Source organism: Papaver somniferum, chromosome 4 (assembly GCF_003573695.1).
Source record: "Papaver somniferum cultivar HN1 chromosome 4, ASM357369v1, whole genome shotgun sequence".
NCBI classification, from domain to species: Eukaryota; Viridiplantae; Streptophyta; class Magnoliopsida; order Ranunculales; family Papaveraceae; genus Papaver; species Papaver somniferum.
Window position 1 is genome coordinate 20,855,682 of NC_039361.1, and position 72,089 is coordinate 20,927,770.

Consider the following 72,089-nt stretch of genomic DNA (forward strand, 5'->3'; position numbering starts at 1 on the left):
AATATATTGTCAATTGTTGATATATGAAGGTAAATTACTTAAGGTGAGACTGCAAAAAACTATTAATATTAAATTGCATATATTATTACCATTTATAACTGGCCCAGGTTGGGACCATAGTTTTTTATTAATCTGTAGAGGCTATTAATGTATGGAGTATCAATATATGGAGGTTTTACTGTAATCATATAAAAATGGTTTGGACTTCGAAGCGAGGAAACAAGAATAAAAATCTCAAGCAGAAAAGTAAGTTTAGCTATATATTTTGAGGTCATAATGAATAGTTACTCAGCGGTTCTTTTCCTTTTCTTCTTGGGCATCGCTATGCTTCTAGTTTTGAAGTCCATGTAAATACCCGAGTTTACTGAAACCAGGCCTTGTAAATAATTCTTTGATTCATTTATCGACGACCTCCCCTTTATATTCAACTTTTTTGTCATTATTTTTTCTGGGTCATGTAAAACAAATCCTCCGCGATTATACATCAAAATCTGATAATTTTTAAGTATCCATATGGGCTGCCAACGATGGTATGGATCATTGTCGATGAAGTACTCACCGACGATGGTTAATTGTTTAATCCAGGATTTCCTCATTTTGTAATTCTGCATCACCCATATGTCACACTCGAAGCAACGCTTATCAACAACTAAACATAGACTTTCTCCTAATACTCCCACAGTTTTACGCGGTTGTGACAATAACATAGTTTCTGCAGGGAATGGTAAATCTACAATTTTCTCGCTAGCAATATCGAAAGACACAATAATTCTAGTAGATGTTTCTCTAGAGATACCTAAACAATGAAGAGCTCCATTCAAATGCACACCATCAAATCCATTTTTACAAGGAAACGAGTAAGAAATCAACTGAGTATTATTCCAAGAATTTGATCCTAATGTAATAAACTTGAATCCTCCAACTACGAGATTCTTCACAATCCTCAATTGTCACTAACTTGTAACCGTCATGCGCACAATCATACCCAAACCCATATCGCCACATGGAAGAAGAATTGACACAAAAATCACAATGTTGTAATCAGTGGTGAATTCAGAGTTGTACTTTAAAGGGGCATGTTTTGTTCTTGAACATCATAATTAAGAATACACATAATAGATAATGGGAGAGTATATATGGGAGTAAAAAAATGTCCCTGATATTCAAACTCATTAAAATATGAATTACAAAGTTATTTTTCTGTCTACCAAAATGTTCTCATTAAAAAGAATCATGTTTGAAAAGTATTTAACATGAAAAAAAATATATTATATCACATAAGAATAATTATATGGAAAAAAAATTCATCAGCGACTATTTATATGCAGAAATAAAAATATCATATTATAAGAAATTGCATTTTTAACACAAAAGATGCATTTTTGTGATTAAGTTAGTATTAATGCACATGTGTATTAAGTAAATATGTTAATGATATTTTTATGGTTGTTTCAACTTTTTTTGTAATGCTTATAATTTACGGATATACTACTAGCAAATATCTATATGTAAAAAGGAAATTTTATATCATAAGAGAAATATTATATGCAAAAAAAGAAAAGAAAAAAATTTGTTGGATCTAATTAAGTTATTGTATATCTCAAACTTATGTATGACAAAGCAAATTATGAATCATCCATTGTGATAAATTGACAGCAAAACTAGTTGCTGAGATATATGTATGTTATAACTGCTTCTTTTATATTGGAAAAAAATCATGAAGAAATTATCTTTTATCTTATCCTCTTACGTATATTTGATACATAAACATTCAAATATATAAAATAACAGAATACGAATCCTATGTGTCTGAGTTAAGAAAATGGTGGCCGAAATCAACTCACAAACTTGACATTAAAACTAATTGCTAAGATATATGTATGTTATAATTGCTTCTTTTATTTTGTCAAAAAATTATGAAGATTTGTTTTTCTTCATCTTATCCTCTTACGTAGTATTCATACACAAAAGTTCAAATATTTAAATAGTATAATAGTCCTATGTGTCTGAGTTAAGCAAAATGGTGGATGAAATACGCTCACAAATTTATTGATTGCCTAAAACAAGATTTCAACTAGTTATTTATACAAGTACCTTATGATACTAAAAGAATGCGAAATTGGGGGATAAAAAAAGGAATTGGGGGATATTGATTACTTCCCCCAACCCATGGTGTGTGCTAAGGGGTGATTTTTGGGTATGAAAATACTAAAATACCCTTTGATTAATTAAAAAACATTATGAAAAGACCATTATATCCTTTCTACTAAAACTTAAAATCAAAAACCAAACCATTTATCTCCCATTCTCAAATTAGTTCCGGCACTGAGGGTTAGGTTTTTGAAAAAAAAAATTCTTCATCGTTCTTCATCCGTTCTTCGTCGATTCAAAAATTTCTTCGTCGATTAACCTACCCGAATCATAAACAATGCCTCCACGAAAGAAAACAAATGCCCAATCGAACTCAAAATCGATTGCTCAACAAAAACAGGAACAAAGAATTGCTAAGATTGCTCAAGAGCAAGAAGAAGAAGATTCGGACAATCAACCTCTCGCAACCATGACTTCTGTGAGAAGGTAAGTGATTTTAAACTACTTTATGAGTGTTTAAATCGATTTATAGCAATGGGTTTAGGTTAGAACTGCGAACCCTAACTGTTTTAGTTGAGTTTCAGTTAGTACCGACACTGCAATATGTATGAATACAGTGACGGCTTTTGTTATCCGACATTCAATCCTGGATGAATACAATGCCGTTTCCAACCCAAGATTCACCTGAAACTGAATTTTCTTTACCGGCATAGAATTTGAGTCGAAGTTTATGTCGGTTTTTCGGTACCGGCAGTCTTTAATAATAATTTGTGTATGCCGGTAGTGGACTTAAAACATACAGGAGAGTTTATGAAATTGTCACCAGTACCGACATAGATTTCGGGCTGCATTACATGCCGGTTTTGGGTATCGGCATTCGTTTGTAATAATTCGAGCATGCCGGTAGTGGACTTAAAACATACAGGAAAACTTAAGAATTTGTCACCTATACCGGCATAGATTTTATATTGATTTGTTTGCCGGTACAAAGTTACGGCATGGAATATATTTATTTCGAGAGTGCCGGTAGTAGTATTTTGATATCCAGGAGAATTACATACGACTACCGGCATTTTCGATAGTCAATTTTCACTGCCGGAACACTTAACCGACGTCGTTTGTTTAAGTATGTCAATGCCGGTAAAAAAACTGAAAGTGAGTTGTCTCACATTCATTTCGTGTGCTTATGATATAGGTCAAAATCAAAGGAAGCTAACAAAAGAAAAACTAAAGATGCGGTCACTAAGATAAGAAGGAAGGACGGTCTTGATACTCCTCAATCTCTCCCTCCTCGAGGGAAAGATGAAGGTCGCAAAAAGCGTTTTGGGGCTGAGACAAGAGGTATAAGTTGGGAGAGTGGTGATGACCGTAGTCGAGTTGTAATCCGTGAGCACGATGAGCAAGATGAAGAGGAAAGTGAGGATGAAGATAATGTGGTTCCTCCAAGTCAATTAGCAAGCCAAAGCGAAGTTGGTGGGCCAAGTCAACAACCAACACAAGGCAATGGCAAGAAGGGCAAAGGCAAAGTGAAAGTTAAAGGTTCCCACCTTCCTCATATTAATGACATGATACCTGACCTTGAGCGTGGTAGAATTTGGGGTGAAGCTCCGGAACCGAAAACACTATTTGGATACAAGCACTTGTGGGCTCGTACTATCTATCAAACCTATGTAAGCATTTTTTATCTTGTGCATATGTATTGTTGTGTATTTATGTAAAATATCTTAATTGTACTGTCTCCTAATTGTAGGATCATAAGAAGGTTGTGCGTGTTTGTCAAAACCAAGCCGCGGATTGTTGGAAATTGTCCGAGGAATGTGAAGAGGTCCAACAAATAGTAACGGATTCTGGTCTATATGCTTTGGTTGAAAATTATGTGAAGCCTGATACGTTGACTGTCAATTGTTTCGTCGAAAGGTATCATGGTGAAACCGATACCATGCACTTCCTTTTTGGGGAGATGACCTTCATCCCCGATGAAGCTCAGAACAATGCCGGCAGGTGTTCCGGCAGTGTCTATATGTGAACTTACTATGCCGGTTTTCATTACCAAAAATTGTTAATTTTCTGTCTAAAATTCAAGACAACCGGCATGGATTTTTAATTATTTACAATACCGGATCAGTTCCCGGCATTGATGTTATGTCCAATATATATGTCGGCTGTGATTATTTAACTCAATTTACATATTGGAACATAGGTCTACAGCAGAACAAAAGAACAAAGGAAAAGGCAAAGTTGTTGTAGAAGAAAAACGTAAGTCTTCTCGACGTAGCCGTCCTGATCCGGCTACTGTTAAGGTCACAATTCGGGATCAATCTATAAGCGACTCAACCAGCAGTGATGATGATGATGAGTGGGAACAATTACCTGTACCGGAACGAGGAGGTGGCTCATCCTCACAAGCAGGTGGCTTAGGACAAACTGGTGTCGGAGTTGAAGCCCCTAAGGATAATGAAAAGGCACCCCCAGCCCACCTTCCTGATAAATATGACATGATTCCAGACCACGATGATGGAAAACATTTGGGTGAACCGATAAACCCGCAACTCTTATTTGCTTACAAACACTCTTGGGCTCGTTGGATCTATCAAACTTATGTAAGACGTTTGCATCTTCTTATTATATTATTTATCTGTGATCGAGTGAATTTAATTAAGTTTGGTGTGTTTTTATAGGACCACAAGAAAGCCTTCCGTGTTAGCCGTCATCAACAATCGGATTTATGGCCTTTGAAGCTTGAGTGTGGCGCTGTTAAAGCAGTAGTTAAAGCATCTGGGTTGTATCCCGCGATAAAAAATTATGTGGGCACTGATACCGTCACGGCGAACTGTTTTTTGGAAAGGTTTTTTGGTGAAACTGATACCATGCATTTTCCTTTTGGAGAGATGACCATTATCCCTGAAGATGTCCAAAGGATAATAGGTCTTGAGCTTCTTGGGAAAGCCGTTAAGGTAGGAGATGACTCTAAGGACCTAGGATGGGACAAGATATATGAGCTGACTAAAAAGTTATTTGGATGGGACAAGGAAACCACTTTGGCAAATATGTACAAGACAAACCGTTCCCAGACAAAGACTATCACATTCGTCAAACTCATTGAATTGTTTGGGAATACGAAGAACAAGGAACTGAATCCCGAACAAGTTCAGCAAACTGTCACTGCTTATATGTTGTTCATCTTGGGAACTGCTATATTCCCTGATGCTAATGGTAACAGGGTGCATATGAACAACCTACAATACTTGGATCCGTTGGAAAAGGTTCATGAGTATTCATGGGGCACTGCTTTCTTGGCACATTTTTTGGCAGAAATGCGTCGAGCTTCTAAGGCTTACGCCCGTCAATTTAATGGGAATTTCATTGTAATTCAGGTATAGTGAACTACTTATTTTGTGATCGTTTTCATTAAATTTGTTAGTTTCCAATTATTTATTTTCTTATACATTTCATTGTCATAGGTGTGGGATTATGAACACTTCCCAAATTTGTTCATACGGTATAAAGGATTGAGTGCTTTCACTGAATATCAACAGAATAGGCCTCTAGGTCAGAAATACTTCTTCAACAATACCTCGAGGCCCAATAACAAGAAACAGTTATGTGCAATGAGATTGGCTTTGGACTTGGTGGATGTCCAAGATGTTGTGTTTGATCCATATAGGAATGCCAGAGGAGTTTACTTGCAAAGGCGTGACAATGTTTCATTTTACAACGGACCGTTATTTCATCCAAAAGGATTTGTTATGCACAACCCTCGCCGTGTAATGCGCCAACTTGGGTACAAGCAGAAAGCTCTCACGGATACATCTTATCAGAAATTCTCTCATGACTATCCTCAATGCCAATCAAATGAGAACCATACTCTCATAGTTTACGACCCTAAACCTATTCTTGCACATTGGAGTGAAAGAGAAGAACAAGGACTTGTGTTGGATAGGGATGATTGGGAATTGGATGAGAACGGTTATGAGAGTGAACCAACCTTCTTAAGAGGCCATCGGAAGTTCTCACATCCTGATGTTGTACACCCGGATGTCGTAGATGTTCCTCCACCACCAGCACGTCCCTCCACAACTCCGGAAACCGTACCCGCACTTCTACATCTCGTTAGGTTGTTGGTACGTACGTCTTGTTCATTACTATTCTTTTAATATATATCTATGAACTTATACAAGTGTACATACTAAGTACATGTTTAAAATTTCCTTAACAGCGTCGGCGGATTGGAAATTTATCAAAGTTCTTTAAGAAAAAGAACAAGAAAGGAGAGGTGCTGACCCAGAAAGAAATGGAGAACGTCGAGCAAAAGATAGACAAAATTGAAGATCCAGAGGCAAAAGACTTGTGGGAGGGTACACAAGAAGCCAAGAACCGAGTGATCGTGTGTTTCTTCTATAATATTAGTTTGGTTTGAACAATCTAGTGTTGGTTTATGTTTGTTTGTGAGTCCTGAACAATGTGTTTGTTTGTGTGTTTTTGTAAACTCTTTGCTTGACTTGGTTTATGTTTGATTTTTTTTGGTTTGGAACCACATAACTTTGGAGTTTTTTCTTGTATACAATCTAGTATTGTTATTACATTTATTATGTTGATAAACTTGTGTCAAATTACCTCTTTTACAGAGTTTGAATGTGGCAAGATCACATAAATTTCTAAGTTTTCTCCAGTACCGGCATGATTTCAAAACAATAATCTACGCCGGCACCATGGTTCCGGCGTCATAATTATAAAACACAACTATGCCGGTATTTACAATTCAAACTTCCAAAAAAACAAAAGGTTGTGTATTAGTGAACCACATATATCGAAATTACTCATCATCGCTTCCACACGTATTAACTTGAATCTCCTCCTCTTGAAGAGGTTTCTTTGGTAAGGCCAACGCATCCCAAAATTGGTGATTCTCCTCATACAATGCCATCCATCCCTTCCAGATATTGGGATCTAGATCCTTGTTTTTTACCATCCCACAAACAGGTGGCAATGGACAATTTTCCTTGAGTTTTGGAATAACGAAATGATTATCGTTCACGAACGCCAAAACAACTCTTCTCTTCTTAAGGTATCCTTCGCATTTTTGCCACTTTGGGGTAAATGTTACTTCTACGGTGAGGGTAAAATAATGAAAAACACATCTAAATGTATCCGCCACTAGATGCCCACAAAGCGGCATTCTCATCCAATATTGAGAAGGAAGAAAGTTCATCTCTTGCTCGGGCCCTAATACTTGGGCATGCATATCGTCAAACCCCTCGCCTACACCGAGCAATTCCTCATAAAAGATCCTCTTGTTCATAAGTTGTTCGGCCATCCTCGTTCTAGCATATCGGCATGGTGTCATACATCTACTAACCGACGTGTCAAAGATTCCTAATTGTTCTTTCACAGCATGATAGCCACAATTTCCATCTCCATCGACATCATCCGAATATACAATATACTCGCGAATAACCTCAGGAAGTTGGTCTATGTAAGACTGTATCTTGGTATGATAACTTCTAACTGTCCTACCTATTCTGGGATCCTTATACATCTTCATATTACCCTTTTCTAACTTGATTATATCCAAACCATCCTCTCCAATCTCTACACTTGCAATGTCTTCAATATGTGATGGGAGTCCGTACTTCCTAGGCCTACCCCTTCGTCTTGGAACTAAAACTACATCAACTTTGCTATCACTTGGGGTTGTCACCACCTTTGCCTCGTCACCTTGTTGTTCTATGTCACTTGATGTTGATACCTTTGGAGGCCTACCCCTTTTCCTTGGAACCTCCGCTAGATCGACTATGGGTATGGCTTCGGAATGCTCACCTTGTTGTTCTATGTCACTTGATGTTGATACCTTTAGAGGCCTACCCCTTTTCCTTGGAACCTCCGCTAGATCGACTATGGGTATGGCTTCAGAATGCTCACCTTGTTGTTATATGTCACTTGATGTTGATACCTTTGGAGGCCTACCCCTTTTCCTTGGAACCTCCGCTACATCGACTATGAGTATGGCTTCGGAATGCTCACCTTGTTGTTCTATGTCACTTGATGTTGATACCTTTGGAGACCTACCCCTTTTCCTTGGAACCTCCGCTACATCGACTATGGGTATGGCTTCGGAACGCTCACCTTGTTTTTCTTTGTAACTTGATGTTGATACCTTTGGCGGTCTACCCCTCTTCATTGGAACCTCCGATGAGTTGGCTTTTGGTGTGGATACGGAATCCTTCGTTTGTTGTTGACTTGATAGCGGTTCCTTCCTCGACCTACCTCTTTTGTTTGGAACCTGCGCTTCCACGAACCTTTGTTCCGAAATCTCACATGCGGTTAGATCTCGTTTCTTAGTTGCCGCGCGTTCTTCTTCACGTTGAGTCATTTCTTTCAATTCTACCCTTTGTTTTCTTCTTGACTTTTTAGTTTGTGGTCTACCTATTGGATCTCCCTTTATTGGCTCTTCGCTTTGTGCGATCCATGGACGAGTAATTAGACTTAGTTGGCTCAACAAGACTTGCCGGCTTACCGATGTGCCACGTGAGTAAGCTTAGAAGAATTCCTTTGCTTCGTTCGTATCCCATGGAGATTGCCCAGGATCTCCCAAAGGGGGAGGGTCGAAAGATAGTTGCTTCCAAAACGGATCAATAACCTCAATAGGTATCACTTCTTCATACTTCACAAGCATATGACGACACGGAAGCCCCAATGAAGACATGTCGGGACAAATACACACATCACCCAGTTTTCCGTAATTTTTCTCATATTCCATTCGTCTCATCATATGTTTTATTTCCCAATGAGAGACGTTGAATTCTATTCCTTGGAGAAACTTACCATAACGAAGAAATTGAGTCATCCTTTCCATTTAATTTTTCTCAAAAGCCTCCTTGATCCTATTGATATCAACCTTAAAGTATTTCTCCATTGCCTCGGTGACCATAACCACATTGTCTTGACCGGACTGGATGAGATCTTTAAATCTCCCATGAGTGGACTCCGCTGCACTAGTTGCTTCATTCTTGAAGTGTCTATACCGGTTTGTCCATGCACGCACAAATTTTTCCTTGAACTTATCCAACCATTGAGTCCGACAATACCAGACGGCAGTCGGATAAACTTCATTCCAATCGGCAATAAACTTCTCCAATCTCTTTTCGTACATAACCTCGGTAAGAGACCAATAAACTTTGTCCCAATCTCTTAGAAATTCCAACCACTTTTTATGATTTTCCGTATGTTCTTTGTCCACTCGCTCCTTTATCTTGCCTCTCTCATCTTCTTCTTCTTCGGGGGATAGTTTGTTCTTTCGAACATCTTCCTCTAGTTGAACAATCATTCTCTTCTTAATATCCGCCTTAGTGGGTTCAAACAAGGCATGGCAAGTTTTTATGATATTTTGACGTATATGATATGTACATAGGAAATTTTGTGCGTCCGGGAAGACGTCGGATATTGCTTTCATTAATGCATCATCTTGATCGGTTACGATAACCCTTGGAAGTTTATTTTCCCAGAAGAATAATTTCAATTGTCGTAATGCCCAATGATAATTATAGTCCCTCTCGTTTTCCATTAAACACCAAGCCAATGTGAATGTTACCTTGTCCGAGGTTTGCCCCACGATGTTGAACAACGTGATATTGTACTTGTTTGTCTTGTAGGTACAATCCATCAAAAGAACACCACAACATGTATTTTCCAATTGTGAAAGCAAAGGATGCGAAATGAATATTTGAAGGGGCTTCTCGTCCGGCCCTCTTTTAATGATACGCGTGTAGTTGTAATCCCAAGCCATATTCTCAAATTCTTGCATAACGGACCTCCCTTTCCATTCCACCCTTCTAATAGTTGTTTGTGCGCTATAAATTGTACGTAGAGAAGACACGTTAGACGCATCCTTTTCCTTGAAGCCTCTGAGAATTTGTTTCGGTTTGATAAGTGTTTTGGTCAATCTCTTGACATCCACGAACTCATGAGGTTTTAGCTTCGCAACTAGGGAGTGACCAACAAAATCTTTCGGATCCCGGTAGTTATGACAGCCACACAAAACCTCACAATCCCAATTGTTCATGTCATTTAAACGGAATACAAGCTTAAACGGGCACTTATTCTTCCTCATACGAGTCTTGTATACCCTATTAGTCTTCTTTTGATATACATAATCCTTTCTCTTGTGGCTATTCTTCTCCTTGTATTTCCCACTTCTCTCGCAATCCATCTCAAAACGCCTCTTTGAACCTTCGGTATTCCTCACCAACACACACATGTTCTTAAGATCCGTATCTTTAGTCCGAGCGGTTGCTTCATTTCGATCTATTATTCCCTACATAAGATCAATTTCACGCTCATTACTAGCAATCCATTAGTGAAGTTCAAGATACTAGGTGAAAAGTATTCTTTGGTCACATACCGGAGGTATTTTATAGTATTCCGACGTATCCCGATGAAGCGGCTTTGCATTTGTTGGATCAATATATGTCACCACCTAAAGATCTAATGAAAATTATTTCCAAATGAAATTAAAACACTATGCCGGAAACCCGTACCGGCATGCTCGACCAATGTTCCGGCATTGTCGAACTTAACCAAAACTGAAGATCAAATTTGAAACATATTCCAGCATAAAAGATTCATTAGACAGCAACGCCGGAAGCCAAGGTGACGGTATTCTCGTAATTTATTGTCCCAAGCCAGTACACGCTTCCGGCATTAAAAATAATTGATATGTAGTGTCGGTATTTAGCTTTGGAAAACATTTATTCCTGTGTGTTTTTTGGTAGGTACCGGAATTGTAAAATTGAAACTTAACAACGCCGGTTGCGTTGCCGGCATTCTCGATATTGATGGTACCACGCTGGTACGGAGTTCCGGCGTTGATGTTTATTAATTTCCCATGCCGGTGTTTGGTTTTAGATGGAAATGTTTCCTGTATGTTTTTCATGCAGTTCCGGCATAAAAACCTATCAATGAAACCATGCCGATTGAATATTCAGTAGTATATTCCTTGGTAGGTAAAAAAGTTAACTGCGTACCGGCATAGTTTTTTGGTAGAATACTATGCGAATCAATATTCAAAATGGGGGATATCGCTCTACCGGCATGGTCGCAATATGAATACCATGCCGGTATTGAGTCTGCCGGCATGGTATTCATACCATTTCCATGCCGGCACCGAGGTTTTACAGTTGAAAAAATGACGGGTCTAAAGAAAAAAATCGATTTTTCAGCCTCCTAGAAGCTTTACCTGTGTAATGGGGATGCTTGCATGTTGTGCAAGTTTACTTTCTTGTGTAGCTTCTTCGAAAAACTCTCCATACTCGTCAAAATCATCATTCAAGGGTGTTGGCTCAACAAAGAGTTGCAATTGCGAGTTGTTGTCGTTAGCTCCTTGTTGTAGTTGAGCTAAATATTCAGCAGCTGCAATTCTCTCCTCAAAATCATCTTCCATTTTCACAAAAAAAATTCCACTCAAAATATTTTTCCCTCCTTCTACTCCCACCTCACTCACCCAAATTCAAATAAAACACACCCTAATCATTTATCAAAAATTTTATGATTTTACTAATTATTATTAATCACTAATCCTGATTAGTGAGGGGTAGATTAGGTAATACGTAAAATACTTAGATAAGGGGTGACCCCGAATTGATATATGGATCCAGTTTTTGTCCTTTTCTTATATCCCCCAATTGTTTTTTTTATCCCCCAATTTCACATTGTTATTGAATACAAGTATATATATATATATATAACTATATAATAAATCTTAGTGGATATTTTACACATACCATATTGTCCAAATCAATTTCTTCAAGTTAACTTAGATTAGTAGAAATTCGAATACAAGGCCCGCGTATTCATTAAGAAAAATATGACACAACATAATAAAAGATCATCAATTGAAGATACATACATATGCTCAAATATATGAAACCATTTGATGCAATTGAATAATCAGTTGTGCGCGTAAATATGTTCTCTTTCATGTGCTCTATAGAATGAAAATTAATGAATCAAACAATATATTATATGAATAAAAAATAATGATGATGTGATGATCAATATATCCTTGAAACGTAATTTTCCGACCCTATATACTTTTGTTGATCAGTTAATGGTGAAGGTTTCGTATGATACAACAATTCCTCTAAAGTAACGCTGCAGCTGAATATTTTAAAAGCGGCGAACGCAAGATGAAAAATAAATCACTCTTGTTCTAGAAAACGTATTCAAAGCTGAAAATTTTCGGTTATTCAAAAAACAAAATGACTTGGGTTTTTTATGCAAGTTGTTTTCGACTCTTGATTTCAAACTAGACTTCTTGTTGTTTGCGCTTATTTAAAATGGCGTCCCTTCAAAAACAACCACATGGAAAAGAAGATTGTAACCTTGGTCATTAGATTGAGATTTCATGAAGAGTCACGACCTAGACCATAAGACTGGAATTTTCAAGTAACTTTCAGTTGTATTGATTCTCGACCGAGTTCCAACCGACCTATTATTACAAATACTAAATCTAGAATTCTTCATTCATGTACCAACAAAAACCATAAATATAAACCGAGAGTATGGAAGATGAGGAAGTTGGAAAAGAAGTTGGCATTGACAACGACAAAAAGGATGAAAAAGTAAGGAAAAATCAAACAAATAATGAAAGTATGGAAGTATGATACATGATTTTGATGGAGTCATAGTGCAGTCAATCCAATTCAGTGGTTAATGGATTTCCAACTCCAAATTTTGACTTTTATTTATAATGGGAAGGTGGATTCGGATATGGATCTTCCATCTCAAATCATGAGTTGGACAACATTTAGGGAAAAGAAGAAAACCAATTCATGGGAAAAGATTTGGGTTTGTCTTCAAATTTTATTTCCTTTATTTTTAGATAATTGAAGTAAGACCAAGAGGCTGAGGCTACTATATTTATTAGTAAGGTCAAAATCTATGCTTGAATAAGTTCTCAAATTGATTTTATTAAGATAATGGGTATATCTGACCATCCCATGAAATCTATGTGCAAAGATCTTATTAGGAGGAATGCAAAACCTCGCTCAAATTCAAAAAAACACCTACAATGAGTATGATGATAGTTTTGGATATTTCGACCCTAATTTTGATAATGATAAATGAATCGATGTTGTAAAATATGCTCGGATGAGTTTTTTTTTATTTTTCTAGTACCTTTGGGGTTTCTTGAAAATTTAAGAATTTAGGTAGATCTTGATTGGAGTTTTTTCTATTTTTTTTTGTTTTCGAAGGTTCTGAATTGCTCCTTAGTGGACTGTGTTGTTTCTTTTCTTTTATTATTTTTATTTCTTTCTTTCTTTCTTTTTTTCCTTCTTTCTTTCTTGGTGACATATTTGTTTTAATAAATTTTGCCTTTTCGCATCAAAAACGAATATATAACAAGGAAGAATTTCATACACCAATTTTTAAGTAAATTAATGGTAGGTTCTTTTGCAAAATTTAGCATTTCCAGAAATTCATAATCTCATGGGATTGCAAATTCTGGGATTCATGTAAATCCTTTGTGTGTTTGGTAATTAAGTTAATATTCCTAGGATTCATAGAATTCTTTTGTTTTAAAGTTTATGTACTGTTTGGCGTTACCTTCAAATTTTAAAATTGCATATCTATAGGATTTAGAGTTAATAAAAAAAAAGTGGGTCCACAAATCCATTGATTAGTTTCCCAGCAAATCTTAGGGGGAGAGGTCAGACTCTATATGGAGGATGTGCTGAAAAAATATTCTCGTAGGAAACGTGATTCCAGGGATTTGGGTAACCAAACTACCGAGAGAAACGTAATTCCACCAAATCCCTTGGACCCATAAATCCTACCGTTAAAATTCTACATCCAAACCCGCCATAAACATTCTATATATTTCATACAATTGGAAATAGAAACCACCGTGAAAAAAACTTAGTTAAAATAAATTATGAAAATTTTATTTTTTTCAGGAAAATAGGAATTAAAATATACTAGAAATCCATAAATTTATTTCGGTAGTAGTAATCGGATAAAATAAGATTATTTTTAAGACTATAAAACATATATGAGTATCTTTTCATTTTCAAGATTTTTATAAGGCCAACAAGATTTGTTCAAATGTACAAATTGTAAGAATATATAAGTATTATTGATCTCAAAATCCTATAGGGGCATGCGACCCCATAGACTCCCCTTTGTATTCGCCCCTGCTTGTAGTGATATTTTGTTATATGTTTGTTTTTTTTGATAAAAGAACATTGCATAAAACTAAGACGCAGAAATGACATTGTTTTTCGTACAAAGCTTAATGATCCACGCATCTTTTCTGGATTTATCCCAGTACCTAGAATTAATATACAAATCCTTGTGTCTATTAAGGATTCTGGCTAACTTATCCGCAATAAAATTACATTTTCTTTTCACGAAAACGAAAGAAGAACTAGCAACAAATTAGTTATAATCTAAGGCTTGCTGGAGAACTGCTTTGGACCTCCAATCAACCAGAAAATTGTTCTTCTTTCTCATACTGTTAATAACATTCTTGTTGTCATTGAGGAAGACTATTCTTTCATCTCTGAAACCTTGCATCCACTTGATAGCTTCTCTACAGGCTCTTGACTCTTCTTCTTCAGAGCTTGAACACCTCTCTGTGCCTCCTGAAAAAGTCAAGAATACAACCAGAATTATCAGTTTTAACAATACCATAAGCAAAAAAATTTGTAGCAATCTGGAAAGCAGCATCAAAGTAAACATAAGATATTTCCTGCTCCAACTCATGGCTCTCAAGGTAACAATTTGGATGAGATTTTTCACAAGAACTGGCACCAACATTGACAGCCTCAGAGTAATTCTTGTTTTTAGTGTAATTTGGCAAATCTTTCCTGGTGAACTCAACCAAATCAATAGGATTAACACTGACATTATCAAAGACAACCCTACACCGATATTTCCAAATATACCAGAGAACATATGCAACAAAGTCTCGATTACTGCCATCTTTCAACCAAGAGACACACCAATCTTTAAAATTTAAACCAGCAGCATCATAGAAAACCTTCGAAGAAGATATGCCTCTCCATATAGCTTCAGAGAACACACATATTTTGTTATATGTAGAAATTAAATAAATACCCTCCCTTCTGATGGGCCTTCAAAAATAGCCTTGAAGAAATTTATAAATACCCCTAATGGCAGAATCAAAATTTTTATCAAGAGTATTATTTGTACGATTCCTCATTTGACCTTCCATCTAACTTTCCTTCCGTTTTCTTCTTGGTACTCAGGAAACTTTAATCACTCCTACCACCATCATCTCTGTCGCTCCCACCACCACTATCCGTCTCGATTGTATCTACTAGAATCAGTACCACCATCTCCGTCATCTCCGCCATCACTATCAGATCTACGTGATTATCAATCTGTCGGTTTGAAAATCGATTCCAGAGAACATTTGTAAGGTTTTGGAAACCTAATTTCGTCGATTTCATATCGATTTTCCTAACTTTATTCATGATTAAAGCATAGATCTATAAGTATCTCGTCTCAATCTCTCTTCAGAGATAAAAATTTTGAAAAAGAAATTAACCAAAAATTTTCTAGGGTTTTTAGGTGAATTTGATTTAATTTTTAATTTGCAACTCGATTAATTATTCTAACCGCATATTTATTGAACTAAGTCCATCTTAATATGCAGTACCTGTAAATCTGCTTTGGAGATGGTGGTGGTAGTGATATCTTCCGGTAAAGAATAATTTAAAATAATGGTGGTGGAGGCGATTTTCTAGGTATGGTATATCAAAAAGCTCCATTGAAACCTCTCTTTGCTCTCTCTCATTATAATAACTCCTAGCTTTGTTGTAATGTTAACTATCTGTTCATTTTCTCAATTCTTTATAATTCCTAATTGAAACGTTGATAATCAAAATTTGACTTGATTGAAATGGAAGAATTCATTTCTTAAATTCAAATGTTCATTGTTTAGAAATTAATTTTCTCAAAACTATGTGAATGTTCCTAGTGTTATTGCATCGATGGTTGTCTTGTTATTGCATCTCAGAGAAATGATGTGGTAATGTTTTCATTATAACATGCAAATTGATTTACATAATCTTACTACAATGAACTGTAACCATTGCTAACTACTCCCCCATCAATAAACCTACTGCTATCCTATGTAAAATACATAATTGTTTATAGTTTTGTTGCTTTTCATATATGTTCGTTACCAATATCATCTGTACTAAGTTGTGTCTATGGAGTTTATTGATGGACACTAATGCTAGGCTAACTCTTAATTGGTGTATTTTGCAGACCATAGTAGCGTTGTAGCTTTAGTTGGATTTTTGGATTAGGTTCAGTTTATTTATATCTCTACTTAATGATTATGACATCTTCTTACTGAACAACAATGAACTGCATTGTGCATGTGTGGCCCACTTAACAGAATAGTTAATTCGTGTTTTAACAATTTTGTTTGTTCAGGTGATATGAACTTTGTATGCAAAATTCACTTGGTGTATTGATATATTGATCTCAATAATTTACTGTATTTGAAAAGTTGCAGTTTGAACCAAAACGAATATGTGAACTTTTTTATGTGGATAGTTTTAATTTGGAACCAAAATGTGATGATTTGATTTGGCACACTCATGAAGATTGTAATTTATTTTTAGTGTAATATAGAAATTTAGATCATAATTGTCGTAGTTCAGTTTATAATCGTTGTTTATCATCTTGCAGATTTACTAAGTTTTGTGTTTCTTAATAGGAGGTTCCTGGATCGTGGGTATTATGCATTGTTGGAGCTTGGTGCAATTTATTGACTCTGCATAGGTAATAAAAGTTGTAGAATTATTGTACTGGTTTCATTTTCTAGAAGTATCTATATTAGATGAACTTGTGGTGCAATGGTAGCACCCTGACTCAACGTTAGGATACGCGTGTTCGATTCACGCCGGGTTCACTCATTAGATTATATTTCAAATTTGGGATCAACATTGGTTGTTGACATCATATCTACGGATCAACTTTGGTTGTTGATGCCATATCTACGGATCAACTTTGGTTGTTGATACTAGATTTATGGGGTCAACTTTGGTTGTTGATACCATTTTTGAATTTATAATTTTTGGTTGTCAACAACCTAGGGATCAACTTTGAATATTCTTTAAATTTATAATTTTTGTATCAACTTGGGTTGTTGATACTAGATTTATGGGGTCAACTTTGGTTGTTGATACCATTTTGAATTTATAATTTTTGGTTGTCAACAACCTAGCGATCAACTTTGAATATTCTTTAAATTTATAATTTTTGTATCAACTTGGGTTGTTGATACTAGATTTATGGGGAACTTTGGTTGTTGATACCATTTTTTTGGGTCAACTTAGGTTGTTGACACCATACGTAATCAGAACATTTTGTGAATTTTTAATTTTGGGGATCTACTTTAATTGTTGACACCATATTATTTTTCTGACCACTGATTTTTCGATCAACTTTGGTTGTTGACACCGCCGCCGAAGGTGGTGGACTGGCGGAGGCGATTGTGGTGCTGCTCGTGGTGGCGGTGGAGTTGAATGTGTCTGTGTTAAAATGGTAGAGGTGGTTGTGGTGAACTGGTGGTGGGATGGTGGTGGTGGTGGCGGCGGTGGTTGTGGTGGATTGGTGGTGAACTGGTGGCGGTGGATTGGTGGTGGACTGGTGGTGGGCTGGTGGCGGTGTCGGCGGTGGTGGTGTCGGCGGTGGTTGTGGTGGATTGTTGGTGGCGATGATGGTGGATTGACGGTGGTGGACTGGTGGCGGTGGTGGAGTTGGAGGTGGCGGTGGTATACAGGTGGTGGAATGAGAGAATTTTGCTTTTTCTTAAAATGAAGAAACATGTTTGTGTAATAAAATAAGAAAAAAATTATATAATAGAAGATATTAATGTAATCTATCTTTAAATGGATAAGGTGAGGGGTATATTTATTATGTAGTAAGGGCATATTTGTAGGGTATGAAAACTAGGGGTATATAATTAATGTACCCTTTTTATATTCCCCAATTAATGGATTCCAAATACAAAGTTTTTTTTATCACTCTTGAGGCTATTAAATAAACAAATCAAACCATTACAAGAACCCAAAATTCGAACAAAATCAAAATTATATTCAAACGTGTAAGCCATTTCAACAACTTTATAGTCGCTTGATTTTGATAGTAATATTGAAGCATAATCTATAGAGCATATTGTCATCCTTACGTCAACAAAGAGTAGCAGGTTAATAGCGTTATTTAGAGGATACTTGATGAAGTTAGGGCTAGAAATTATGTAGCACCAGAACTTGCAGACACACTTACAACTCAAGATGGATTCCCCTGGTAACTTCAGAACGATATCAGATATAACTTCATCTGGTACGCTTGCCATATCTGCGCGATGCTGCTGCTAAGAAATTAAGGTTAGGATTTGCATCATCATTGGAACCGTACTTGCATTATATATAAGAAGTGGAGTGCACGTGTTGCATGTCTGTAATGTAACGGATGAGTTCCAAAGTACACACAAGATAAAAGGTGCGTATTTATTGATTCGAAGAAACGTTACTGCGACATTTCTTTTGTTAGCCCAATACTAGCCATTATGATTACCTCTAGTTTTCAGTAGCCTGAAGTGAATTAATAAATGAGATCTTGAAAAGCATAAAGGTTTAAGCAAAACTCGTTGGAAGAGCAAAGGGCAGAAAATAGAATTAAGCAAAACACCTTTGAAAAAGGCAAAGGGAAGGCACCGATACATAATAGTGCTTCGCCTAAAGTCCAAACTTTGCATAAATGCAATGATAATTTACCTATGCATATTGTACACGTCATAATTATCAACAGCTTATCAATCTATAATACAAAACAGAATGAGTTTTTGAGTTTGAACGCATTTTGATAGACAAACAGGTGATCCGACCATCCCTATCTCATCCTAGCGAAAGACATCTAGCAATCGTGGTGCTTGTAACCTCCTTCCACTGTGGAGATACTGATAACCCTCCTAATTAGTTAATCATCAATTAAAAAAATAAATGTGTCAGCTAAAAAAATAAAATAAATGTGTCATTAAAAATATTAAGTGAAGAATTAAATGCTACAACCATAGAAAAATAAAGAAAATTCTTTGAACGATATCTTGAAAAATTCAAATTAGTCAGCCTTGACCAATTTTAAAACACAAATAACATATTCTTTTTCAAAATATAAAGAATAATTTTCATTATACTTATTGTATAAAGGGGAAAATCGAAAAGTACCAAGAATAATTTTTGTTATACTAATTATATAAAGGGAGCAATCGAAAACAAATGCATATCCAAAAATGACTCACCAAAACTTTACTCTTCCGTCATAGGTCTGATTTTAATTTTAGCAATCGAATAAGCCAACCTTCATCAACCTGCAAAACACAAATAACATTACAGTTACAGTATGTAAAACCTAAAAAACAAAGAACTTTAAAATATTTTTCTAGCATCCATAACAAATTTATTTTCGACTGAGACATTTAACCATTCAAAAAATGAACCATGTTTTCATCCATGATAAAATTAGCATTCTTGGGAACATTTGATCGTTCTTGATCAAGATCATGACTATCTTTTCATCAGATCTTAACGCCATGAATAGTTTAATCAAAATCTGGAACCAAAAAAAAAAAACTTAAACCAAATGAAGAACACAAAATCTTGATCAGGTATTTTTTGATCGACAACACAAACAAAAAGAAGAGAAACTCAAAAAGGAAACGTTACGAAAAGAAGAAAATCTTGCTCAGGTATCTTTCTGCTAAGGTACATTTACCAAGCTCTCCAAGTCCAAGGTTGCTTTACATTTTGTTTCCTCGTGGTGGTTTGTTTCTACACCAACAAACGTTACGAAAAAGGGTCATCATAATTGGGGCAAAAATTTAGGACATGCCGGGTAATTAAGATATACAAATTGTTTTTTTCCTATTTTGATTAGACCAGAAATAAATATCCGCCTCTATTTATGACCGAAATTAGGTCTAACTCTAATTTCTTTCACTTAATTTCCCTCATATGTTTACTCCCCTAATTATCCTACCACAATCACGAGAAATAAGATAAAAACGTCAATATAATAAAGTCTGCATGCAAAGAAGTGGTTTCTTTGAGATTAACACATAATATCCCATTCCAAAAAAAAAAAAAAAACCGTCAAAAAAATTAAAAATGTCACTAATTACAATTATTCAATGAACGTGTATAAATAGAGGAGTGTATTTCTTCAATCCCACACCTTCAAACTCATTCACACATTTCCAACTTATTTTCTTGGTAGCTGTAGTCCCACAAAATATGTTGCCCAAAACGTGTTTGTTTCCTTTTCAAGAATGCATGATTGCAATGAAAACAAACCTGCAGTACTCAAGTTTCGTGTTGCAAGAAAATGGGAAGAGATCGGTTTCATGGCGACCAAAGAAGTCACTACTTTGAGTCTAAAGAATATCCGAGGAATATCGTGAGTAATATCAAAAACTATTATTTTAAGTCTAAAGAATATCGTGAGGAATTATTAAACTACTCCCTTCGTCCCAAATTGATTGAGCTAATTGGTTTTAAATTTTGTCCCACAAATAAACGAGTTATCTCACTAATCAAGGGATATTTCAAAAATTACCATTTTAATTGATTATTGTCACTATAAGAAATATGTATAATTTGATAGTCATGTTTACATTCGTTACGCATGTGTTTTAAAATGCGTTTCAATGGTATAAAATTTACGAAAACCCGTGGTATAAGTCCTTTTTAAGTTTTACTAGTTATTGCAAACTACAAATAGCTCAATTAATTTGGAACAGAGAGAGTATTTTTATTTGGGTTAAGATTATCATATGTACAAGTTCTCATGAATTAAGCCTTATAGTGTGTGGTAATTATTAAAATCATTATAACTAAAAGTTATTCCGTCTCATGCCGTGCCGTTACAGCATGTGTCATTTCTAGTTAAATAAAATGTACATCTTACACACATATGTATTTGATAAACCCGCATTTAGCGTTTCCAGACAAACTTGCATTTATTCCATGCAACAATTTACAAGCAGTTTACAAGTCTCCTTCCTTTTTTTCTTTGAATGAAGTCACCTTCTTGAATCAGATGAATACAACACAATTTTTTTCTGTTCCAGAGTAAAGAAGGTTACCTCGCCAATGTCACTAATGTACACCCAAACTCACTTCAGAAATTATCAACTTTGAAAATCAAAATCGGATGGCATTTGTCAGTTGCCCTCCATATATGCAAGTGTTACATCAGATGTTGAAATTGTTCCAGATTGATCAACATCAAGATCCTCAAATTGCTTCATCAGAAGTACAATATCTTCCTGCTTTACTTTACCCATCTCTTTAAGCTTATACAGAATGAATTCCGTAGCACTGTTCAGAAGGAAAGATAGAAAGTAACCATTAATCCACAGTTAGACAGATGCACATGTTTCAAATGAAATGCATTGATGGAAGTTTTTTAGATCAATTTCTTTGAATTAAGGATTTGTATGCAGTGAGCAGCATAAGAAAATACCTTACGACCCCATCATCATCAAAGTCTGCTGCCTCGAGATCAACATGAGTCATCTTTCGTGTAAGGACCCATTTGACCATTGACCGTTGCTTACGCTCACTAGTCAGTTCGGCAAGGTGTAGGAAAAACAAACCCAAACAGATGGTACTAGTCAATATCCAGAAGACAGCAAAAATACGCCCTGCTTTGGTTGAGAAGCTCTTGTCACCGTAACCTAAAGTTGTTATGGTGGCACAGACACAATAGAAGGCATCAACAAAGCTTAATTTCTCAACTCTTATCAAGAAAACCGTACCAACGGCAATAAGCAACAAAAGTAGTCCTAAATTTATAAAGAACTTGTATTTTACTCTGTTAGTTTCTAGTTCCTTCATAAGCTCAAGTGCACCAACTTTTTTATTCAAGTGTAAGCATTTAACCAACAATGCCTCCTGCTTCTCTACAAGGAAGTCCGCTGACTTGCTAAGAAAAAACCCAATAATTGCCATTCCTATGAATACAAAGGCACAGGCCAGTAATTTTGAGGCAATGCTATCTGGAACAAGATCTCCATATCCAACTGTGGTCATTGTTACAATGCAAAAATATATGGCGTCAAGGATCTCATTTGTTTTCTGACCTTTGATTTGATCTTTGACTAGGCAGAAGCAAATGGCTCCTACGCCAAGATACAGAGCAAGAATCAATGATACCTGTCTAAAACTAGGGTGTACATTAAAGAAAATATATTGGTTACGAGGAACTGCGCAATCATCCTTTTCTTGAGGAATGAAGTCAATAGGGGCACTTGCGCACCGCCGTATCCTTCTCTTGACCGAACCTACTTTATTTGGTTGGGAAGAAGGTTCTAACAAAGCAGTGGACACTGTATTTGTTGAATCATCATGAGCCATTAGATGTGTTACAAGCAGGGGAGACTCAGTTAAAAAGTACCTGAAAAACATACAATACGGAACTGTATGTTATTCAACTTATACTGTCATTAATGTATCTGAACTTAAATAGAATACTAGTTGCTGGTGCTTAAGTCTTACTCCTAAGTTATACGCATTAGTAACAATAATAAACTGAATAACTCATGTTCATGTCATAGAATGGGGTGGAATGTACAAGGATGAGAGTATAGGAAATATTAGTTATCCATAAATGAACATACTATTTGAAGTTAGCGTACAATTGTGAATAAGCTTGTTGAACTCAAGAATGGAAAAGAAAATTAACATTTAATCATCCATTTCTAAATTTCTAAAACTTGTTAAAAAGGGGCACTTTATGTCACTATATTTCCAGGGACTCAGCAAAAATTGGCCTAAATTACTTTCGTGTTAATGTAAAAATCGTACTAGTATCCAGCATCAAACAATCAACCGATAGATTGCAAAAGAAAATAATGTGAATCAAGCAAACAAAAGTATATGACCATGGTGCAGCATAACTAACTAAACTTGGCAATTCATAACTATCTGCGATTAAATAACATGAAAAACAGCAAGATAATTGAGTTCGGCCCACACCTACCATGATAGAAACAAAATAAGAATTCATCAGAATACAGTAGTAACAATTGCTAAAATGAGCATTAGTCAAAGACCTAACAATAAAAATAGCTCATGAAAATCCAACTTTCCACTTTTCGCAACCTAGACTACTAAAGAAGTTGCAAATTCTCAGAAACTTGGAAAGCTGCAACTATCTATGATTCTATATAACATGAAAACAGCAAGATAATTGAGTTCACCCAACCATCATGACAGAAACGCAATAAGAATTCATCAGAAATTCAGAAATAACAATTGCTGAAATGAGTATTACTCAGTTACGCAACAATAAAAATAGCTCAAGAAGATCAAAATTTCCCCTTTTCTCAATGTAGACTACTAAAGAAGTTACAAATTCTCAGAATTTCAATTCCAGTATTGTTGTTAGTGGTCAGGTTATCATCTGAATTAGTCTAATGAAAAATTCAAACTTTATTACCAGTTCAGCTAATGGTTAGCTGTGTTAGACATAAATTTCCTGAAATGGGTCTCTAGGAAAAGAAATTTGAACCCTAAGATGCATCCATTTACATGAAAGAGGACATTAACACCAGGTTCCAGATTCAGAGATCTATATGCAAATGAAAGTAGTAAAAGAAAAACATAGCGATAATGGAAGAAATAGGAATGCAAAATGTAAAAATGTTTGTTAAAATATGGGAAGTTACCTCTGAATGCAATTATTCTTCAGCTTCTTCTTCTGTTAGATAATAGTATGAATGAAGATCATATTTGTTTCTGGATTGTTTAGAATTTTATGAGAAATTTTGTTTCTGAAACATTCTACATGGTTATTATAAAAATAGTTATTTTCGGACCAAAGTAACCTTTTGGTCAATTACAGTTGGACATCCATTCATTGTTAATCACCACCACTAACAAGTATCAACGTCCAACTTGACATTTGGTCTCCACCTTAATTAGTTGTGATAGGTAATTTTTGAGAAAATTTATTGTGATGGCGGTCCTAATGTACTTCTTAAGTCGGCAAGGGCGCATTGAGTTTCTATATACATTTGCAGAAATGAATTTATGAGGCTGCAGGCAGTGCTTTGGGCAGAGTCGACGGAGCCGAAGCATTGTGGTCTTTGGGGAAAACTTACTCCGCCAAAATGAAATTATGTAACCCAAGAAGTTGAACTTAAATGTAGGAAATGAGACATCGTCAAATTGGGGCGGTGGCGCAGTTGGCTAGCGCGAAGGTCCCATAGCTATATATAGAGGTCAGATATTTATTATTTTATTTTTTTTGAAAAGAAGAAGTTTCATTATTAATAAACTGGAACTTCTTTTGGGTAACGAGTTCCCACCGAGTCATTCATAACAATTACATTAAGGAAATCAGGGGTAGTGTGCTCTCATATGTGGGTTGATGTTCTGTCGATGATTCCAATCCCGTGTTGTAATTGTTTTTCGCTGTAAAGTCTGCAAGTCCATCCGCCGCTTGATTCGCTTCCCTATACGAGTGTGTTATCACATAAGGCTGTATTAAACGGAGATGTTGTTGTATTTCTTGTAACAAAGTTCGTATTATCCAAGGTGCCTCAGAGGGGTCCTTCGAGACAAGTGTTAACAGCGCCGTTGAGTCCGTTTCGAATTGGATGGTGTTCCATTCTTTGAGGGCTGCCATCCTCACAGCTAGGAGTAATGCCCATGTCTCGGCCACGATTGTTGTCGTTTTGCCAATCGGTGTTGCCATAGCCATAATCACTCTGCCATGTTCATTTTTGCAGATCCAACCCGCTCCAGCCATCTCTGGTTCGCCTTGATTGTTCATTTTGGACGCTCCATCAGTGTTGATTTTTAGCCATTGGTTTTGGGGGGCCTTCCATTGAACCCAAATCGTAGTCGACCTATGCCGATGTTGTTGTTGTGTAGCGTGTTGGCTGCAAAAATTGTGTTGGACTGCCCATTTTGTATTCCTGGCTGAGTAGTAGAGCTATATGAAATATTTGTTTCGATGTTTGCACTAGGCTGTTGTAGACCTTAGCATTTCTTGCTAACCAAATATTCCACATTGTATAACAAGCCAACGTGAAATCCTCTGTCCTTGTGTGCATTTCCAAAAAAGACTCAAAGTTGATAGGTTGTTGTATCAGAGTTGGTGTTGTTGTTCTTCTACCTGACCTTAGGTCCCCAGATTGGCTTGTAGCGCAAATTTGTTGCTGAACAATGATTGTGGGCCACGGGTGAGGTGGTAGTGCAATGTTGTTGTAAACATTGTATTGGATGGCCAAGCTGTTTACGTGCCTACACATAATTTCCCAAGTCTCCTTCGCTCGTGGGCAGTCAAATAGGCAGTGTTGCACCGTTTTTGGATGCTGGTTGCAGATAGGACACATGTTGGAGGTAGTTATGTGTCTATAATGTAGCGCATCAAATGTTGGTAGACCATTGTGGCTGACTTTTCAGAGGAAAAGTTCGATTTTTTGGGGGCAATCTTCTTTCCAAAGAGTGTTGTACCTTTTCTCCATGTTGGTTGCACTCATCTGTGGAGGTTGGTTGGTTGTAGCGGTTGTAATTTTGAGCAGCCTCTCATAACCGCTTTTAACCATGTACTGCTGGCAGGCCCAGATTGGTGTATAAAATGAAGAGCAAAGATAAAAGATGGCAGGGCCTGCGGTTATACCGCAAGTGCACGGTGTCGATTGTAGTATGTGTGTGCAAATACGGGTCATTCCACAGGGACTAGGGTGTGTGTTGAAATCTTCCTAAGCTAAAGTTATCTAAACAAGTAACTAAGTGGCAGTGAGATAGTGAACCAAGGAATAACTGTGAAACAATGGCATTGAGCCAAAGGCAGTGAACTAGTGTAGTGAATAAAAGAAGATGAAAGTAAACAGTTGTGGGAACACTACTAGGGTTTTTGAATCCACCACCTAATCTTAGCTAAGTAATTCAGTTACGGTGATGTTCTTGTCCCTTGTAATGGATGTTGGACAAGATACAAGTCTGCCATTTATCCAGGGTGATCTGAAGATGGATAAACAATCACAATTGAAGTGTTTATCCTAAGCATTAATTGTCTGATTAAAGCACAACTAATCAAATAATAAATCTATTCATTTAAGCTTGAATTGCAGCACAGCAACATAGAAGTATTCCAACTACCTAGGTTGCATATAACAAACAAGGTGAAAGTAATATGTTGTAGTACAAAGATTAAATCTACCCTTAAGCAATTAAGCACAGCAAGAACACTTCCATGAACATGAATCAAATTAGCAGAAGATTAAGGGTTTCATCTCCACCCCAGCAAACCAAATTAGAACATGCTGAACATAATTAACATTTGAAATTGAAATTAACTGAATTAAGAACTATAATTGAAATTCACAGAACATGAATAATTGGGGAACTGGCTAGTCCAGTCCTCTTGGTGGTACTCTGGCTAATCCAGGCATACCTTCTACAACACCCAAGCCTTCTATTTATACCCAATTTCAATTCCCCCAAAATACCTAATTTCTAAAATTAGGGTTTACAAATTAAATCAAAAATTCTTACCAACTACTTCTGATATCCACTCAATTAGCTTGACCCACGCTTCCTCTTCCTCTTCTGCTCACTCTTCTGGTACAATTTCCCTAGCTCGAGCTATTCCATCATTTTCTCTCCTAGGGTTTCAGGAACTGTGAAGAGGAGAAAGTGATAGAATAGTAGGCTAGAATGATGGGGGATTAGGTGGTAGTGATGGGTTCTAGTGTTTGGGGATTTGACAGCTCGTGGAGGGGAGTGGTGGTGGTTGAGGCGACAGAGAGGGTGGAGTTGCCAGGAGCAGAGCTTGACTGCTCAAAGGAGGAAGATGAGAATTTGGGTAAGGTGCGTTTGGATGAAGGGTATATGTGTTAGATGTTTGGGTGTTGAGCGGATGCATCAAGTCTCGATGATTCGCAAAGCTGAGCCGTGGGATGCGGAAATCATAGATTGATCTAACGGCTACAAGTGAAGAGGATGGTATCGACCGTCGGATGCCTGATACAACGAAACTGACGGCTCAAGATGGAGTTAGGTGCTGTAATGTTAGACAGGAGCTTCAGACTTTGATGCACGATGATGAGGCGACCGTAGGATGATGTGATGGATCCTATATGACGGTTCTCATGGAAATGGGTATGGATATTGGAAATGGATTTGGGTAAGGGTTTTGGGCCTTGGGTATGCCAAGCACATATCTTCTTTAAGAATAATTCTTCCTCTTCAAGCCCACTTCTAGTTTATCCGGCTCTTGCAAACATCATTCTTCGTTGCCTTCCTGCGGGAGTCTTGACCGTTTCTTTGCTCTTTTCGCTCAACAATTCATCCAAGCTTTATTTAGTACCTAAAAATACAAAATTAATCAATAAAAATATTTATTCTTGAAAACAATGAAAATACAGAATATGGGATAAAATGTAGAATTAATGCACAAAAGATGAGTTAAATGCCAAGAAAAATATATAGAAATATGCACTTTTTAGCACTCATCAAATACCCCCAAACCTGAATTTTACTTGTCCTCAAGTAAAACAAAACTAAGGAAATCCTACCTATACCACTGTCGCTGGTCTCTCGAATGCATTTAGCGTATGCACTAAGCCTTTTAAACCACTAAGTGTCCCTAGTGGACGAGTGAAGTCTCGTGAAGGTTTGCTTAGAACGTACCTACAAAGTTCTAGGCCAAAATATAAGCTCAGATTCCATGAAATGTGACATGTGCAAGACAGTAGAAGCTCACAGCAAAATGGAGATGTCAATCTAGCTATCAAAGGCACAATCCTAGCACTGATAACAACTAAAGACACGTGATAAGAGTGTAAAGTGTATCTACACATGTTTCTAGAATGACCTGAAGTTATGACTACTAATCACCAAGAGATAGTTTTTAGGCTAAGAACCGAATTCTAAGCCAAGCTAGCTGTTCGGCTTTACGAGAATTGTGAATGTTCACCCAATGAGTTGGTGATATTTCAGTTTACCCGCGTTATACATCGATGGCTGCACCCTCCTTGCTTATTACAAGACTATTTACAACAAAAAGATGACTCTTTACATGACTCTTATTTACATTGATTACTCTCTTTTATTTTTGGAACAAGAGAGAACTATTGTCTTTAACATGACAAAACATGGAATAAATAAATACTTGATTGATTTGAATTTTTTTTTTTTTTTTGAAGAAATAACTTTGATCTTTACAACATAATGACACTTTTGATACATGAACAAAAAGAAAAACATAATTACATGACTCTTAGCAAGAGGTGGCCCTTATCGAATGCATCCGGTCAAATTCTATGGTTGCTTTTCTTAACGTATCCTCCAACTTCTACCCCAGCCAACCAAAGAACAAGCTAGTCAAGTCTCATTCAGTATTCTAAAGTGATTGGCAATCTAACTTCCTATCAAACACCTTGAAGGTCGAGGCTATACATGTATTGGTAGATCGTGCGCGTGCAAGTTTCTTATCACTATGTGAATTGTGCTAGAATCAGGGTGCCTAAATATCTAGACTAAGACTCCTAATAATTACATATTTGCACAAGAGTCAACATTTCAAGGTAAATGAGCTCCATTTTTATGATTTTTTATTTTTTTTTTTTTTTTTTTTTTTTTTCAATTTTTAATTTTTTTCAAAAAAAGGAGTTCTTGTTTTCAATTACATATATATTATCAAATACTTTCACCCCAAACCTAAACTAAACATTGTCCTCAATGTTTCAAAATATGAACAAAATTATAATACAACATGAAGAGGATCATGTTGAGTAGAGAAAAAGGAAAGAGAATACCCGATTTCGGCGAAAGCAAGATTAGAACTCCGTTATTCAAGGCAAGAATCCAACATATGTCAGCCGAGATCATATTGGATTAGCAAAATATACAAAATACACAAAGGAACAAAAGGATTTTTAAAATTTTTATCTACTGGATTATATACAAAATTCACCATACACTAACAATCTAAAGAGTTGAGGATCAACCCAAAAGACAAAGTGTAGAGGTTTCAACAGCTTCACACAATAATAATATGATAGGCATGCAAGTGAAGCTGTGAAACAAAATGAGCTACCCCCAAACCTGGATTTTTCAACAGATAAAATTTTGGATACAAAATCTCGCAGTTTTTGGGGTTCATCATGCACAAGGTCTAATTCGAAATGAACTTTGCTAGGGACGGGTACACATGCTAATTCCAACTGTGGTTCCTCAAAGATATTATACTTAGATGCAAAATAGTCCAAAAGGACTTGGGAAGCACACAGTTCCAAACCTAGATTAGGGACTCTCAGAAAAATTGGTTTGACAATATGGGTACAAACCAACTCTAGGTTGGGTGGAAGGCTATCAGATTGTGACTTAGGCAAGAAAGTGACATCTAAGTGTCTCACATGCATGAGATCAAGAGTATCAGTATTATCAGTCACATCAGCATTATCTAAGTCACATTCAAGATGTGTAACATGCTCATCATCACAAAAAATTTGCACAAGTCCTAATTCAGAATCGTGGTTATCCGATATATTCAAATTATCATCAACAGAAGCAATATATTGTGGCTTAAGTATGGAATCAGACACATCAACTATGTTTTCCTGCATAGGATCATTAGTGTCAACAGAAGATTTACCTAAGTCATGCTCTTCACAGGATAATTGCACAATATCAAAATCAGTATCAACATCACATGCATATGGAATATTGGAAGAAATATCATTCATGAAGGTCAGGGCAGAAAAGCCTATTGTATTTGAAACCAAAGGTTCCACAACATTTTCAGCATAGACATGTTCTTCTAACATAACATTATCATTATCATCATCATAGTAATATGCATACTTGTCCCTATTAGCAGTTGTGGTGTCATTAGTCAACTCATGTTCCTCTAGATTAGGTTCATATTCAATATCATACACATGAGAAGGACTAGACATGCTATTTTCAAAGTTCAATTCATTACCACCTATATCATGTGATAGTGTCTCAGTTTCCCTAATGGATTCCCATTGACGGGTTTTCTCCGCAATCTCAGCTAAAAATTTCCATGCATCGTCCACAGTTTTATCAAGAAATTCACCATTACACATACACTCAACCATGACTCGAGATTTAAAGTCTAGTCCCTCATAGAGGATAGCGACAAGTCTCCACTTCTCAAATCCATGGTGTGGACATTCGCTCAACAAATCATTAAAACGTTCAAAATAGTCAAAAACAGTTTCCTCATCCAACTGGACAAAACAATTGATATTTTGACGAATAGCGATGGTCCTATGATGTGGAAAAAATCTTTGGAAAAATTGATTAGTGAGTTGTTCCCAAGTGGTGATTGATTGTGGTCTCAAATCGTAAAACCATGTTTTGGCCTTTTCCTTTAAAGAAAAAGTAAACAAACGCAATTTCAGAGAGTCTTCGGACATATGTTCAGGTTGCATAATCCGACAAATGTGTTCAAACTCTCTTACATGAGTGTAGGGGTTCTCAGAATCGAACCCTCGAAATTTTGGAAGTATTTGTATCATGCTTGCATTTATTTTAAAAAAGTTATCGGTTTGAGGTAAAACAATACATGATAATGGAGTTTTTATTGTGGGAAACATGTATTCATGGAGAGCATGAGGTTGGCCCATATTTGAAAAAAAGGAAACTAGTGTGACACAAAGCCCACTATTTGGTTGATGAAAATTTGGTTTTTAAAGGCAAGGGGCAAAGCCCATATTGATGGAGGATGCACGGCCCAGCTGAGAAGTTTGGACGAAGCCCAACTAACGAGTTGAAATCAGTGAGACGAGGCCCAGCTGCGAGTTTTTTGATTGTTGGGATCTCAGTTAGCGAAAGATCGAGGCCCTAACTGCTGGGTTTGGGAGTTGTTTTAAAACTTTGAATTTTGTAGGCCCACTGTTGGTGAAGCCCAAAATTTGTTTTTAAAACTAAGCACAGCCTTGTTTTTGAAATTTAGTTTTGGCCCATTTTTGTCTTGGCAGGTTCAGTTAAACTTGTTTAGGTTGTTTGTTGGGTTTTTGAAACCCAAAATTTTGATAGGGACAATCCACAGTTAAGCTCAAATGCAAACCCAAAAGTTAACTTAAATTACAAGCCCAACAAAAAAATGGAAAAAATTATTACAAGCCCACAAATTAAAAATGGAAGCCCACAGGTTGGGTTCTCTTAATGGGTTTAGGCTTACCTTTGAAGCACAGCCCAGCTGTTCAGTTTGGTTGCAAAAGCCTAGTTGCGCTTTGGATCTTCCTAAACTTTTGTTGGAGAGGCCCAGTTGGGCTTTGGCTTTCCTTTGGCTTTACAACAGAAGCCCAGTTGGGTCAACCCAACAGCACCAGGCAGCTTGGAGAAGGCTTCAGGCAGCAGTTCTGGCACCAACAGCAGCAATCAAGGCTCAGCAGCAGGAGCAGACCAGCAGCAATCAAGGCTCAGCAGCTTCACCAGTTCAGGGCTTGGGTTCTTTCTAGCTGCAGCTTTGGTTCAGCAAGTTTCAGCCTTAGCAGCACAGTAACAAGCCCAGCAGCTCACAGGAGTCTTGGCCTGGCACCAACAGGAGCACCACAGCAGCACAAAAGCACCAGCAAGTGGCAAGCTCAGCAGCAGCAGCAACAGGAAGCAGCAGCAACACCTGTTGGCTCAAAAAGAGAAGTAAGTTTCTCTTGAAAAAGAAGCAATGAGGGATCAATACAGCAGTGATATGCAAACTAAGATGCAAACTAATATGCAATATGCAAGATGCTAATGCAAGTTACACTAAGATGCAGTTAACCTAAGATGCAATGCAAAACAGTAAGATGCACAGCAAGTTATGCAAAAACAGCAAACTAAGATACAAGAAAAACTTCAACAAAACAGCAGCCAAGTCCCCGGCAGCGGCGCCAAAAACTTGGCAGGCCCAGATTGGTGTATAAAATGAAGAGCAAAGATAAAGATGGCAAGGCCTGCGGTTATACCGCAAGTGCACGGTGTCGATTCTAGTATGTGTGTGCAAATACGGGTCATTCCACAGGGACTAGGGTGTGTGTTGAAATCTTCCTAAGCTAAAGTTATCTAAACAAGTAACTAAGTGGCAGTGAGATAGTGAACCAAGGAATAACTGTGAAACAATGGCATTGAGCCAAAGGCAGTGAACTAGTGTAGTGAATAAAAGAAGATGAAAGTAAACAGTTGTGGGAACACTACTAGGGTTTTTGAATCCACCACCTAATCTTAGCTAAGTAATTCAGTTACGGTGATGTTCTTGTCCCTTGTAATGGATGTTGGACAAGATACAAGTCTGCCATTTATACAGGGTGATCTGAAGATGGATAAACAATCACAATTGAAGTGTTTATCCTAAGCATTAATTGTCTGATTAAAGCACAACTAATCAAATAATAAATCTATTCATTTAAGCTTGAATTGCAGCACAACAACATAGAAGTATTCCAACTACCTAGGTTGCATATAACAAACAAGGTGAAAGTAATATGTTGTAGTACAAAGATTAAATCTACCCTTAAGCAATTAAGCACAACAAGAACACTTCCATGAACATGAATCAAATTAGCAGAAGATTAAGGGTTTCATCTCCACCCCAGCAAACCAAATTAGAACATGCTGAACATAATTAAAATTTGAAATTGAAATTAACTGAATTAAGAACTATAATTGAAATTCACAGAACATGGATAATTGAGGAACTGGCTAGTCCAGTCCTCTTGGTGGTGCTCTGGCTAATCCAGGCATACCTTCTACAACACCCAAGCCTTCTATTTATACCCAATTTCAATTCCCCCAAAATACCTAATTTCTAAAATTAGGGTTTACAAATTAAATCAAAAATTCTTACCAACTACTTCTGATATCCACTCAATTAGCTTGACCCACGCTTCCTCTTCCTCTTCTGCTCACTCTTCTGGTACAATTTCCCTAGCTCGAGCTATTCCATCATTTTCTCTCCTAGGGTTTCAGGAACTGTGAAGAGGAGAAAGTGATATAATAGTAGGCTAGAATGATGGGGGATTAGGTGGTAGTGATGGGTTCTAGTGTTTGGGGATTTGACGGCTCGTGGAGGGGAGTGGTGGTGGTTGAGGCGACGGAGAGGGTGGAGTTGGCAGGAGAAGAGCTCGACTGCTCGAAGGAGGAAGATGAGAATTTGGGTAAGGTGCGTTTGGCTGAAGGGTATATGTGTTAGGTGTTTGGGTGTTGAGCGGACGCATCAAGTCTCGATGATTCGCAAAGCTGAGCCGTGGGATGCGGAAATCATAGATTGATCTAACGGCTACAAGTGAAGAGGATGGTATCGACCGTCGGATGCCTGATACAACGAAACTGACGGCTCAAGATGGAGTTAGGTGCTGTAATGTTAGACAGGAGCTTCATACTTTGATGCACGATGATGAGGCGACCGTAGGATGATGTGATGGATCCTATCTGACGGTTCTCATGGAAATGGGTATGGATATTGGAAATGGATTTGGGTAAGGGTTTTGGGCCTTGGGTATGCCAAGCCCATATCTTCTTTAAGAATAATTCTTCCTCTTCAAGCCCACTTCTAGTTTATCCGGCTCTTGCAAACATCATTCTTCGCTGCCTTCCTGCGGGAGTCTTGACCGTTTCTTTGCTCTTTTCGCTCACCAATTCATCCAAGCTTTATTTAGTACCTAAAAATACAAAATTAATCAATAAAAATATTTATTCTTGAAAACAATGAAAATACAGAATATGGGATAAAATGTAGAATTAATGCACAAAAGATGAGTTAAATGCCAAGAAAAATATATAGAAATATGCACTTTTTAGCACTCATCAACTGCCCCTTTTTGGCATGAGGCCAAATTGGTTTATCGGGAGAAGGTGGATTTGGGATATGAATGGCTCGTATTGCACTACTGATGCTAGTGGGGGAAATATTATCCAACAATTCAGTATTCCAATTGAAAGAGTGTGGTACCATCAAAGAACTTACTAGGTTGTCGCTCATATGTCCCAAGTTTGGTATACTGTCATGCAGTGGTATCCACTTTTCTCTAATAGTAGTAGACTTTCCATCCCCAATCTGGACCGCAACATTTTCCTGCACAAAATGGGATATTTTTGTAATATTTTTCCATGTCGGGTTAGCATTTTCTTGTGGAGGTTGCAGTCTTCTCAAGATCGATTCCATGCCCAAGTATTTGCTTCGATAGAGCTTGTTGTAGATTATGTATGGTTTTTCATGAATTTGCCAGACTCGCTTTCCCAAAAGAGAAAAATTTTGTTTCCTGGCATTTCTGATTCTCAAACCTCCTTGTTTTATTGGAAGGTGAAGCTTCTGTTTTCCTACCATATGCAACTTCTTTGTCGCCTTATCATGACCCCCGAAAAAATTCCTTGCAATCTTGTCTATTTTTTGGTGAACATGGGCCGGCAGCAACTGCGTTTGCATAATGTGATTTGCTGTAGGAATTAGGCTTGAGTTTATGAGTAACAATCTTCCCGCCCGGTTAAGACATTTTTCCATCCACCCTTTCGCTTTCCTTTCCAATCTTTGAAGCAGTTGAGCAAAAATTGGTGACGAGTTTCGTCCAATCTTAAAATCCACTCCCAAGTATTTAGGAGGATTTGCCGTTGTTGGAATGTTGAACATCTGATTCAGCCAATGTTGAACATTTGGAGTGGTGTTTGGATGGTGTATGATGACCGATTTCTGTAAGTTTATTGCCTGTCCTGCTGAGGCTGAGTAGCTGTGTAGCACTTTGTTCAAGTTGTCGCATGTTTCCTGATTCGCTGAACAAGAAATAAGCAAGTCATATGCATACATCAAATGAAGAATTAGCGTGTTGTTGGACGAAATACATAACCCTTTTAGCTTGCCCTCATTTTCCAGAATGGCCAAATTGGTGGATAGGATCTCAGCGCACAAGATGAAGATGTACGGTGACAGTGGGTTACCCTGTCTGAGTCCCCTTGTTGGGTTAATGTGTCCCTGTGGATTACCATTGATGTTGATAGCATACGTCACTGAATTTATACACAACATGATGTATTCCACAAACTTGGCTGGAAAACCTAGTGAGTTTAGTGTTTGCTTAATAAAACCCCAATCTAGGCTGTCATGGGCTTTCCTGATGTCTTGTTTCATGGCAATTTTTGGGTTTTTTGTAGGAGGTGTAGATCGGATGTGGTGGAAAATCTCAGTGGCTATCACTATGTTATCATGAATTGCTCGATTAAGCACGAAAGCACTCTGGTACGGACTGACAAGGAATTGTAGAATTGGTCTCAACCTATCTACCAGCAGCTTGGAAATGATCTTATAGACCACGTTGCACAAGCCAATGGGCCTATAATCATTAACCGAAATTGGGTTATCTGATTTTGGTATGAGGGTAATATTTGTGTGGTTGAACGGGTTTTCAAGTTCCACATTTTCAAAAAAATTGGTTACAAGGTCACAAATTTGAGGTTGAGTTGTATCCCAAAATGTCTTGAAAAACTTACTTGTAAAACCATCTGGCCCTGGAGCTTTCTTAGAACCAATACTTTGCAATGCTTTGTGAATTTCCTCAAAGGTTGGTGGCTTTATTAACTGGTTGCAGTGAAATTGTGAGATTCTCGGTGTAACCTTGGCGAACAGTTCCAAGTCGATCGTAGCTGGTGCAGCCACGTATTGCTGTTTGTAGTGTTGTATCATTAGTATAACTATTTGTCTTTGGTTGTACACCCATCTTTGGTTTGCATCCTGTAGGTGGTGAATGTGGTTGATTCTGTTGTTGATTGTGGCTTTGGTATGGAAAAATCTGGTGTTGAGGTCGCCATTGTTCAGCCAATCAATTCTAGCTATTTGTTTCCAGTATTGGTCATGGCAGTGCAGTAGCATGAGGTGCGAATTCCTAGTTTCTCTTTCCTGTTGCAGCAAAAAAAGTAGTTCCGTGCCTGTTGCTATTGCACATTTGGACTGAGCCAGTTGTATTTGAAATTCCGCTTCTTTTAGGAGATCTGGAAGATGCCCAAAAGTTTGTTTGTGCCATTTTTGCAAAGCCAATGCAGTTTCTTACATTCTTGTAAGAAGCTTCTGTTCTGCAGAGGCTGCCTCCTCTTGAGAAAAATGTTGTTGCCAGGTTGTAAGCACCACGTCTTTCATTTGTGGATGAAGAAACCACAAGTGTTCAACTCGGAAATGTTTTGTGTAATTTTTTGCAATTGCTTTTTCATTGAGCAGAAGTGGAGCATGGTCGGATCCAATTCTTGGGAGATGTCTGAGAAGTGATTGAGGGTGATTATCTAGCCAAAGTTGTGTTGCAAGGCCTCTGTCAAGCCTTTCCATGATGAAGTTACCATCCATTTGATTGTTTGTCCAAGTGAAAGCGTCTCCCTAAAATCCCAAATCAATAAGGCCATGAGAGTTTATGAAATTATTGAAAAATCTAACCTGTCCATTGGTGACAGGTCTGCCTCATTTCTTTTCTAGTTGGTCAATAATTTCTTTGAAGTCTCCCATAAGGATCCAAGGAATGGTTGGTGGCGAGATCAGGTCATCAAATCTTTTCCAAAAAACATGTCTTGGTGCAGGTTGTGGAGGCCCATATACTCCAGTAAACATCCAAGGAGGTGTGAGCTGAGGTTGAGTTGGGGTGATGTAGGCATGAATAACATTCGATTAGCTACTAGAACTGAGACATAAAGGTGGGATTCCACATCAAGTAGAGGCCACCTTTATGTCCCTCACAAGGGATAGCAAAAGAACCAAAAAAACCTAAAGAAGTACTCAAAAAGTCATGTGCGACACAGTCGCTAAAGTTTCAGACAAAAACAATAGAGAAGGTCTAAATTTACGTGTGTAACCACGTAATTTAGAAACTGTCAAGACGTTGTGGATGCCTTGACAGTTTCAAGCTAAGTAACTCATGGCTTCTGCGTGTGTTGGTTCAAGCCAACACCACGCGCAATTTTTTCTGCCGCTTCAGCGATAGTCCTTGCCTCAAAGGACATTCTCCAAGCTGGATTGGCCGAGGATGAAGTTGCAGTAGATTAGTGTTATGCCCTCCCTTCCTCTCCACCACCTTGGTTTCCTCTACATGAATGTTTTGATTAGTGGCCTTGACATTTCTTGCTTGTTGAAAAATGTTTCTTGCACTCCTTGGCTTTCGATGTCTCACAGTCGGGATTTCAAAAGTTGGGGTTCTAGATGTAGCATTCTGGTGCTGTTCCAGCTGTGCTATAGAGGAAAATTTGCGGATTTTGGGTGGCGGTGGTTGAGCTGCAAATTCTGGAGTGTTAGGGAGCATCAAATGTTCTGGTAGTCTTGTCGGAGTTCGAATTTTTCTTCTCTTGTAAGTTCTCAAGACTGGTGCAGCGGTGGTTGTAACTGTTACCTCCGGTTTGCTTTTCTCCATGTGAACTAGCAAGTTTACATGCATGCCCCTATTTTGCACCTCATTCAGCAGAACTTTAGTATATTCAGGGGTAAAGAAAGTTAACATACGACTGATACCGGGTTTGGATTTTGGTTGTGGATTCGGGTCCTGAACCGGCTGCACTAACTGATCCAATGATGCAGATTCATTGGGCTCCATATCTTCTGAGTCTACTTTTCCTTTACCTTTGCTAATGGGCTCTGAACTTGTTGTGCCCTGAGGATGGTTTTGGGTAGTTCCACCTTTAGAGCTGGATCCATTGGTCCGTTGGACAGGCAGAGCTAGCATGGACGGTATTTCCCCCATGGGATATACTGATGACTTGGCACGGATATCCAACTCATCCGGGTTGGATGACTTGTTATACTGAGCTGGCTGGCCAAACAATTGTGTAGAATTCACCGATGGCGTGTCATGTAGGCCTGACGTGGCATGTGTGGATGACCTGTCAGGCAGTGTTGACGTGGCATGCAACTGGCTCTTATCCTTGGTACTTGTTCTGACATTCTTTATCTTCTCAGACTCTTTATCCGCAGAAACTGCATTGGCACACTCTTTATTCCTGTTTTGTGGCGGCTGAGATGTTTTGCTTGTTGCAGTAGTTTTGTCGGTCTTCTTTTGCTGGTTTACCGTGCTCCATGCAAGTCCTCGTCGAATCATTTCCTCTGATAACTGAGCTGGGAATGAAGCCGTGTTGTTAGGATTTGTCGACTCAGTCTTCTCCGGTTCATTAGATACTCCCTTCTGAGCTTCTTGGCCTGACTCAGAGAAATCTTTCTGCACCTTTGTAGCATCATGGTGGATATGGGAGATGAGATCCTTCATCATATCTACTCTAGATGCAGAAGATTCTCCTAAAAGGGTCTGAGAAGAACGAAAATCCTGCATGCAGTTGACTCGTGTGCCTCTTGAATTTGTTTCCTTCATTTTTGCATTAAGCCTTGAATAGGGAAAGTCTGTGAATTTTCTCTGTTGCAAAACTTGGTTCAAACCATTGGAGTTATGGCACTCTCGGAAAACATGTCCCGGGAAACCATAGACAAAACATAACATCGGGATTCCTTCATAGGTAAACTGAACCCAAGTTCCATTTCCTAAACTTAGCATCAATCCTGGCATGAACGGTTTATTTAGGTCCATCATTACTAAGAATCTAGGTGGTGAGTTTTCTAGGTCAGTTTGTACAACAGTTCATGTGCCTGAACGTTCTATGATATCCTAATTGCCTCTTCATCCAGAAAAAGTCTAGGTAGGTTAAGCACTTGCAACCAGAACGGAGAAAACTTAAAACAATTAAGTGGGTGTTGAACAAAGAAATTCCAATCCTCACAGAGAATAACATGCGGACCTGCAATCCAAGGTTGGTTGGCCAGAATGAATTCTTTATCAGATTTGTGCTTGAGGGACAGTTGAATTACCTGGAAAGTAGCGTTAGTTTCCATTAGATGAATCTGAATGGGGAATATCCTGTTACCAAAAGATCTTTTGATTTGAGAAAAATCTTGAAACCCTCCAACCACTTTTAGCGCCAAACTATGTTCGTTATGAGTCTGCATCAGGTTCTGCATTTTATCAGTTAACTGCAAGATAAGAATACTGATGTTTTTCAACTTTTTAGGTAAAGTTGGCTTTGTTTCCGAATCTAATTGATGGGTTTGATGCTTTTTTTTATTGGTATCTTTTCTAAACTGATGGTTTAAGGGGATTTTGTATGAAAAGTTGAGGTTTGTTTCTTTGTCTTTGTTGGAGAGCTTTTCAGTATTACTCGAGGTAGAAGATGCAGTAAAGGAGAAGAAGCTTTGCTTTGAATCCTCAGAAAGGCTTCTGTTATTCTTCTTTTATTTCTCTTTAAAAGAGAGTGATTCTTTGAAGTGAGACACGCATGGGGAGTATTGCGGGAATCTATGGTGCTTTTCAGAGCTAACTGCGTGAAGTAATGTATCAGGTAGTTGAGCTGCATGTGAGTGCGAGCCCTGATTGGAGACGGCAGGAGGTGGCTGTTGATTCATTGGAGATTATGGTAGGTGAGGAGAGGAATAAAAAACCCAGAAAATCTGCCACTAACTGGTCTTGAAAGAGAAATCTTCTTTCGAGTTTCCCTATGAGTATTGCAACTGATTAGGGTCCATCAATTCAACATATGGTGGAAGATACATCAGATACAAGAACACAGGTAGTGTAGATATGAAGTATTTAGAGATTCCTCAACCCTAGCCATAATCCATTAATCGACCATTTGAAAACAACTAGGTGAGTTGACACATTCACACCCGATCCTCGGAGAAGAGAGAGGAGAGATGTCGTCGTCTGTTTCAGTCGGTTGGCGTAGAGGTCAGATATGTGTTGACCTTCACCCTTTTAATTTTTTTTTTTTGTCTTTTTTGTTGTTTTTTCCGGTGAATTTTTTCTCTTCTCTAACAAAAATATCATATTTTCGAGTTTCTTTCGACTCAAATATGGAATTAATCTTTGGACTTCTCATATATTTTCTTAGATTCAAATATGGAATTAATCTTTGGACTTCTCATGTATTTTCTTAGATTCAAATATGGAACTAAACTAGCCATTTGGGTCTACATATGGAGAATTACACTGGGAGTTTGTTAAATTATGTGAAATTGTTTTCAGCTCTACCTATATTAGGGCAATGGAAAAAATGAAGTATAAGCAAGTGAAGATTTTATCGAAACATTTCTAAATATATGTCCTTTTATTCATTTTTCAAATTGGTCGTGACTTAACAAGGTAGTCAAATGAGATTTTGAATGACTTCTGGGGAACTCGCAAATCTACTGTTAGTCCATAAAGACTTTTGGAGAGTCTCTTAATGCCTCTTATTATTGGTTAGAGACTTTTTTCGAGCCATTTAAATTCTCTGAAACTCCATGTTATTGGATTAGGATTTCATAAGAGTCACTCTAACATTCCCGTTATTCGAATGAGAATTGAAAGTCATTGATTTGTTGTTTTGAGAGATTTGGAAAGACTTTTTCTTGAAAATAGTCATGGTAGAAATCTCTCTTCAAGAGGTGATATTTCGGTAGACTTGGAAATGTGGAGATTTTTTTGTTTTGGGAGTGAACCATTTTTCTCTCTCCTTGTGCAGTAATACACTTAAGGGCCACTTAGAGAATATATATTTTAAATTCGGCTATGTGAGTCTTTGTGATATATATATCGATTTTAAAGTATATATTTTAGAAGTTATGATTTTTTTTCCCAATTTTAAGTTGTTGGAAAACTCCACATAGAAAATCAGTGGTGAGATAACATAGAAAATAAAATGTGGGACGAGTGGAATAAGGTGAATGAAAATTTGGCATAGAACAGCAGTGAGATTTATTTTGACAATGGACACATATTTTATTAGGTAGTCATGGTACTTTTATTATTGCTGTGTAACGTGAATAATAAAAAAATCCGTAATGTTTGGAATTAATCAGGGGATATTATACAATTTTGTCTCTACAAATCACATAAACTTTCTACAAGTCTCATTTTTTTATCTCTATAATGTCTCTACAAGTCACAAAGACTCTCTAAAATACTCTTAGAGAATCACTAGAAATCTCTAAATTTTCAGAAAATCTCTCGAAGTCACTCAAATTAAAAATATATGAAAGTCCATAAAATCTTGTTTGACTACCTCCCTATAAATTTTGATCTCAAGTAACCAAGTTTGTACCTTTTAATACCACTCAATCTAACTCCTGCCCAACTAGCTAGACTGGTGATACTAGTATTCTGACTTGTCATCTCAACAACAAATCCGACTTGGGAACTATCAATGGAAGAGAATATTCTTTTAATATTTTTCAAGTAGTTCTAGAAAAATCGTCGAGGAAACACTCCTCAAAAATCGCCTAGACTTAAAAAGTTTAATTTTTAATATTTTTTTAGTGTTTCTAGACAAATCGTGGAGAAAAAACTCCTCCAAAACAACCTCGTAGGCCCATAAAGGGGAACGATGTATCCTTTAAGGGGATTGATGTGTCTTACCTAAATACCATGGGACTCGTACAAAAATATTTTTAAGTGTCGACAACACGATTTTGGAGGAGTTTATTTTCACGGCTCGTTTACATTTCTTGTGAAATCTAAACCTCCATATCTATATGAACTGTTTTGTTGTTCTTTGTATACTCATCCCTGTGGGTCTAACTTATTCCTCGTTCACCAAAAATGCCCTACTTTTAAATTATAAAATTGTGATGGACCGGAGAATTCCGCCTTGAATCCTCAGAAAGGAGAAGAAGCTTTGCTTTGAATCCTCAGAAAGGAGAAGAAGAAGATGCAGTAAAGGAGAAGAAGCTTTGCTTTGAATCCTCAGAAAGGCTTCTGTTATTCTTCTTTTATTTCTCTTTAAAAGAGAGTGATTCTTTGAAGTGAGACACGCATGGGGAGTATTGCGGGAATCTATGGTGCTTTTCAGAGCTAACTGCGTGAAGTAATGTATCAGGTAGTTGAGCTGCATGTGAGTGCGAGCCCTGATTGGAGACGGGAGGAGGTGGCTGTTGATTCATTGGCGATTATGGTAGGTGAGGAGAGGAATAAAAAACCCAGAAAATCTGCCACTAACTGGTCTTGAAAGAGAAATCTTCTTTCGAGTTTCCCTATGAGTATTGCAACTGATTAGGGTCCCTCAATTCAACATATGGTGGAAGATACATCAGATACAAGAACACAGGTAGTGTAGATATGAAGTATTTAGAGATTCCTCAACCCTAGCCATAATCCATTAATCGACCATTTGAAAACAACTAGGTGAGTTGACACATTCACACCCGATCCTCGGAGAAGAGGAGGAGAGATGTCGTCGTCTGTTTCAGTCGGTTGGCGTAGAGGTCAGATATGTGTTGACCTTCACCCTTTTAATTTTTTTTTTTTTTGTCTTTTTTTTGTTTTTTCCGGTGAATTTTTTCTCTTCTCTAACAAAAATATCATATTTTCGAGTTTCTTTCGACTCAAATATGGAATTAATCTTTGGACTTCTCATATATTTTCTTAGATTCAAATATGGAATTAATCTTTGGACTTCTCATGTATTTTCTTAGATTCAAATATGGAACTAAACTAGCCATTTGGGTCTACATATGGAGAATTACACTGGGAGTTTGTTAAATTATGTGAGATTGTTTTCAACTCTACCTATATTAGGGCAATGGAAAAAATGAAGTATAAGCAAGTGAAGATTTTATCGAAACATTTCTAAATATATGTCCTTTTATTCATTTTTCAAATTGGTCGTGACTTAACAAGGTAGTCAAATGAGATTTTGAATGACTTCTGGGGAACTCGCAAATCTACTGTTAGTCCATAAAGACTTTTGGAGAGTCTCTTAATGCCTCTTATTATTGGTTAGAGACTTTTTTCGAGCCATTTAAATTCTCTGAAACTCCATGTTATTGGATTAGGATTTCATAAGAGTCACTCCAACATTCCCGTTATTCGAATGAGAATTGAAAGTCATTGATTTGTTGTTTTGAGAGATTTGGAAAGACTTTTTCTTGAAAATAGTCATGGTAGAAATCTCTCTTCAAGAGGTGATATTTCGGTAGACTTGGAAATGTGGAGATTTTTTTGTTTTGGGAGTGAACCATTTTTCTCTCTCCTTGTGCAGTAATACACTTAAGGGCCACCTAGAGAATATATATTTTAAATTCGGCTATGTGAGTCTTTGTGATATATATATCGATTTTAAAGTATATATTTTAGAAGTTATGATTTTTTTTCCCAATTTTAAGTTGTTGGAAAACTCCACATAGAAAATCAGTGGTGAGATAACATAGAAAATAAAATGTGGGACGAGTGGAATAAGGTGAATGAAAATTTGGCATAGAACAGCAGTGAGATTTATTTTGACAATGGACACATATTTTATTAGGTAGTCATGGTACTTTTATTATTGTTGTAACGTGAATAATAAAAAAATCCGTAATGTTTGGAATTAATCAGGGGATATTATACAATTTTGTCTCTACAAATCACATAAACTTTCTACAAGTCTCATTTTTTTATCTCTATAATGTCTCTACAAGTCACAAAGACTCTCTAAAATACTCTTAGAGAATCACTAGAAATCTCTAAATTTTCAGAAAATCTCTCGAAGTCACTCAAATTAAAAATATATGAAAGTCCATAAAAATCTTGTTTGACTACCTCCCTATAAATTTTGATCTCAAGTAACCAAGTTTGTACCTTTTAATACCACTCAATCTAACTCCTGCCCAACTAGCTAGACTGGTGATACTAGTATTCTGACTTGTCATCTCAACAACAAATCCGACTTGGGAACTATCAATGGAAGAGAATATTCTTTTAATATTTTTCAAGTAGTTCTAGAAAAATCGTCGAGGAAACACTCCTCAAAAATCGCCTAGACTTAAAAAGTTTAATTTTTAATATTTTTTTAGTGTTTCTAGACAAATCGTGGAGAAAAAACTCCTCCAAAACAACCTCGTAGGCCCATAAAGGGGAACGATGTATCCTTTAAGGGGATTGATGTGTCTTACCTAAATACCATGGGACTCGTCCAAAAATATTTTTAAGTGTCGACAACACGATTTTGGAGGAGTTTATTTTCACGGCTCGTTTACATTTCTTGTGAAATCTAAACCTCCATATCTATATGAACTGTTTTGTTGTTCTTTGTCTACTCATCCCTGTGGGTCTAATCGTTCACCAAAAATGCCCTACTTTTAAATTATAAAATTGTGATGGACCGGAGAATTCCGCCTCCAACGCCAAACCGCGCAGAACAAAACTCACCGATGTGCCACTCGTAACGCACTAGCCGGACCGTAAAGCTTCATTCCTTATAGGAAAATGCACGTCGATTTGCATTACCAAGCATGTTATGTAAGCATAATGCTCGAAACATGATTTCCATATGTAACTCCTCAATGTTCTAAATACGTACCTACACATGATTATGATAAGGTTGTTGATATGAATCTATCTCCGGACTTGATATGATTATCGAACTTCGTCTGTAGATTACTTGGTTCTTGGTCCAATTGGTGATTACCGGTTATCTCTAGGTCGGTAATCACGGTTGAGTTCTAAAGGAAAGTATGAGAGATAAACAGAGAAAGATAATTCTTATTGATCAAATTAGACTAAATAATATGTCTTGGATTACAAAATGATCTTTCTTGGGCTTGTATAAAGTTATTTTACAATGTGTACGAATCACACTAAAGATATGTCTAATGGGGAACACTCGTGTATACCTGGAGGTGACGCCATAATCCACTCGGACTTGTACTTCGTTAGTAAGTTAACAACATGTGTTCTTCATTATCTCGATCTCCAGGTCTCGATTCTGACAGTCTTGGCCTTGTTGTTTCGGACCGGAAAATTATGCTCAGTGCGTCGGTTGCGCGCATGCCATAACTTCCCTAATGCACCACTCTAATGCTACTAATCGGGACTTAAAACTAGGCAACTGCACGTTCATTTTCCTTTGCAAGCATGCTCGTTACGCATGATGCTGCTAACTCAGCTTCCACACCGTTCCAACTTAGCCCTTGTTTAGCGAAGGGTTTATAGCCATAGAGGCTAATGCCAGTGCATGCATCACTGGCTTTCGATTCCTTTGTAGGCATATAACCTTGAACTTACGCATAGGCCATAACGGCCTAATTTCACCTCTTTGCTTAGCTTAGGCATTGCTGAAAGCATGCACTTGTCTTTCTCGTGCCAAGGGTGCATAAATCAGGCTCATGTTGTACTTTTCTAGGATTATGCAAGCTCCGCTAAGTTGCATATTGATGCAACTTACCTTCTTGGCCATGCCCAATGCGCTATTGGTACATGCCTATGTCGAAAGCCTTGATAGGAAGTATGAGCATCCAAGAAATGAAATGCAACTCGGTTCATCTAGTTTGGCCACAATTATCTCCTGCATGCAATACTGAGCCAGATGATATGAGAGGTCAATATGCCACAACCATCTCGCAATTAGATGATATCAGTGACAACATGCGGGACCGCAAATGCTGTAACTCATTGCGGCTGCCTACGTACCCTTTCATACTATAAAGGTATCAAGTACTGACCGTAGTTCATCCCCGAAAGGACGACAACTTAAACGTTTACAAGGCCGTGACCAAGCAATAATGGTAATGGCCCAATCCGTGTAGGTCGTTCCGCCAAAATGCATCAAGGTGATGCATATTAGTCTGTGGCATGGCATAGTGATGCCTCACATCATATTCCTCATTAGAAAGGCTATGCATCTATAAATGTGGCCTAAGCATCATTTATGCTCTTCCGGCTAAGTTATGAAGCTTACTTGGTGTATAGTTCGCATATGCACCTTCAACCAACTACTCTTCCCTATATATGTTTTAAAGACATTTTTACAACTTAAAGTTGTGGAGGAAAACGACATCCACCAAGTCCACGTTTTGAGGTGCTTGTTTCACTATTCATGGTCATTGCCATGCTCCCTGAATAACTGGCCATAATGGTTGTACATTCAGTTCTGGCCCACAGGCCAATTTCAATGTCCGGCCATGATATCTGAACATTTCCTAAGCCAGGTCCAGTGAAGGGACATCATGGGTGTACTTACGGATTTGTCCCATAGGCCACTCCAATGTCCAATCATGATGGTTGTATATTACCAAGGACAACCTTCTCTGGCTTGTTGCACCATTGTGGTGCTACTTTGTTCAAGGCCATCCACCCAACTGTCCGGACACACTATTGATGCGAGATTGGCTCTTGGCCATATAGCTTACAACTTGCACCCTTTTGGTGTGATATTGACCCTTGGACAACATATCTTCGCAATGCGCCTTACTTGGGTCCATATTGGCTCTAGGTAAATGTTCCTCTTAACACGCAACGAAACTTGAGATGAAGCTTCATCTCAGGTCATGATGCACCTTTGAGCATGCTCCATGATACGGGGTGTTGCACTTGTCTTCGCTTCCTACTCAAGAACTCATGCCTTGCACGTGTCACGATATTAGTTGTTTCGTCCACATTCTTTGTTGACTCATCATCTTCAGTTCATACTCGAGCAGAGAACTTATTATCCTTGACGCGATCTGATCTATTTATTCGCTCTGAGCTGAATGACCTTCCAGCAGTCAGTTGCTGGTATATGTTATATTTTTCCAGTTACATATTTTCCCCCAATTTATTTAAAATGTAGTAGATTGTATTTTATTTAAACATTGGTTTTTTTTTTGTATTTTATAGACTTTATCAGTTCATCTAAACATATGCTTTGTCGATTTGGATCAAAGATATGATTTAACAACTCATTTACATAATATTATAATTTAAAATATATAAATGATATGACCTAGGTATTGAATCTTAGGTTTTTGCTCTGACCGAGGATATCTCTAATTGAGTATTCCTTTCTTTCTACCATAAAAAGAGAAGTATCTTTTAATGAAGATATTGGATTGTCAGCTAGTGATTTAAGTGATATCTTCTCCACCTTTTCTGATAATGAGACACTTATAGAGTTTTAACAATGAATAATATTCTTTGTAGGAATATTAGCTGCTAATGTTAAGAGAGAAAATAAAGATATCGTCATTAATTATTAGCACAGTTTTCACATAGGTTGTATTCTTCACCCTTCTTGGAAATCGAAGAGTTTTTGGTCGGTTTTCTTCACCGCTCTTTCGAAATCTAAAAGTTTATAGTTTTTTAATACATCGTGCATTTTATGTGTGTTTACCGGTTATCATAACAATTGTCATTAAGTTATAGAGTTAAGTTGCATAGATCATGGAATGGCTTAGTCGGACAAGTCTGTTCACTTTTTTTTCCTTGTTTATAAGGATTTCAGATATTCACAATCTCTTTTTCTTCTTTCTTCGAGAGTTATGAAAGTTTTAAGCTTCCTCCGCAGTTCAAGATTTTGTTTTTCTTCGTTCTTTTTTAAAAGTTTGCTTTCTCTCTCTTTTTTTTAATTTTTTCAAATGGCGGAGACTACGTTTATACAAGTTCATGGTTTGTATTCAAAATACCCATTTCTTCGATCTGGTGATATCAAAATTAGACGTCAAGTTCCTCCTGTGAAGAGATTTGTTGACAATACCAGTTATATTCCTGGAGAATTGTTGATCTAAGATTCTCATCTATATCATATAACTTTTTCACTTCATCCATTAATTCAAGACTATCTTCTCATGATGGATTGCTTTACTGGGAAAATGTGCAATAAATTCTATGTATCAATGTACAAAGTTGTTATCCACAATGAATCTATAAGAGATGATCATGATAAGATCACATCTTTAATGCTTTTTCATCGATATGACTTTATTCCTGCTCCTAATTGCAACAGTACATCTTGCATGAAGTTTATCCATAGTAAAAATGTTGATGTTTCACTTAGGATTGAGTTTTTTGATGTTAATGAGCCAGGCTATGCTTCTGATTTTAGCAGTGGTAATGAGTTATTTCTACTTATATTTTCTGGCAATTGGGAGTTCAATCGAGAACCAAATCCGAACGAGCCAACGTTGGGAACATATTTCAATAAGTCTCCTCGCTTTTGTGAGTTCATATTTTTTTAAAAAGAAATTGCTCTATATCATCGTAATTATAATCTTAATAGGTCCATATCATTTTCGGTCTCTAACGATGATCATTGGTTGTGTCAAAAATTTTATAATACTCTGAACCATACTGGTCCAAAGAATGAAGTTGTTTTGAAAAAGATGATTCAGACGTCCATCTCCAGAGGTCGTGAACCTAATATCCCTGGTTTAGTTGGTGATGTTTTATCTTATTTTGCAGTAGCTGTCATTTCCTTTCCTGTTGTTTGTGGGTAAAAACTGTTTCCGCTGGTTTTGATAAATTTGGGTGTGTGGATGAGAAACAAATCTAAACCTAAAATAAATGCACTGCACGGGAGTGCTTTAGATTCGAGAGATCAATCTGTACAATCCTGGCCTAAACCAAGAAATGGTTGTTCCAGTCTTGCTTCGGTCACAAAGTGAAGGATAAGGGTTGGTCTTAGAGAGGGAAGCGAAGAAGGTGTTGAGACCAGAATGGTTAATCCTGAAGGTGTGGCTATTTTATGACTTTTATCAGAATTTGGAACTGGCTTGCGGAATGAAAGCTATCAGTTCTTTGGTATTTTTCTGGATACTGTGTTGTTGTTCTCACCAAAACTTGTTGTCTGGTCGAAAGTAGGTAAAACCTATTTATACAAGTCATATTGAACGCACCCTGATCTCGTAGAAAGTGGGAGTGATTGAGTGATGGAGAAGTGGGGTTATGTGTAACTGTCAGAAACTATGTTCCCACTATGGAAGTAACTGGTTCGTTTACACCCACTACTTCTTGCCGCCACTAACTGCCCTGCTTTCTGACACTTTCTTATAACGGGCGTGTTGCATGCCGCACGCTGTAAACCGCAAGACCAATACCCTGATGAGCATCCCCCAGTTTGTGACATGTTTGATGTCTCGAATGTTTTCATGGAAAACATGTAGCAGGCTGCTATGTGTGGCAAGTCAAAATCAGGAGACTTTCCACAAGAGAATAGCACGTGATGTTATTTTGCTTGTCTTAGTTGATCGCCCAAAACTTGCCACAAGCCTGTCAATTCTGTGGCGAATTTGGACGGCTGAGATCGTAACTCATGAGAAAGGGTGGCCATTGATTATGGCCACATTATATTAGCGCCTGGTGGTAGCACAATGGCGTCATTGGCACATGTCAATGGTGTGGTGGCATATAGCGACATGCCAGTGGCATAATGGCGCCTGGCGTAGCCATGGCAGCTATTTTGGCATATTGGTGTTAGACCCAAATATGGCTCTAGCAATATTGGCCCCGTTGATATATCAAACTTAAGGCCTTAGGAGAATTACTTGAATTAGTTGGCGTGGAAACTTTAGCTAAATTAGGGTTTGGCATATCAAAACCCTAATTAGCGCGTACGGCATGGCCGCGGCACGGTGGTGCTTTATGCAATCGGTGCCATGTCCACATTAAAGGAATTATGGCAGGCCATAATATGGGAATAACCACAGGCGCAAGGATGGCCACATGTGATTATAGAATGGCGTCATTTTTAGGATTTAGGTCCCACATGGCTCGTGGCATGTTGTAGGGCCAAAGTGGCGTAATTGGGTCACGACTGGAAATTAGGGTTTCGACTAATGCCACTAATGCAGAGCCGTGTTTGGAATACCCTAATTGGAACATATTATGGCGTTTGGCCACGAACAAGAAGTGGGTTAGAACGTTGGCGCGCTATTTATGGCATGTTGACACGATTGGCATGCTACTGCGGCAAAGTGGCACTTTTGGCATGTTTGGAATGTTCGGCATGCTACTGCGGCAAAATGGCACGTTTGGCATGTTTGGCATGCCAATTAGCGTATTGGCGCGGCATGGCATGTTCGGCATGTCACTAGCATACCGGAGCGGAATGACACGTTTGGCCTGCACGTTTGGCATGCCAATTAGCGTGTTGGCGCGGCTTTTGGAAATCCAATTTAGCAATGTGAGCTTCTGGCGCAACTTTGCCTTTTTTGATACTGTGGCAGGTTTAGAGCGACCTGATTGGTCGAAAAAAGAGTGGCCGTCCAAGCATGGGCGTGGCCACACTTCTGGTGTGCGTGTGGCGGATTTAAAACGACCTGATTGGTCGATGGGAAATAGGGTCGGAAAGTATGGGCTCAGCCACAACTCATGTGTGTGTGGCGGGTTTAAGGCGACCTGATTGGTCGACAGGAAATAGGGGCCGGTTCGAGCAGCATGGGGTGTGGCCACTTGAAAGTGGCGCCGGCTGGACTATGGGATAGCCACACCTCCCTTTGTTGCTGCTCCTATTCCGCGACTCCTTTTATTCCTTGTTTTCTGATTTTGGGTAGGATTTTGCACCTACTAATCCATGGCGTATTAATTTCCTAGTTCGCCTAGGCTTAATTTCGACAGGCGAGGTCTAATACATTGCGCAGGGCGCAAAACCCTAATTTTTCAAATTAGTTAGGATAATATCTGAATCTTGTGAATTATCACAAAATTGATTGAATTCACAGAGTTCTTTAAGTTTATTGCCAGAGAGCAGTATGCTTTCCGATTGAGTACTTGTATGCAAGGACCTTAACCTGGACACTTGGAAATTCATGCTACACTGCTGCGAGTGAGCACAAATTGTCTTGCCATATCAATATTAAGGGTTCAGCCGGGGAACATAGAACAAAAAGCATTCAAAGAAACTTATATTAACTGAATAATACAGGCAATGTGCCAAAATTTACAGAATATCTGGGATTGTTGCTACATGCACCATTCTGGGTAAATTTCATAAGAAAATATTGAGTTGCTCAATAAATGCGCCAGTGAAGAGGTTGAACACTCATCACTTTTACATGGCTCGGTTTCTTTGCAGAGTGACGGCATACTAAACGCAAGGTTTACAATTTCGACCCTGAACTAAAAACCAAAAACAACACCTGTATTTCTAAATATTGTCAATTCATCTTAGCCATCTGGAGGCTCTGAGTCATCTCGAGCTTATCGAGAATTTGGTGTTTAAAATTAAGCACCCTATGATGCTGGAGCTTGTTCTTCCAATTCCCCTTTGGGGTTTGGAACTAGTTTTTCACGAGGTGTGGGAGATAGCTGTTAGAGCATTGCTCAGTCGAACTCGCATGCGTTGCTATCTCAAGCATGTTTGTCAATGTTAGTGATCAAAACTATATGTCTTGATTTCTAGTATACTTATGACTAAGTCTCGGTCTAGGATAGTTAGGAATAGTTCAGCTTCAGACTCCATGGCGATTATCTTACGAAGACGAAGAACTACTCAAGGAACCAGTGGAACTTCATCCGACCAAAAGGTATGTGGAGACTTGAACTCATCTGTCACTCAAAAGTCTATCTACTCTATCTCCTACTCTTGAGACAAAAGTCGCATAAGTATAATAGTTTTCATACATACACATTTGCTATTTCGAGCTGAGTTTACTCGCCTATTTTCTTCTCGAAATATGTGTTGGTAAGCTTTTACTTTAACCATTTTCATCTTTACCCGTGACGAAAGTCATGATGACGTTTCAATCTTGAAAATAGCTTTGATGACGATAGTCGATTGTTTATGTCTAACGACTATTATAACATTATAGAAGAATATTTCAATGATTGAAATGTAGAGTTGAGATTACGTAACCAACTATGGATATAAGCATATATAGTGTGTTCGCACATTAGTGTATAAATCCATGTACCGGAAACCAAGTGCGTGCATATGTGTGCATGCGGTATTGGTGAAGGAGACAGGTTAGGTACGCGTACCCGTACGCGTACTTGCGAAAGTTTTCATACCGAAAATTTCTGTTGTAGTTTGTAAAGTTTGAAAACTGAAAACCAGACACCTAGGTATGCGTACCCTACACGTACCCACGAAAGTTTTCAAATCGAAAATTTCTGCTGAGTTTTCAAACTCAAAGTCCGGTTACTATGGTACACGTACCCGTACGCGTACCTAAGCTGGTTATATTTCTCAAATCGGTAGTTTCATGAACTTAAACAATAAATCAATAAGGAATGCAATCTTTGCAAACCATGGCTATATTGTTCATGAATTGATTCAAGTGAATCAAACTGATTTTGTTTCAATTGTGTCTATGTATAAAGATCTAAGCAATTGAACGACTCTTGAACTAGTTCTTATGAGTCATTTGAACTAGTTATGAGAAAGATGAATACGGTTAATATGAAAGTGCTCATATGGCTAACCATAGGTTAACTATTTGTGAACCAACTAAGTGTACATGTTTAGGTACGGTTACTCAAACCTAAATGAATACATTTCATTTGTGTGTATGACAAGCTAAGTTTCGATCTAACAGTTGAAAGATATTATCTTGGTAAAATCAGGTTTTTCATCTAACGGTGAATATTGAATGCTTTGTTACCAAGGTAACTTGGATTGCAAACCCTGATTTGAAAACTATATAAGGGAGACGTCTAGCAACTGGAAAAACTAATCTCCATACCTCTTGTGTCATACTAGTTGGTTTGCTAGAGTCGATTCTCCTTTAACTGTAGGTTTCTTCTCGAGACCCTGTCGGTTAACAACTTAAAGACTTCATTGGGATTGTGAAGCCAGGCGAAACTACTTCTCTTGTAGTTGAGCGATCTGATCTTGCCATTTTCTATCGTACGAGTTCAACTGTAAGATTGGCTTGAGATTGTATCTCCGATAGGGCAAGATAAAAACAAATCACAAACATCTTCGTCTCATCGTTTGTGATTCCCAATATCTAGTTTCGATACCATACGATTTAGATTATTGTGAGGTGATTGAAAATTCTAGGTTGTTCTTCGGGGATATAAGTCCAGGTTATCGATTGGTTCATGTTCACCTTGATTTTATCAAAAGACAGAACAAAACTTGTAGGTTTATCTGTGGGAGACAGATTTATCTATTATCATAGACTTTTCTGTGTGAGACAGATTTGTTTATCAAGTCTTCGACTTTGAGTCGTAGCAACTCTTAGTTGTGGGTGAGATCATCTAAGGGAATCAAGTGCATAATATCCTGCTGGGATCAGAGACGTAAGGAACACAACTGGACCTTGAATCAGTGTGAGATTGATTACGGTTCAACTACAATACAGTCCGAAGTTAATTAGTAGTAAGATAGAGTCTGTAGCGTCTTAATACAGTGTGGTGTTCACTGGACTAGGTCCTGGGGTTTTTCTATATTTGCGGTTTCCTCGTTAACAAAATTTCTGGTGTCTGTGTTTTTTCTATTCTGCATTATATTTTGTTATATAATTGAAATATCACAGGTTGTGCTTTTGTATCGATCAATTGTGAAATCCAACCTTTGGTTGTTGATTGGAAATTGATTGATCCTTGGATATTGGTCTTTGGTACCACCCAAGTTTACTATCCTTGTATTTGATAATGACTCGCAGATTTCTATTTGCTTGAGTAAAATCAAATCAAGAGAGAGATATTAACTCCTCGATATACTTTTCTCTAGATTGAGTCTGACTGTCTAGTTGATTCTCTAGAAAGTATATTGGAGTTAGTTCATACAGATTGTTAATCGAACATATTGGGTGTGGTTGTTAGACCCCCGCTTTTTCAATTGGTATCAGAGCAGGCAAACACGTTTAAAGGCCTTAAGAGTCTGTGTTTGTAGCTATATGATTCTGTGGACAAAGTAGTATCTCCTATATACGCATAATCTATGTCTTCCCATACTTTTGACTATGTCAAGTGTCTTGGTTTTTCCTCAAAGGATAATTCCTTAGTTGATTCTTCCGAATCTAGAGAAAGAAACAAGACAATTGACAAGGTGTCAGAGGAAGAAAGGAATATCACCAGAACTAAAGAAAATCCAACTAAGACAATTGATTTTCTTAATCATTCTAAACTCTTGGATGAATTTGAGAAGTCTCTTACTCGATAACGTGAACTCTATAAGATTATTGAGTCCTTTTCTGAAAATATTAAAAAAAACTCACTCAGGAGAATATGCTACAACAAGAAACATTAGTATCCTTGAGAATATTGTTAGAGAGAGAACAATTAGAGAAAAATGTTTGATTGAGACACACTTCTATGATCTGAACAAACTTCGTGTTGAAACAGAGAATATTGCGGCATCCCTTCACATAGCCCAAAAACAGTCTGTCTCTTTAACTAAGGAAAACACTATAATGAGAAATTCTTCTGTGTCACATGCTGAGTTACTTGACATGAAGAAAAACTCACCAAAGGAAGTCCCTGCAAAATATAAATGGCAAACTTCCAAACGGGACATGGGTTTGAATCAGATATCTTTCAACAATTCTCTTCCACGAAGTTGTTCCTTCAGTGGGAAAAGGAATCATATTGCTAAACATTGTTTTTTGCTAGGAAGAAACAGATCTCCGGTCTTCAAAATCTTCTTTTATTTACCGTCAACCGAGTTAATCATCTGGAGGCATCAACAATGGATCTCACTCCTACAGAAAACCAGAATTCTCATAAAAAGATTTTTAAAGATCACTCTTTTCAAAATCTTTACAGGAATCGTGTTTTTACTCATGGTGCAAACCACATCACAAAAACACAGCTTCCCAATGTCTATGCGAATAAAACTGGTAGATCTAAGTCTATAAGGTGGAGACCTATCTCAGTTAATCCTCTAGAACCAATTTCTATAGGTCCTAGACTTAGTCATCAAAATGTTCCATTTAATGGATTCTCTCAAAGGACTGTAAGAAACTCCTATAGAGTTAAAAATAGTCAAAGAGAGAAAAACGAATACAAAAAATAGACTGACTGATGATATCCCTATATCTCTAAACACTCATGCTGAGTTTATGTCTCATCCTGTTACCTAACTATAGGTATTCACATACTTGTGTCTAACTTGAGAGTCACAAGGATGTCTGTTTATGAGATGCTCAAGTCTTAAGGACGATTATCATCCATTCTGTTGATGTATGTTTTGCAAGTTGAGTTTTTCTGCTACTTTCTCTGTATCTAATGTATCTCTTTTGCTCTATCTAACTTTTCAGATATTGAGCCCTGTTTAAAAGAGACATTTTGAGAAACAACTTGTATTTCCTTCTGAGTCCTTCTTGTTTCTAATATATTCTCCAGGTCCACGAACGTCCAAGTCTTCTCTAAGGAAATCTAGGGTTTCTATCAAGAGTGTCTCCCTTGATTGACAACATATATATACCTTGTATGTGTTTACCCTGTTCCCATAAAGAATTGTCTATGGGAACCTTTGTTGAACCTCAAAAAGAAGTAAACATTGAGATGGAAGAAGACTTCAAAGGATGTGATTCTGCTCAAGATCTGATTCTGAAAAAGATGCTTGAAAGAAAAGAGTATAACTCTTGGATAGGAGAATCTGTCAAGGATTTTTAATCTTCTCCCATACTGAGGTTAAGAACGATCTAGCTAACCTTCAATTGCAGATAAACCAACTCATTGATGCACAAGCGAAAATCCTTGAAAATCAAAACATCTTGATCAGGAACTTGAAGAAGGTCATCCTTGATTGCGTCAAATCCAGGCATCTTGCTCGCATCGTTGACCAAAAAACTAATGTTCTAACTCATGAACATGGCGTCTCTACAGTCAAGAAAATCAAGGATATCAGTGACTCCTATTTTGATGGACCTTTTCGAAGGTATGAAATAATCAAAGAAAACTGATTTATTTGTCTAGTAAATCTTCTATTTACGTGTTTTGTTTAGAAGAATAACTAGAGTTTGGAATAGACATTATTGTGAGTACACATAGCTATGTCCATCGTTTTCATCTTCATGTGTAACATCTTAAATGATTTGTGTAAGACAATCATTTGATGTAGACTCGGAATGTTTCGTATTGATCATTCGATCACTTGAAAATTGCTTTGAAGCTAATAGTTTGTGTGAGATAGCTATTGTTGTCTTCCAAGAATGTTTCAATCATTTAAATGGGAGTTTAGAAAAAATAACCATGATTGGATATAGCACAGTATGCGTACTTGTATGCTAACTGTTACAAGTTATTTCAAGTCCGGGAACCATAGTATGCATACCCGTATGCGTACTGGTTGGTTAATGAAAGTACGGGAACTTAGTATGCATACCGGTATTGCGTATTGGAGTGAGTTTCAAGTTCCGGAAATTCGACCGACTTTGGAAGGTATGCATACCCGTTCGCATACTGGCGAACCCAAACTTAGTATGGCCACTTCGGTATGCGTACCCTTTTGCATACTTGAGTAGGTTATGTTCTAAAATCGATTTGTTCATGAACTAATACATTTATATAATAAGGAATGCAATATTTTGCAAACCGTGGCTATAATGTTCATGATTTGATTCGAGTGAATCAAAATCGATTTTGTTTCAATTGTGTCTTGTATACTTCTATGAGAATAAACAATTGAACAACTTTAAAACTAGTTTCATTTGAGTCATTTGAACTAGTTATGGTTAAGATGAATAAGGTTGATATGAAAGTGTTCATATGGCTAACTTCGGTTAACTAATGTTGAGCCAACAAGGTGCACACGTTTAGGTACGGTTACTCATGTCTAGATAAAGTCACCTTTCATATGTGTGTAACAAGCTAAGTTCGATCTAACGGTATAAAGATATATTAGCTTGAGTCTAATCAGGTTTTCATATAACAGTGAATATTGAATACTTTGTTACCAAGGTAACATTGATTGCAAACCATGATTTGAAGACTATATAAGGGAGAACTCTAGCAACTGGGAAACCTAATCCCCACACCTCCCCAGTGATACTAGTTGCGACTAGAGTCGATTCTTCTTTAACTTTAGGTTTTTCCAAAACCCAGTAGGTTAACGACTTGAAGACTTCATTGGGATTGTGAAGCCAGACCCAACTATTTCTCTGTAGTTGCGTGTTCTGACCTTGTTGTTTTCTATCGTATTGAGTATTATCTTCTCTAAGATTTGCTCGAGATTTAATCTCCGATAGGGAAGATAAAAAGTAGTCACAAACATATTTGTTTCATCGTTTGTGATTCCACAATATCTTGTTTCGCTATCATACAATTAATATTATTGTGAGGTGATTGATATTTATATGCTTTTCTTTGGGAATATAAGTCCGGTATATCAATTGGTTCCAGTTCACCTTGATTTATCAAAAAACGGAACAAAACTCATAGGTATATCTGTGGGAGACATATTTATCTATTCAATAGACTTTTTTGTGTGAGACAGATTGGTTTATCAAGTCTCCGACTTTGGGTCGTAGCAACTCTTAGTTGTGGGTGAGATCAGCTAATGGAATCAAGTGAGCAGAGTCCTGCTAGGATTCAGAGGCATAAGGAACGCGATTGTATCTTGATCAGTGCGAGATTCGTTAGGTCTCAACTACATTCTAGTCCGAAGTTAACTTGGAGTAGGCTAGTGTCTGTAGCGGATTAATACAGTGTGGTGTTCAAATCTGGACTAGGTCCCGAGGTTTTTTCTGCATTTGCGGTTTCTTCGTCAACAAAATTTCTGGTCTCTGATGTATTTTCAAATGGTTGTAGTGATAGTGTAAAAATGGGTTCTTTTCAGATTTGTGAAGGGAATAAAAATTTTAGATTTTTTTTTAAGACTTAAGAATGTAGCAAAATTAAATAACAAAGTGATGTGAAATTTTATGGACAAATAGGGGTTTAAGATTCCACCATTCAACAATACTTATATGATCTAATATTTTTTTTACTATGCAATTTAAATAATTGGTTTGATTCAAAATATTGCCAAAAGCAGATTTCCAAAATATCAAATGTTAATCACAAGTATAATGCACCAAGAGTCTAAAACTAAGCATGCATTATCAAGGGAAAACACATTTGATTAATAAAAATCATTTAATTCATTTTTATCAATGCAATTAATCACATAAAAATATTGCATAAAAAACAAAATAGAGATTACCACATAATTATTGTGAGAATGGCTTCCTCTGTCACCCCTGGGATTGGGTTTAGCTACTCATGATGAAAAACCTCTCAAAATATTTCATTGATGCTCAAAAGTGTTTTACAATGAATAGAAAGACAAGAAAATGATATAAAACAGGATTCTGCGACCCACAGAAGGCGTCCAGAATCAACGATAGAGATGAAGTGTTGTTGTCGTTGGAAAACTATGACCCACAAACGATAGTCGCTGTCTTTGTTGGTAAACGACTGCCTGTGGTAGTCTGTTCTTCCTCTTCTTCTTCCTCCTCGAGCAGCAGCAGCAGCAGAACCAGAATCTCTGCAACTTCAATTTTCTTGCTCTGTAGTGCTCTAAACCTCTCCCAATTCTCTCTCCATTCTTCTATGAGTCCCCAACACTCTATATATACTCCACATGATCAAGAAGTCTCGTTATAACTCGATATAATTCTCTCTTAACTCGGTTTGATGAAAAAATATTCTGGGAATATTTTCTTCCCTGATTTAGCTTCTCACGCGTATATTTCCATCCTGGTCACTCTATAAATGTTTACACACGACCCACCATGTTGCTAGAGCCATCATGCATGAGCAGAACAAGCTCAAATCTTCTCCAATCCCGTGTCCAACCCGTGTTTCCCTGTTTTGCATTCCGTGAATTATCCAGCTAATTCTGGCAAAATTTGATCGAACCAAAAGCCCAAAACGTGTTTGCTAGGACATATCACAACTTCCTACCAAAAATCATCCATTTAATCGCCCTAGAACACGTTCAAAAATTCCAACAAAACATCTACCAGTTGATAGTATTTTTTTCCCGCCAATTTTTGGTTTTTGAATTTGGGAATAAGATGTCCTCCCCCCTAACCAGAACTGGGGTGCGAATAGAAGCTGCCTTGGGGGTGACTTGGGGGTGCTCCGTGCAACTTTTCGATCCGAATTTTCCAACAATAATTATTTTCCAAAAATACCTACAAACACACAAAACACCATAATAAGGACGAAAACAAGTACTAACAATACGAAACATTGAGGACAAATTAGACACATAAATGCGTCTATCAAATACCCCCAAACTTATTATTTGCTAGTCCTCGAGCAAAAATGAAAAGGTAAAACCGAGTTAATCTCGGGGGGTTTACCAGAGGTGTACCCACAAAACCATTACTCCAGACCCTATCTATCTATGTCGAACCTTGGAAGGCACTAAAGAATCTCCTTGGTTGGCTTACAATCACTGACTACAGGAGGAAGTACCCTGATGCGAAATTCCAATTGTTGTACACGAGTTTACACTCAAGCATACTAAAATTCATATAAAGTGGCAGAGCTCTACTCAGATAGTTGCACTATGGACATCATATTCGGAGTCAAACTAATCATATGGATAGAAAAAGGAGATGGAAATAGAAAAATGTAGATGGTTTTGATGTTAACCAAATGATCGATGTTTCACATATCTGTCTGAAGGTCACTGCCAGAATGAACCTATCCTAATGGACTGAGATACCGGTCTGACTAATATCAACACAACTGGCATATACAAGGGAACCAGTGGTCAATAACTTAAATCTAGATCAACAAACTGGAAAATACAAGGGAACCAGCAGTTGACTACACATAACAATAACCATTTTTTATAACTTAACGGCATGAATAGATCTTTTTGATCCAAGCGCATGCTTCTTGTCAGCAGATTACACGATAGTTCCCACGGGTCCTGCATTCGACGCTTGCTTAGGAGACGGAAACAGGGAGAACACACGCATATTGTTATCCAAGTGTTAATACTTATTCCGATTGGTCTAACTGGTCCGGTCTTTTTTTTTTTTAGTAACTCAGTCACTCTAATTCACCCTAGCAGTGGTAAAAACTTGAATCGTGTGCCCCACTTAATCACTTAGAGAAACATAGTTTAAAATGAAAAAAAATAAAATGAAAAGGACTCAACGAGATATGGTGCAACTATCATGTTATTTCTAACACCTAAGCTCTGTTCTTTTATGAATAGACTCTATAGATGTTTCCATCTAATCAGATTGGTTCCTCAACTCCTACAACCAAGGTGCTTCCATCCACTTAGATTAGTTAGTGCCATCCTGAATACGCATAAATTTCTAGGATTTGGAGTTTATTTATTGCAACTAAAAGCTAACAAAAAAGTTTCTTCCCCACCCCCAAACTTAAATCTAACATTGTCCTCAATGTTTCTAATTAAAGAGCAGTACCAAAAGTAAAATAACACGAGGAGAAGTTGGAAAGATTAAGGGTGCACACGGTACGGTTCGGCTCGGTTCTTGCCGAGGCCGAGTACCTGTACCCCCAGAGGTCGGTACTGAACTTTTGGGACCGGTACCGGTACCGTGTACCTCGGTTCCAGTACGGGACCGGTACCAGTCGATACCTTTTCAGCAAAAAACTATCTGCCACTCTGCCTTTTCTTTTACCTGTTTTTTACCTGTTTTTTCTATATAACAAATTCTCATTCAAAGCAGCAACTAATAAGTAGCAATATTACTAACAAACAAAACAAACAATGTCTTGAAAATATGGAAAAAAAGTAGCAGTAGCCACACTAAGTCTTGAAAATGAGAAAATCTGGAAAAAAAAACAACTAGCAATGCAGCTAGTGCTGCAGTAGTCTTGAATCTTGATCTTCTAATCCACGTCAGCAGCACTTGTGGTGTCATCAGTGTTGATAGGACCAAGTAACGCTGCAAAAACAAATAATAGCAGTTAGTAACTATTAGACTATATCTATTACTGCCAAACACAAGTAATAATGTAATATGTTACCTTCTTCAACTTCAACATCATCATCTGGTATGTAATCAGATAGAAGATCAAGTTGTATTGGCTTCCTTATCCAGCTTTGTGTGCAAAGCAATGCCTCAACTGTCCTTGTAGATAAAGAGCTTCTACAAGGACTTAAGACTCGCTTTCCTGTGCTAAAAGCAGACTCAGAGGCAACAGAAGACACAGGAATGGCTAATATGTCCTTAGCCATATGTCCAAGTATCTTATAATTTGTACTGTTGGTCTTCCACCAACCCAATAAGTCAAACTCCTCATCATCATCTTCTCCTACACCTTCTTCATACTCGTCAATGAAATATTTATCCAACTCTGTTTTTCCCTCATCATCATTTGGGCTTTTCTTGAACCTCTTACTCCTTGACATCAACTCTTTCATACGACTTGGCCCTGCCACTGGTTTACTTACCACTGCTTTGGCTTGTCCCATAGAACTGCTTGACTCCTCCTCATGAACTGAATAGGCATCCTTATATTCCTCAAATAGAATCTTAAAATCCAACTTAACAAGCTTCATAACAGATTCAACCTTAGAAGAATTCTTCCCATACAAGAGCTCAAGAGCAAATTGTAGTCCTTTTTCTTTCTCTCTAGGATCCAACAACATGGCAAAAAAGGTTGTAGGGTTCATCTTTGCATAATCACCCCAATATTTTTTATACTTCTTAAACATTTTTCCAGCCATAGTAGCAATAAAAGGATCTTCATCTACATTATCTCTAAACTCAACTAGTTGCTCATATATGATAACTAATTGCCATAAGAAAGTGTTTGTTGTTACCTTAGTTAAGGCTGAAAATGCAACAGTGGCATCAAAGAATACTTTCAAACATTTGACAAGGCCTCTGGCAAAGATCCAGTCCTCTTCACATGGAGCAGGTTTCCTCACTACTACCTTCTTCTTCTTTTGTGCCTTATTCTTCTTCCCTGTCACCTCAACTTCTTCTTGTTCTTCTTCACTAAATTCTTCTTCTTCTTCACCAACATTAACATCAATATCAAAATCATTAGCATCAGGTAGTTTTTTTTCACTCTGTTTTGGGTAATAAAACAACTGCCGATATTCCTTGTCATACCTTTCTAACCTAATAAGCTTTTTCTAACACTTCTGCAGCCTGTAGCATCAAGAATGTGCTGTTCCACCTAGTCTTAACATCTAATATCAATGTTACCTTAGACTCTATTCCAACTAATTTTGCACAACGCTTAAGCTTAGCCAACCTAGATGGAGAACCCTTTATATACTTGACAACTGACCTGATTCTTGCAATTGATTTGTTGTTGACCCTCACAGCATCTTTTACCACAAGTGCAAGTACATGAGCTGCACACCTTACCTGAAAAGGTGAATTCAAACAAGTATTAGATATTTTAACAAAACTAATAAACATAATCCTAAGTTAGAAAGTAAAAAAAAATAATAAGTCATATTCATATACATATACATACATGCAAGTACTTAGCTCTCTCTTCTGCCCTTGTCTTTGAAACAATACTAGTCTTCAAATAATCCACTGCTACCTTGTTGGAACTCACATTATCCAAAGTGACAGTAAACACATCTTCAAATAGTCCATGTGTCTGTTGTCAAACTAACCCTCTGCTTGGTTGACTTGAAGTAATTTTTCAACTTTTCTTTCTCTAATACATACATGTCTAATAAACATCTATAAATAGTCATTCTACTTGGCACAACAAATTTAGGCTCTAAGACATGCATCATTCTCCTAAAACCTTCACCCTCAACTGCTCTAAATGACATCTCATCAATTATAATAAATTCAACAACTTCCCTTTTACATTTCTCTTGACTGAAAATAGTAGAGACTAACTGACCTTCATTCTCACCCAGTTGTGCAGGATTTAATGTCAGAGTTTGTTGTCCTTTTGGCTTTGGCTTGTTAGGATTCTGCTTGCATCTGTTGAAGTGCTTCCACATTCCACTTGTACCATTCTTTCCAGTATGAGCCTTTATCACCTTCTTGCAGTAATTGCATCCAGCATCTTGAACATTCAACCTCTTGAAATGATTCCAAATGTCAGAAGTTATCTTACCACCCATAGATGTAGAAGTAGCTTCTACATCTACTGTTGCTGTCTCTGGCTGTGCTGCTTCATTTGTTGGTTGGATTGAGGATCCAACAATTGCATCTGTGGCAGTGGTATGTGTAACAGTTGTAGGTGTAGGGGTATCTGTTCCATGAGCTTGACTTGATTCATCCATGCCAGCTTATCACTGAGAAAACAAATTTAAGTGCTGAAAAATTAAATAAGAACTGAAATGAAACTGAAATGAAATAAGAACTGAAATGAAACTGAAAAAATAAGAATTGTTATAAAAAAATATGTACTGTTATAAAAAACATATTAGCTACTTGGACATATGGCTAAGCATTGAGCTCTGTTATAAAAAATAAGAACTGGACATTGTTCTAAGCATAACTGCATAAGTTATAAGCAGAACTGGACATTGTTTTAAACAAAAAACATTATTTATTTAAATTATTTTCAACTTTTAACCATTATAGATGAATGATAAAAAGTAGATAACGGGCTAGGATTTACCAAACACAAAAGGATTTGAACCCTCAGTTCAGTACCCAACCAAACAGCAGGGATAAGCCCTCACCTGAAAAAACCTAAGACCAACAAAATCAATACCCAGACAGAACAGGTGAACAAAGAAAAAACTACGAGAAATATCTATGCTGAAACCTTTGTGTTGCATCCATATATTAGCCCCTGCAATACAACAAAGAAGACAAAGAAATCAATAGGAATCAGTACAGGAGAATGAAGAACCAACATGGAGATGAAAGTATAGCCAAGGCAGGAGCAGGAGAAAAGCATGACTCAGATTTCATGGAAGGCAAATATTTATCACAAGCCAAATTACAAGTATGACTTAAGGCAGGAACTCCATATTGCTAGTGTAAACTGAGCAGTCGATGCCACAACCAATGATAACCTCCATATTGCTTAAGATGGCTTATCTAATGATCATGAAAAAAGTGTACATTAGCAGCTTGCCTACTGAATTTATGGCAAGCAAGTTTAGCTAGAGCAGAGCAACGCCTCTCCAAAATACCCATTAAAATCTAGTATTAAACAACAAACTACTCTATCAGTCACCTGGAGCATCATGTAAACATATGATAAATTCAAGTAAAATGAAATTTCTATACTTACAAAAGCACCACCCAATTTATCAAGCCTCCAATGCTTAGGGGCGTTAAGCCTCTTCAAATGTTTCTTCGATCCCTTCGCCTAAAATCAAATGAACCAATCAAAAAGTTCAAAAGGTTAGAAGATACACCCTATTCAAAACTTTCAAAAACCAGATACAGGTAAATTAATCATGACAGTTCCTCATAAAGAATAAAGCATAAATAAATTCTCTTAGCATAAATAATACTTGATTATCTCCAATTTTCCATTATCAAATTCAGAAACAACAAAATTAATTAAAAAAATTAATCAAATCATTGCAATAAACTACCAAAGATCAACATAACTATTTCAGAAACTCCATCTTCATGTCTTCCAATTCTAACTAGCATCAGTTCTCATCTAAACCCTAATTCCTCCTTGAATTCAAATCACAGATAACTCAATTAAAATCCACGAACCCTAATTTCTAAATTACGGAAGAACATGATGAACCCTATTTCTCAATCTCACAATTAAGCACAAATTAAATCTCCATATAACCGATTCAACTTCAATACAACAAACCCATATAAGATTCGTCAGTTTTTATTCAGTTTTACTCAAAATAAATTCAAACTACGGGAACCCAAAAATTACCTTTCTCTGATTCTTCACCAAAACAACTTCAGAACTCTAACTCTTTTGTTCTTCATCAAACAACAAAATTAATCAAATCATTGAAATCACTGACTTTTTCTTATGGATCGAGAGGTGTTGTTCTTGTTCGGTGTTCCGTGTTCACTGATTAATGGAGTTCACTTTCAGACTTCAGAGAATCAGAGACTCAAGAACTATATCAGTCTCTCAGAGGGAAGACCGGAAGAGTCGAAGACGAAGAAGGGAAAGAAAAACGGAAATGAGAAACCCTATCGTTAAGGTAGTATATATACCCCCCCTCCTTAATCTAACGGCTGTATTTGTTCAGTACCCCTAAATATAATGGCTACGAATGGTCGGTTCTTTCGGTCCGGACGGTACGGGACTTATACAGGACCGTGTACCTGTACCTTATCAGCCTCGGTTCCTATTTTATGGACTGGTACCTGTACCCCGTTCCTCGGTTCGGGACAAATATCGGCTCGGTTCCGCCGGTTCCGGGACGGTTCCTCGGTCCAGGTCGGTTCCTGTGCACCCTTAGGAAAGATAGTACCTGGGTGAAGAAAATCAAAAACTAATATACAACATACAACTGCCTCGATGGTCAATCAAAGGTAAACAGGATCCTCCAGAGGGACCTCCTCAACATCACCTGTAGGAAAGGGCTCTAAAAAGGGTTTCAATCTCAGACCGTTAACCTTCGAAGAACTACTACCATCCGGTGTCTCGATCTCAACAGCTCCATGAGGAAAAACAGTGCAAACAATAAAAAGGACCCGTCCACCGAGAACGTAACTTCCCAGGGAAAAGATGCAAGCGGGTATCATACAGAAGAACTTTTTGACCTGTAGAAAATGACTTCCGTAAAATGTTTCTATCATGCACAAGTTTCATTTTGTTCTTATACTCCTTCGCACTATCGTAAGCATCTATACGAATCTCGTCCAACTCATTGATCTGGAGTTTCCTATGGGCTCCTGCCTCGTCAAGTGAAAAATTTAGCTGCTTAACATCCCAATAAGCTCTATTTTCTAACTCAACAGGTAAGTGACATGCCTTGCCATAAACAATCCGATAAGGCGACATTCCAATGGGGATCTTAAACGCAGTACGATAAGCCCATAACGCACCAGTAAGCCTAGACGACCAGTCTTTCCGATTAGGATTAACTGTTTTCTCTAATGTACGTTTTATCTCCCTATTGGAAACCTCTACCTGACCACTATTCTGTGGATGATACGGGGTAGCTATCTTATGTGTAATACCATATTTCTTCATCAGAAGCTTAAAAGGCCCATTACAAAAGTGCGACCCTCCATCACTAATTATAGGTCGTGGTGTACCAAAACGTGTAAGTATATTATTTTTCAAGAACTCAATCACAACCCTATGGTCATTGGTTTTACACGCAACCGCCTCAATCCACTTAGAGACATGGTCTACGGCGACAAGGATGTATAGTTTACCAAAATAATTAGGAAACGGACCCATAAAGTCAATACCCCACACATCAAAGACCTCAACAATTAAAATAGGGTTCAAGGGCATCATGTTCCTACGGGAAATGGTTCCTAATTTCTGGCATCGTTCACAAGTAACGCAGTAACTGTGGGAGTCTTTAAACAACGAAGGCCAACAGAATCCACACTGCAATATTTTAGCAGCAGTTTTCTTAGCACTAAAGTGACCCCCACAAGCATGATCATGACAAAAGGAAATAATACTGGACTGGTCACTCTCAGGTATACATCTCCTAATAATCTGGTCTGGACAATACTTAAACAAATAAGGATCATCCCAAAAAAAGTGCTTAACCTCAGGTAAAAATCTAGAACGATCTTGTTTACCCCAATGTTGGGGCATTCGACCAGTAACAAGATAGTTCACTATATTCGCATACCAAGGTAATTGGGTAAAAAAGAACAATTGTTCATCAGGAAAGCTATCCCTTATAGGAAGGTAATCAACTGGGGAACTAACAACTAGCCTAGAAAAGTGATCTTCTACAACATTTTCGGCACCCTTTTTGTCTCTAATGTCTGGAGAAAACTCTTGCAACAACAGAATCCACCTAATCAATCTAGGTTTAGTATCCTTCTTAGACAAAAGATATTTTAAAGCAGCATGATCAGTATATATGATGATCTTTGAACCTAAGAGATAGGGTCTAAACTTGTCTAAGGCAAACACAATGGCTAATAGTTCCTTCTCGGTAGTGGTATAGTTCAACTGGGCATCATTCAGAGTTTTTCTAGCATAGTAAATCACATGAAGTAACTTATTTTCTCGCTGACCTAGCACAACACCAATAGCATAATCTGAAGCATCACACATGATCTCAAAGGGTAGGTTCCAGTTGGGTGCCTGGACTATGGGGGCGGTAGTGAGTAATGACTTAAGTTTCTCAAAAGCCTCTAAACAAGCATCATCAAAGACAAACTTAACATCTTTTGCAAGCAAATTGCAAAGAGGTCTAGACATCAAGCTAAAATCCTTAATGAAACGACGATAAAAACCAGCATGCCATAAGAATGACCTAATATCTCTTACGGTTTTTGGGACCGGTAAAGTTTTAATAAGGTCAACTTTGGCTCTATCTACCTCTATACCCTTTGAAGATACAATATGCCCTAGAACAATTCCTGAACGAACCATAAAGTGACATTTCTCCCAATTAAATTCTTTTCCTTACACCCAGTCAAAACTAATGACAAATGATGCAAGCACTCATCGAAAGACGAACCAAACACTGAAAAACCATCCATAAAGACCTCTAAGAACCGTTCTACCATGTCAGAAAATATGCTCATCATGCAACACTGAAAAGTCGCAGGGGAATTACATAGCCCGAAAGGCATGCGTCTATACGCAAAGGTACCAAAGGGACAGGTAAAAGTGGTTTTCTCCTGGTCTTCTGGGGCCATAACGATCTGATTATATCCAAAGTATCCATCTAAAAAGCAGTAGTGGCTATGTCCATCTAATCTCTCTAGCATCTGGTCGATGAAGGGAAGGGGAAAGTGGTCCTTCCTAGTGACCTTGTTCAATTTCCTATAGTCAATACAAACACGCCAACCCGTGGTCACTCGGGTCGGGATTAACTCATTGTTATCATTCTGGACTACAGTAATACCAGATTTCTTGGGAACAATCTGAACGGGGCTGACCCACTTACTGTCTGAAATATGGTAGATAATGCCTGCATTTAATAGCTTAAGAACCTCAGTTCGAACTACTTCTTTCATATTGGGGTTTAGTCGACGTTGCATCTCCCTAGAAGGTTTGGTGTCTTCCTCTAAATATATCTGATGCATACAAACAGTAGGACTTATACCCTTAATGTCTGCTATGGTCCACCCTAAAGCTTCCTTGTTGTTTTGAAGGACGGTTACTAGCCTACTTTCCTGATCTCTATCCAAGTTGGAAGAAACAATCACAAGTAAAGTCTCAGACGGGCCTAAAAACACATACTTCAGGGTATCTGGAAATGGTTTTAGGTCCAACTTAGGAAGCTCTTCTAAAGAAGGAACTAGGGTAGACTTAGAAACTGGTAGTGGTTCGAACTTAGGTTTCCATCCATTACTAGTATCTAACAAAGGGGTTGAATCTAACAAAGCATTCACCTCATTAATCACCTTATCATCATCAAAATCAATCCCAAAGTGAGCTAGGCATTTCTCTAATGGATCTTCTAACAAAGTGTTTGGTAATGACTCCTCGACTAATGTTCATATCATGTTCACCTCTTCTATATTCGAGTCATCTAGTTCAGAGGGTAGCTTACTAATATTAAAAATGTTCAGTTCAAAGTCATATTACCAAAAGACAAATTCATAATACCATTTCGACAGTTAATGATCGCATTGGATGTAGCTAAAAACGGGCGACCTAAAATCACTGGTATTTGGTTCTCTGGGTCAGGGACAAGTTGGGTATCTAGGATAACAAAATCCACCGGATATATAAACTTGTCGACCTCTATGAGAACATCCTCGATCACACCACGAGGAATTTTGACGGACCTATCAGCTAACTGAAGTGGCATCTGTGTAGGTTTCATCTTACTAAGTCCTAGCTTAAGGTACACATGTTATGGCAGTAAGTTCACACTGGCTCCTAAGTCAAGCAACGCTTTCTCAACACAGTACTTACCTATTGTACAAGCAATGGTAGGGGACCCTGGGTCTTTATACTTAGGAGTAGTGGTATTCTGAATAATAGAACTCACATGACTAGCTATGAAGGCTTTCTTCTGGATACTGAGCTTACGCTTTCCCGTACGCAAGTCCTTAAGGAACTTGGCATAAGAGGGAATCTTCCTAATTGCATCTAATAATGGAAGGTTGATATTAACCTGCTTAAAAACCTCCAATATATCATTAAAGTTGGACTCCCTCTTAGTCGGAACTAGCAGCTGGGGGAACGGGGCTCTGGGAACAAATCCGGGCTCATCAGGACCCTCATTGGTCTTTTTGGAGACTCTATCAGTCTCCTCATTTTCTGGCTCATAAGGGTGAACTACAACATGTTCACTTTCAGGTATGTCGACCTTATTATCAACTTTCTTTCCACTCCTAAGGGTTGTAACAGAGTTCACATGATTGTACGATTTCTCTCCTCTAGGGTTAGGATCAGTATGACTAGGGAACCTTCCTTCTTCTCTCTCATTGATAAACTTAGCTATTTGGCCGACTTGAAGCTCTAATTTAGCAAAAGAATAGGCACCATTCTTAAAATTCTGTTTGGTTTCCTCTTGAAAATTACCCTGGCTTTTTACTAACATTTCCTGGCTTTGTGATAGCATCTCCTGGCTCTTCCTTAATATACTAAGGGTTTCCTCTAAGCTAGTTATTCTATTCTCAGATGGGTTCTGGGTCTGACCTGAAGAGTTCTTAGTATAACCAAAACCTGGGGGAGGCTGAGAATTACTAGACTGGCCTTGATTTTTGCCCTTAAACCAAGAGAAATTAGAATGGTTTCTCCAACCAGGGTTGTAGGTCTCTGAGTAGGGGTCAAACTTCTGACGGTTTTCAAACCTAGCATTGTTATAGACAGCATGAGCTTGCTCTTCACTAAACTGACCTTCCCAGAGTGAGTTATCGGGCTCTATTCCACAACTAGAGACTTGAGAGGCTCTATTAGGTTCAACAAGGGACTTATTTTTAGATTGACCCATTTCCAATGCTTCTAACCTTCTAGATAAAGCAGCAAACTTAGCATCTGACGCAAAACTCGTATCTACCATATTGGTGCTACTTCTATTGACCAAGAGTCTTTTAGGGGGTTCAACACAAGACTCCCACTGTTGGGATTTTTCAGCGATAGCTCCTAAGAAGGTAAAAGCATCATCATCATTTTTACTAGTGAACTCACCAGCGTACATAGACTCGACCATGGATTTGGTCGAATAGTCTAAACCATTATAAATAATCTTTACAAGTTTCATCTTATCAAATCCATGGTGAGGACACTGGGATAAGAGATTATTGAATCTCTCTAAAAACCTATAAAGAGATTCTCCCTCTTGTTGCATACTAGCACTAATTTTCTGCCTAACAATTGCAGTTTTATGCTTAGGGTAGAATTTCATATAGAAAGCAGCAATAAGTTCCTGCCATGTTTCAATGGATTCAGATGGTAGGTTGTTTAGCCAGGTCTTGGCTTTATCTCTCAAGGAAAAGGGAAACATCTTAAGTTTCAAGACCTCATCAGTAAGGTCTTTTATTCTAATTGTCCCACAAATTTCCTCAAAGTCTCTAATATGAAAATAAGGGTTCTCATCATCCTTTCCTAAGTATATAGGGATCATCTGAAGAATACTAGGTTTTATCTCGAAATTAGACGTAGTGGCTGGAAATTTAATGCACGAAGCTCGGTTGGACCTAGTTGGGAACATGTAATCTTTCAAAGTTTCCATCAGTGGCACAACAGAAGTTCTAGGGGTACTTTCCTCACGAAGAGATAGGTTCTCAAAACTGAAGTTTCCAAAAACGGGGCTCTCAAAAGAAGAGTCTTTGAGCTCCCCGCTTCCACAAGAAGATCTTTTAGGCTCGTCACTAGTCAAACAGCCAAAATTATCTCTTTTCCAAGCACGCTCTGTAAAGGAATCGAGCGCTCTTGGCATACACAAACAAAAATCCTAAGGAAGGGAGGTTCTAAGCAAACACACAGCAGGCCGACTCCACCAAATCAAACCAAAAAATTTCTAACAAACAAAAAGCATGATGGCTCCACTTAGATTATTTCTAGACCAGCTTCTAATCCTTCGAAAAGGAATTCGTTACAATCTGAGCAAATTCTCTGGAATCAGTACGAGTCAAAGTGAGTTGAATAGAGGCGAGGGAAGCTCAGTGGAGATTTGATACCCAAGGCCTCACCGGTATTCAAGGCGGCGCAGTCACGCATTCAACTCACAGAAACCATCATGAACTTCGAAGTATGCTCAAAACAATAACCAATATTTTTCGAATGACTGTCCTATTAAGCTCGTTACCCTATAAGTCTCGTTCTATTCAAAATTTTAGGCTTAGGTTCGCGTTTGGTTTCGTTTTCCTAAGGCGGGCAAGAAGAGAACGGTGATGAAATCCGAACCCTTATCTTGTATGGCCAGTCCATGCCCTTTACTAGGAATTTAAAGCAACTGGTTCAGTCCTCAACATATAATCACCTTAAGGCATACAGTAAACCTGCTTGCAGGAGATTCGCGGGTGTTTCGAAAGACTTACCTTCCGTACCAGACGGGCGAAGAACCGTTGAAGTCGACTCGGTCCACGACTCCTATGTCGTGTACGAACCCGAGGGGCCGAGACGATATTGTAATCGTCGTCCTTCCCTGCAAACAGTTTGTATTTAAGGGTACCCTTCCGTAGGGTTTAAAAAAAAAATTGTCCAAAGTCCAAAGTAAAGTGCAAAAATATTACAAAAATTTCCTAATACAATTCTAAAAAAAAATTAAAAATTAAAAAAAATAATAATAAAACTAAATCCTAAAAAAATTATTTGTCTTCTTTTTTTCTTTTATTTTAGCTTTGAGCTTTGTTCCAAGTCCTAAGTGTCCAATCTTCAAACCTGCAAATCGAAGACACAAACAAAGAAACGTAAAGAGGAACAAATGAAAATAATAAAAAATAATAAAAACCTAAAAATTCTACCTAAGCACAAATCCGCGTCGGTGGCGCCAAAAATTTGATGTATTTTCAAATGGTTGTAGTGATAGTGGTAAAAATGGGTTCTTTTCAGATTTTTGAAGGGAATAAAATTTTTAGATTTTTTTTTAAACTTAAGAATGTAGCAAAATTAAATAGCAAAGTGATGTGAAATTTTATGGACAAATAGGGGTTTAAGATTCCACCATTCAACAATACTTATATGATCTAATATTTTTTTTACTATGCAATTTAAATAATTGGTTTGATTCAAAATATTGCCAAAAGCAGATTTCCAAAATATCAAATGTTAATCACAAGTATAATGCATCAAGAGTCTAAAACTAAGCATGCATTATCAAGGG

The 72,089-nt window shown here is 37.6% G+C and overlaps 3 protein-coding genes and 1 non-coding gene across 4 annotated transcripts; 1 reads left to right on the forward strand and 3 right to left on the reverse strand.

The window, feature by feature from the left end:
• Positions 1-21,049: 21,049 nt before the first annotated feature.
• Positions 21,050-23,988, reverse strand: LOC113274892 (two-pore potassium channel 1-like). The gene is made up of 3 exons (XM_026524308.1): positions 23,858-23,988; positions 21,652-22,584; positions 21,050-21,506 (listed from the first exon to the last, which is right to left on the reverse strand). The coding sequence occupies exons 2-3, from the start codon at positions 22,542-22,544 to the stop codon at positions 21,350-21,352; spliced, it is 1,050 nt and encodes a 349-aa protein (XP_026380093.1). The 5' UTR covers positions 22,545-22,584; positions 23,858-23,988; the 3' UTR covers positions 21,050-21,349.
• A 528-nt stretch (positions 23,989-24,516) lies between these two features.
• Positions 24,517-24,942, reverse strand: LOC113272146. Its single transcript, XM_026522039.1, has one exon. The coding sequence runs from the start codon at positions 24,940-24,942 to the stop codon at positions 24,517-24,519; it is 426 nt and encodes a 141-aa protein (XP_026377824.1).
• A 5,384-nt stretch (positions 24,943-30,326) lies between these two features.
• LOC113276831 lies at positions 30,327-30,430 on the forward strand. Its single transcript, XR_003324619.1, has one exon. It is a non-coding gene; the product is annotated as a small nucleolar RNA R71 (small nucleolar RNA).
• Positions 30,431-61,857: 31,427 nt separating this feature from the next.
• Positions 61,858-62,996, reverse strand: LOC113272147. The gene is made up of 3 exons (XM_026522040.1): positions 62,609-62,996; positions 62,030-62,109; positions 61,858-61,887 (listed from the first exon to the last, which is right to left on the reverse strand). The coding sequence occupies exons 1-3, from the start codon at positions 62,994-62,996 to the stop codon at positions 61,858-61,860; spliced, it is 498 nt and encodes a 165-aa protein (XP_026377825.1).
• Positions 62,997-72,089: the final 9,093 nt, after the last annotated feature.

Bases quoted from the DNA above. Each gene is read 5' to 3' on its own strand.
- LOC113274892 (XM_026524308.1), bottom strand. From the start codon at position 22,544: ATGGCTCATGATGATTCAACAAATACAGTGTCCACTGCTTTGTTAGAA. The intron at 21,507-21,651 runs GTATTTTCTTAT...CCTTCTGAACAG, and splicing joins GATGATGATGGGGTCGTAAG to TGCTACGGAATTCATTCTGT.
- LOC113272146 (XM_026522039.1), bottom strand. From the start codon at position 24,942: ATGGCTGGAGCGGGTTGGATCTGCAAAAATGAACATGGCAGAGTGATT.
- LOC113272147 (XM_026522040.1), bottom strand. From the start codon at position 62,996: ATGGATGAATCAAGTCAAGCTCATGGAACAGATACCCCTACACCTACA. The intron at 62,110-62,608 runs GTCAGTTAGTCT...TCACCTTTTCAG, and splicing joins ACAACTGGGTGAGAATGAAG to GTAAGGTGTGCAGCTCATGT. The intron at 61,888-62,029 runs GTCAGTTGTCAA...TTGATGCTACAG, and splicing joins AAATCAATTGCAAGAATCAG to GCTGCAGAAGTGTTAGAAAA.